Source organism: Myxine glutinosa, chromosome 13 (genome assembly GCF_964187855.1).
Source record: "Myxine glutinosa chromosome 13, kmMyxGlut1.1, whole genome shotgun sequence".
Classification (NCBI taxonomy): domain Eukaryota; kingdom Metazoa; phylum Chordata; class Myxini; order Myxiniformes; family Myxinidae; genus Myxine; species Myxine glutinosa.
This window is the reverse complement of record NC_136273.1, coordinates 35477932-35550020: the sequence shown is the minus strand read 5'-3', so window position 1 is coordinate 35550020 and position 72089 is coordinate 35477932. Positions and strand designations below refer to the sequence as shown.

Sequence of the window (72089 nt, the reverse complement as noted above, 5' to 3'; positions counted from 1 at the left end):
TAACTGTTGCTCATCCATTTCTATGCACCCAGTGAGTACTACTGACACCAGTATGCCAATATAGGTGTGCGAGATTAACAAATATGTTGCAGGTACACGTAACAGCGCGTTCTGAGTATAAATAACGTAACAGCGCGTTCATGTCTGCCCCTTGGTTTAAGATGCACAATGCATTCCGTTTTAAAACTCACAATAGTTCAAATCAGCAAGATTTTCTTTACTATTTTCCCATATCATCTATGCCTAATACACATCCATACATGCAGCACAATTTATATGCTGATAAAATTCAAGTTTATATATATATATATAAATCCATGAGCAGAGTATTCTGGGAAGTCAGTGTAAGACCTCTCCCAAATTTGGATAATTTTGTACTCCCTCATTTCTTTTTATGAAGCTCATATCCATAAATAGCTGTTATTCTCATATAAATTCTATCAAAAATGGAATCCCCAAATTACTCACAATTTTACTATTTAATTAATGGCTGCTCATAACCCAGCACATCAAATCTTTATATTCCATCTCCCTTGACAAAAGAGATAATGTTCATAATCAAATTTTATTTCTATTTTATTTTACGGATTCTCTGCATATTCAATCCCATCCACATAAAACTATCCATTTCCAGACAGGCACACTGTCGGTGTCAACAATCTTGTAAGATTGATACACAAAACAATAAAAAACACTAACATTGACACACAAAAAATACACACACACATGCATTATGTGTATTTGTTTGCGTTGGAACTATTATTTACAGATCAAGATGGGTGTCAATTTTATTTCAATTTCATAAAATTTGTCCTTCAATTTTAGAAATGCTAATACACAAATGGACCAAAAAGTTTATTCTTAGAAAACCCCTATGATGTCACATTGAAATTACCCTTTCAGTTCCCACAATAATTTATCCAAATTTGACTACACACCCATTTACATGTCAGTCGACCACTGACTTATCAATCGTGTGGAACACTAGTCCGAAATTCTCACCTGATCATCATGTGACCCTTGTCACCTGGTTTCAAAAATTTGCAAAGCAATTGTTCCAACTTCGTAAATTTAAAATTGTGTGCCCAACATAAAAGATCCAATTTCGGCATGTGATCAATTAATTACTAATTTGCTTACAAGCAAAAGAAAAAATGAATAATTCTTGCTCCGAAAACTTTTCAGACCCAAGAATCATCGACAGTTATTCATGTTTGTCCAGTAATCTAATTTGTTGAGGCCAATCGTCATTTGGGATTTGTCGCAATGAAGGCCTAATCATTGTCTGAGGTATCGGTCAGCACTGGTACCCTTGATCTTAGTTTACCCTATGAACTTGTCTTCCTTTTGGTATACGGACATCCTCTTTTCCAATGTCCCATCCGTCCACACTTGAAACACCGGTTTCTGTCGTTGCCTGGTCTGTGCACCTGTGCACTTGTATTGCTGGGCTGCATCTCTACATCCCTGAGTTGCCACTGCAATCTCTCGTTATCTCCCGAAACACGAAAAAATTCTCTGTACCGTCCTTTTTGGGGAGACAACTGGAAATCAGATGGGACAACTGTCCCTTTCATTCCTAATTTCGAGGGCAGTTGTGCATTTGTCTCCTCCACTGTATCCTGTATCCTTTTTATTTTAAGTTCTAGATCCGTTATCCGTTCTTGCTGTTCCCGTTGTCTGGATTCACCATCCCAAAGATGGAATGCAAGCCAGTCTACCGTTAGATTCTGTCTCTTCCTGGCTTTCAATCTTTGTTCCAATCTTTCCAATCGACTTCGCTCAAATGTACCATCTCTTGGAAACTCCTCATCATGTCCCTTTGTCCACAAATACCAATTCTCGACCTGCCTTATAGCTTCGGCACCATAACGGTCGAACATATGATGTGTACAAGTACCTTTTTGTGGAATTTCTGGTTGTCCTTGTGTATTCTTGCAGGCTCCATTTCCCATTCTGCCTTTTATCAAAGTAGCGTTGGATGTGTTGTAGCTTGTTCCAGGTTCCTCTAAAGCTTCACTCGTACCTCCAGGAAGGATCTCTCCACCTGTTCACACGGTGATTTCCAGAGAATCTCCCTCAGCTGTGGCTTTTGCACAATCCAATCTCACAGATCAGTATTTGCAGATGAGCCGGAGGGTCAGTATGAAATGGGTGAATCCTCAGGTGTCCACTCTGTTGACGGGGAAATCACACAATGGTAACCGCACATATATATCTGTATATAAACTCACCACCTTGCTCAATTTTCCCAGGTTGTCTCCACATTGATAATATCTCGCAAAGATATCAAAGCTTCTTTCTTGAGACCGCATTTTCATCAATCAAACAATCAATATATTCAATTCAATTTCTTCAGTTCAATTTATTCAGTTAAATTTATTCAATTAAATTCAATCAATTAGATTCAATCAATCAACAATTCAATCAATTATTCAATTTCAATTAATTCATCAATATTCATCAATAAATCAAATTAATCATTTTGGATGTCTCCTTGCATAAGCCCTTTCCCCAATGATGTCAGGACAGGTCCATCCATTGACTGAGATCGAATTTCATCGGTCGTCACCTCGGGTTCGTACCTCATGTCAATTGATGAATCACCGTCCTGTCCTAGGGTCATATCTGACATATTTCCCCATTTTGCCTGGTCTCCACAAATTTTCTTTGCAACCACTAAAGGCAACTCATCCTTCATTCGTGAGACAGCCAAAATGGATGGCAGATATTAAAGTTCATTGGGAAAAATATCTCATCATTTTTTCTTTTAATAGTACCCAAAATCTCTTGGCAATATAAATTTCGTAAAACTCCTGAAATAAGACTGTAAAATTCCTTCAATCATGCTAAATTTTGAAACTCCATCGCTTGTAACACCCAATTTATCCCATAGGGCTTGAAAGTTCTTTCCCAAGTTCATGCAATCATTCTGCATTTGAACCCTATGATATCATTCATAATAATCATCATGATTTTATAGTCATGGTCCTATCATAATCATCTATTTAAAACGAACATTTCCTTTATCACCACAGCTATGTGGTATAATCAACAATAGAATAAAACTGTACATAGCAACAGGCTACCTCATGGCCACTTAGTATACCTATTGACAATAAGTCATAACAATATCGAATAATCATTGAACAATTCAAAAATCGCTTCCACTGCTCCAGCCGCAGCATTCGTCATTTTGTCTGCTCGTCCGCATGACCAAAACGAAATAAAGGGAGCTCAACCATTACACAGCGCTTTTAATGGCGCATGCCATAGGACCTCAACGCAATTTCGACTCGGCCAGAAAACGAGCAAATTTGCAGGATGTTAACTGGAATTAGTCGTGAAAATATATCAAAAATACACAAAAATACACACCCACAAAAATAAACAACAAAACCCAAACAAACCCAAGGTCGACCATCTTACACAGTAAATTACATCATTTCAGCATCGTATTGATTGCTGACATATTCCAGGGTTTATACACACCTTAAAAGAGGTATGCGTGGTGTTGCCCCCTCCCACTTTTAATTCCTCATTAAATTCCTCATTAAATTCCTCATTAAATTACTCATTAAATTACTCATTAAATTACTCATTAAATTACTCATTAAATTACTCATTAAATTACTCATTAAATTACTTATTAAATTACTCATTAAATTACTCATTAAATTACTCATTAAATTACTTATTAAATTACTCATTAAATTACTCATTAAATTACTCATTAAATTACTTATTAAATTACTCATTAAATTACTCATTAAATTACTTATTAAATTACTCATTAAATTACTCATTAAATTACTCATTAAATTACTCATTAAATTACTTATTAAATTACTCATTAAATTACTTATTAAATTGCTCATTAAATTACTTATTAAATTACTCATTAAGTTACTCATTAAATTGCTCATTAAATTACTTATTAAATTACTCATTAAGTTACTCATTAAATTACTCATTAACTTAACTTACATAGTTTCAGCATTGTAATGATTGCTGAAATATTCCAGGGTTTATACACACCTTAAAAGAGGTATGCGTGGTGTTGCCCCCTCCCACGTTTATTCCAGGGTTTATACACACCTTAAAAGAGGTATGCGTGGTGTTGCCCCCTCCCACTTTTAATTACTCATTACATCGTTTCCATTTAAAAAAACATCGCTTCTACTGCTCCAGCCGCAGCATTTGTCACTTTGTTTGCTCATCCGCATGACCTAAACGAAATAAAGGGAGCTCAACCATTACACAGCGCTTTTAATGGCGCATGCCATAGAAGCTCAACGCAATTTCGACTCGGCCAGCAAACGAGCAAATTTTGCAGGATGTTAACTGGAATTAGTCGTGAAAAATATATCCAAAATACACAAAAATACACACCCACACAAATAAACAACATTTATTCCGTTCAACAGAACAAACATTTCCTCTATCATGACATGCATGTCTTCAAAATTATATGACCAAGAGAAAAAGTAAAATTAATTAAAAACTGCGGGCAGTGATGATCCGGGGACCATACCGCTCCATCCTGATTGGACGAGTGCGTGCTAGAGTCGTTAACAACGACAGTCCAGATCCGATTGTTCAAAATTTCAACTCAATCGATCGAAAAATGAACGCAGGGATGCATTTTAAAGGTGCAGTGGCACTAACTGAGTTGCCACGAATATGGCCACGAAATTGCCAATATGGCCATCACAAAATATTTTCCTTAATCAATTGGCTCATAGCATAACCAATCTGTAAGTATTTCATCCGAAGATGTATTTCTGAGGACTTTTAATTAAATAAGTCATTTATAAATCAACGAGTTAATTTATTAAATGATTAATCAATAAATCAATATTTTCCTTGACAGCCACATCACTTGGTCAGTGTCATGTCCAAATATCAGCTTCCTTACTCAAAAGGTGCCTGAGTTAATGTAATGTAATTACTGTAATAAGATTACTGCAATTACTGTAATGATTACTGTAATTACTGTAATTACCGGAACTGTAATTACTGTAATTACCTCAGGTAATTACTGTAATGTAATTACTGTAATTTAATAAGAAATGTAATTAATTAAATGAGTACTTCATTAATCGCTCATAATTAAATAACTCGTGAATTCTTATCCGGTTTATTTAACATTTGAGTGTCCCCAAAACGTTGGAGCAAAACGTTGCAACAACGAAAGTGAAACGTTGTAGCGACGTTGTGGAAACGTTAGCACAACCCAACATTTGAATGTTCCCAAAACGTTGGAGCAAAACGTTGCAACAACGAAAGTAAAACGTTGTAGCGACGTTGTGGAAACGTTAGCAAAACCCAACATTTAAATGTTCACAAAACGTTGGAGCAAAACGTTGCAACAACGAAAGTGAAACGTTGTGGCGACGTTGTGGAAACGTCAGCAAAACCCAACATTTAAATGTTCACAAAACGTTGGAGCAAAACGTTGCAACAACGAAAGTGAAACGTTGTGGCGACGTTGTGGAAACGTCAGCAAAACCCAACATTTAAATGTTCACAAAACGTTGGAGCAAAACGTTGCAACAACGAAAGTGAAACGTTGTGGCGACGTTGTGGAAACGTCAGCAAAACCCAACATTTAAATGTTCACAAAACGTTGGAGCAAAACGTTGCAACAACGAAAGTGAAACGTTGTGGCGACGTTGTGGAAACGTCAGCAAAACCCAACATTTAAATGTTCACAAAACGTTGGAGCAAAACGTTGCAACAACGAAAGTGAAACGTTGTGGCGACGTTGTGGAAACGTCAGCAAAACCCAACATTTAAATGTTCACAAAACGTTGGAGCAAAACGTTGCAACAACGAAAGTGAAACGTTGTGGCGACGTTGTGGAAACGTCAGCAAAACCCAACATTTAAATGTTCACAAAACGTTGGAGCAAAACGTTGCAACAACGAAAGTGAAACGTTGTGGATTATCACATTGCAATGACCTCTAAACATTCCTAAACCAATATCCCATTAAAATCCCATTAAAATCCCATTAAAATCCCATATCTTGTCACCCTTTGCATTGTTGAAAGCAATTAATTCCATAACTCAATATTACCTCTATTTATATATACTAGGGCGTGCCCGCACGTACGTGCTTGCCCGTACGTGCTTGCAAAAAAAAACATGCGTGCAAACAACAACAAAAACTTTGAAACCACGTGGCAGTAACGACCACAGAACCCCCCTTCTATTTACATGCAATGGTTTGGTCCATTCGCAAAGCCAAAGCGAACGACCACAGAACCCCCCCCCCCCCTCTATTTACATGAAATGGTTTGGTCCATTCGCAAAGCCAAAACGAACGGCTTGCGAGTACGGTGACCATACCTTGGGAACCACTTGTCCGATTAATTTCAAACCTTGAAAAGGCACATCCTCGGGTCCCCAGCAATATACCTTACCAGGACTAACCTTACCTTACCTTACCAGACTAAAATTACCAGGACCATTATCAAACATTTATCAAAATATTAGGACCATCATCACACCAATGAATGACTCAATCCTTTAATGACTACATCCAAACCCAGACATTTTGAGTTCCGTAACTTTAATACTTCAAATTTTCCATTCCTTCCCTTCCTGATCTTTCGATGTAGGGATGGGTTCTTTTTAGGATCATGTTGCATCGAGCATTATTTTCCAAAACAGTGTGAACATTAAACCACACCAAAACCTCTGACATCCCACCATTAACACCTATTGTAAGCGTGCCGAATCAGTAAGCATCACCCCTCCTATGAGCCTCGACCAGAGGGTGGTTGTTACTCACAAACACTCGTCGCTAGCTGTTCCATTGTCTGCCGATTCCCACTCTGCTGTTTTTGTCTCATAATCACCAAACAAGAACAGTACACATTTCCTGTAATTATCTCTCACTAGGGCATGCCCGTACTATATATATATCTAAAATTATATCCCCCCCCCCCCTCTATTTACATGAAATGGTTTGGTCCATTCGCAAAGCCAAAGCGAACGGCTTGCGAGTCCGGTGACAATCCCCCCCCCCCCCCTCTATTTACATGAAATGGTTTGGTCCATTCGCAAAGCCAAAGCGAACGGCAGTTACGAATCGCAGTTACGATGAATCGCAAAGTAGTTTTAATTAGTTTTAAAACATAGTTTAACGCCAACATAGTTTGCCAACGTGAAATAAATGAATACGCTCTCAAATGTGCCGTCCGAGGCAGAGTGTGTTCGCCACGTTCGGCACACGCGATAGCTCGCTGCTCTCTGATTGGTTGAATCGTTTTTTGGACATAGCTCGGTAAGTAATTGTCCGATTAATATGAAACCTTGAAAAGGCACATCCTCGGGTCCCCAGGAATATACCTGGCAAGTTTAAAGTATATCGGACCGGTAGTTGTCGAGAAACAGCGGTCGCATACACACACACAGAGATTACTGGAATTATAGATAGATAATCAGGATAAATTTGGAACAGCCCTTAAACTAACACCAAGCAGATCAATTTTTATATTTAGGTTGAGGTTTCACACAAACTGGTTAACCAAATAATACAGAATTATTATTATTATTATTTTTTTTTTTTCAAAAGCACTTGTTCACCAATTTCCCCAAATTTCAGCTTCCTATCTCAAAGGATGGCTAAGATATCGCCCAGACGAACAAACACACAACTAGAACGACGCTCAGTAGAGAGCATATCTCCGCCTTGGTGAACAGTTTATGTTTTGTATCCCACTGATAGGCCGGATCTGGATTCGGACCTGAACCAAAAATGGAATCGGCGTGTTTTTGTCACTTTTTTTTTTAATATATGAATAATATTAAAATAATAACATTAATAAGTATATTATGTTAAATATCATGTATATCGCTTTTCACCCGATCTCTTTATGGTGAAGAATCACTTTAAACAATTCTCGTAGCCGGATTCGCACCTGGGTCTTCACCAAAATCCAATCATTTTGTCCGTGTCACCCATGCTATTTATCTGGCAAATTTTCGTCAAAAAAAAACAACAGCACTGGTTTTATTTCCTGGAAGCATCCTGCAAAACGCTTTGCTTCTCGCAAAACGTCCGCCAATGGGAAGTAAAGGGAGGGAAAAGGAGCGGGAGCAAGAGACAGGGTGCCGGAATGGACATGAGGGACAATGAGGGACAGTGAGGGAGTGTTGGTATGCAATTTTTATCCAATCGCCATCTTTCACAGTAATTCTGGACCGGCATGAGGTGGGATTGTCTGTCATGAATTTATTTGTTGATCGAACGAGTTTTAATTTGTCTAAATCCGACCAGTCGTTCCAAAGATATAAGCCGTTTTGTCGCAATACCATAAATTGGAATGAGGTAAAAATATATATATATAAATATAATTCCCTTTCCCGGTTCCCTGTCGCTCGCCGAGCAAGTCCAGTGCTTTGAACAAGTGCAAAAAAAAAAAAAAAAAAAAAAACTAGTTTACCGGCCTTACACGTCTTGGAAGCAAATGGTCGCAAGGTGCACGCATGCTCCGTTTGCTTCCAGGTCACAGTAAGGCCTTTAATGACCAGCGCCGACCTTGTGCATTTTATTTAGACAGCGCAAAAATACGTATTTACAGAAATCATTTAGGAAAACACGAATAAATAGAATCATTTAACACGTTTCATCCTTGTATTACCTATGGACAATCACAAGTCCCACACAAATCCTCCATGTATATACAACATAACTATTCCCAAGTTCGTAAATCATACTGGACAAAAACAAGACACACTCACCTTTTAAAGACTTGTTTGTGTCCAGTTGATGTCAGCAGTGCCTCCAAATTGTAGGAGAATTTGTAGCTGAGAGACTCAAGACTCCAATGACCGGACACAGGTTTACAAAAGGTCTGGTTTATTAACTGGTTATTCACTTCATTCCATTTACCAAATAATACCGCATAATTCAATGGACCAGGTTAACTCTTTTTGCTTTTCCTTCTCGTTCGGCTGATGTTCCTCCGCCACTCCCGTTGGTCAGAGCTCCTGGTAGCAAGTCCTGTCGACTCCACGTTTGCTCTCGTTTATATGGACAAACTGGACTTAATCCCCTGTCCGCTGACCGTTAATCCTTTCTCCGCTAATGCCCCGAGGTCATGCATGTACCAAGTCCTGGCATCAGCTCGCTCCCCTCCTGTTGTGAGTTCCGTTTACCAAACGATAGGGGGGTGCTTCAGCCAGGGGCTGTGACCAGGTGGACAAGAGATTATCATGTTCGGGCGCATTCCTGACACTCATTTACAAACTCGTCTTTCACAGAGTTTGCATGTAAAATGTATCTGCTTCGTTACCAGTTTAATTAATAAGTTACCAGTGCCAATTAATAAATTACACTGAGTTACACTTCCACAGTAGTTTAAGGCTGTGTTTCCCAATAGTCGACTCTCCATTGCACCGAATTAAATAAGATTAGATCCCATCTTCAAAGTGCCAGGTTTGGATGGTTTTCACCGCAAATGGACTCCATTGAGCACGCGGTCGGTTCGGAGAAGAAAGGCGTGTCTCCGCACCTCGTCATAGGAAGGAGGAGTGAGTCGGCCCCGCTCAACCAATCCAGCACGAAGAGGTTTGGCTTGAGAGGGCGGAGAGAGAACGATCTGGGAGGTTCGCGAAGGTTCAAGGGTGGGGCTTATATAACCCACGGGAGACGCCCCCACCTCAGATGAGGTACGTGCCGCGCTGCAGAGGTGATACGGCAGAAGAGTCCTGGGAAGGCACGCAACGTCCCCACGGCGGCCGAGAGAAAGAAGACCGAGGCAACTCACAGAGCGCGCGACGCAGCTGTGCGGAAAAGGAACTTCGCCCGCGCAGTTTGGAACCACGGGAGTTCGCACGACCGCAGCTCGGCTTTTTGACGGCGGTGCCTTCCGCCCCGACCGTGCCCAGTCCCCGCTGGACTTTCCTTGCCTCTCCAAGCCATCCACCTCCGGCCAGTCATTCCTGCCTGCATTCCCCATGTAAGTGTGATCGTTAGTCTGTCTTTCACGTTGTCCTGGGGTTTTAATTAAGAGTGTAATAGGTAAGCTAGTGTTGCGCTGTGTCTTCTCCTGTAAATTACTTTCATTATTCTTCCTTCTCCTTGGTTTCTTTAGTTGTGTAAATAGTAATTAATAGTAATAAATCCTGTTATTCCCTACTTTTTCTTTTTCTTCTTCCTGCTCTTTCGGTTGCTTTAGAGGTTTCCCCATTGAGGGCCCGTGGCGCGATTCGACCAACGAAGATCAATCGGGTCAGTCTTGGTAACCGGCTCACGGTGCAGTTTGCTTCTCTCGGCGCAACTAGTCCATTATGCTGCGACCGTGGGCGGGGGAGTATTTCCTTGCGTACCGGTAGGTGCTGGTATTTAGGTCATAGGACGGTTGGGCCTAATACCCTACCCAGCGCTGACCGGGCGTGACGTCATACCTCCAGGACCACGTCGGTCAGTCATATAAGCGAGGGGATTAATCCCCCCTTGGTAAGTGGGGAAGGCCGACGTTGGATTCCGTAACAATTGGCGTCAGGAGCGAGGTTCGAACCCGAAGCGCGCTTAACGCGCTCAAAATTACGAGTAGCCCAAAAATTTTATTTTATTTTAAAATCTCAAATTTAAAACTCGCGCCATGGTCAATCAAGGCGACGGGATGCTGGTTGGGGAGTTAGAAGGGGGGGGGGGGGTAGAATCGACCCAGGACCTCGGGGAAATGTATATGGGGGAGAGGGAAGAGAAGAGCAATGGCAATGTGGTTGCGGAGGTATCACGCGCACAAAATGGCGGCGCTTCGGACGCGGTTGGGGCAGCCGCGCCCGCAGCACCGGTGAATTTGGACCTCTTTATGATACAAATAAGGGCGCTCATGGTCCAGACGAGTGGAGACCTGAGGAATGACTTGGGAAACCAAATTGTAGGAATGGGAAACCAACTTGTGGGATTGAGGGCTGATCGTGAGCGATTGGGGGGCCAAATGGGGGCAATGAGGGACGAAGCGAGGGGTACCAGTGAGCAATTGAGAGACGGGTTGGGTAGTCTAGAACAAAGGATGGCGGAGCGATTAGAAAATCAAATCGGGGGGCTAGAAGCTAAATTTGAGGGTTTAGACAATAAATTTGAGGGGTTAGACAACGGGATAAAAGAGGTAAAGAATGGCTTAACGGGGCTAGAAGATAAGATGGAAGGCAAATTGCGGGAAATAGGGGAGCAAACCGCCCGGGAAATCAAACAGATGGGAAACCAGATAGAGGAGGTGAAAATCGGTTTAGACACTAAATTGGATGCTCAGAGGAATGAATTGGAACAGATGAGGGCGGCATATACTAAAGAAATGGAGGATATGGGGGAGGAAATAAGACGAGATGTGAGCGAGGAGGTCTCGGGGGTACGCGAGGAGGTAAAGCGAGGTAAGGAGCGTATGGAGAAAGAGGTGAGGAATAGGACGGCAAAGTTACAAGGTGGCATAGAGGAGTTGACGCAGGGGGTGGAACAGCTGACGGTGGGACAAAAGGAACTAGTGGAACAGGTGGAAAAGAACACTGCGGTACTAGGAGGGTTGAAAGCGACACAAAAAGAACTCAAAAATGAACTAATAGCGACAAAGAGGGAATGTCAGATGGTACGTGAGGGACTGACAACGAGGTTGGACGAGGTGACAGAGGAAATGGAGACGAAGGACCGGGAGGTGAGGACGCACATAGAGACGGTCAAGGTGGCATTAGAGAACGAAATTGAGGGGGCGCACCGGAAAATGAAGGAGGTAAAGGAAAAATTAGAGGAAGTGGAAGAGGGGGTGAGTGAAATTAAGAAGAGACGGAGGGAAACTCAGAGGGAGATAAAGGAGGTGATGGAATATGTACAAGGTCGGTGCTCAAATCGTGATGGTGTGCTCGCTGACCAAATAAAGAGTTTGCAGGTGGCGAAGGAGGTGCGGAGAGTGCCAAGGTAAGTGGCGATATACTCGGAAATGTATATGGTGTGAGGGGAGATTCAGTCCGCTCGGGGGTTGGTTTGGACCCGGGTGTTCGTGAGAGGCCGCTGGTAAAGTGTGCGACAGGTGCAGAGTGTGAAGGAGGAGGTGTGCGAGAATGTCCGACTATGGGGTGTGTGAGGAAAAAGTGCGCGCCGAGGAGTGAGTGTGCTGTCGAGAGTGAGTTGGTCGTAGCGCATGTGCGGGGGGGGCACATGGAAGCCCGGGATGGGGAGTGTTACAGGGGATGTAACGGGAGAATGCACACCTGTGGTGAGTGTTATGGAGGGTGTGACGGGAGAGTGTGTGCAAGAAGATGCGCGAGAAAGGTGTGTAACAGCGGAGTGCATGATAACAGAGTGCGCTGTCAAGAGTAAGGGTGAATGCGCGACTGAGTGTGGTGGTGAAAGTAGTGAGAGTGACACGGAGCGTGAGTTGGTTGTGGCAAGTGAGCGAGGATGTACACCTGGGATGGAAGGATGCACACCTGGAATGGTCGAGCACGTGTGGGAATGCACGCTGGAGTTAGTTGTAAAGCACGTGATTGGGTGTGCAAGTGAGTGCACACCCGTGGTTGTCACAGAGGATGTGACCGAGGAGGGGGCGCGAAGAGGTGTGTTGGTGAGGGTGCGAACGACGAGTGTGTGCTAAGGTGTGCGGTGGTCAGGTGTGTGACGAAGTCTGTGAGCGCAAGAACAAGTGCAATAACGAAGTACGCGGGGTGTACGGGCGGCGTTGGAGCACCGAGCTCGGTGAGGATGAAAGGGGTCGGGTATGCGTGTGAGCCTTCAGGTGAAGCATCGACGGTAACCGGGTTAGCGGTTAGATCGACTTATAGCCAAAGCGAGCCCTTGGTGCGTGCCGGGCTTCGTGTGCAGCGGGAACCCGCGGGGATCGTAACCGCGGCGGTTTGGAAAGAACCGCCGTACGCGATCCACGCCTGGCCGCGCTCTGAACGGTCGCGTCCGTGCTCCGCTCAGTGGAGCGGGCGGCCCGGTAGGAAGGGTCGGCACGGCGACCCCTTTGGGTTGCGGCGTTCCGGCAGGGCGAGATCAGGTCATCAGGCGGGAGACCGAAAGGCTCCGCGCCGAGGTGGACCTTGGGATCTCGGCCCGAGTAACCCCCCTTCCCTGCACCGAATGCCGGATGAATCCAACCGCCGGCAACAAACCACCCGCATTCATTGCTCGGCGTTGCGAAGCCGAGCTTTGGAAATGAATTGGCGCACCGAGAGGCTCAAGTGAGTAGACGTGTGAGGGTGGTAGCAGTAGTGAATTTGAACAGCAAAATTTGTGATTGGAAAAAATTTGATTGGCAGATGATTGGTAGAGTGATTGGCAAATTTTTGATTGGCTGAAATTGGATGGGCCAAATTGATAGTGAGAGATACCCGTTGTGGTGGGATGGCAACTCTGCCATCCCTCACAGCGGGGGCAAAGGCGCAATAGAGTTATGGGGTTTGGCAGTGAAAACTAGCCTGGGAGGGTTAGGATAATGATAGGGATCTAGAGAAGATGACATTAGGTAACGGTAAGTTTAGGTAGCAACAGTGGACAGGTAGTGGGGACATAGAGAGGGTAGTTGGGTTATAATGACAAGGGAGCGCAATAATGTAAGGGGCGACGGGGAAGCGCGAGTTTTAGCAGGGCAACAGGTAGGTCAGATGATGCCATGTGTGTGTAAAAAAAGGTATTCAGAAGTGTATTGTGAGAAGGTGATTGTGAATTGTATTGAGCATGGAAGTGTATGGAGCAGTGAGTGAGGAACAAGTGAGATTGCACAGGTGTGCAACTGAACAGGTGTATGGAGCAGTGTATGAGTGAGTGATGGTGATGTGTGTTGTGTTGACCAAATGGTCCAGGGAGGAAGGAGGGTGCAGGTGGCACCAGGTGAGATTGCACAGGTGTGCAACTGAACAGGTGTATGGAGTATGGAATAGATGGAGTATGGAATGGATGGTATGGAGTGAGTATGGTGGAAACTGTGGAGTGGAGTGGATGGTGCGAAGGTGTGAATGGGGGAAGAGTGGACCCCTATCACGAATACCCGGGGAGGGTAGTTTAAGAGTTAGGTAGAGGGTACAGGTAAATTGTGGTTGGATATTGGCATCTGTGGTGCGTGGTGGAAGAATGATGGTTGGATGTGTGCATTAGTGTCGTGGAAATGGCTGGGCGTGTAGCCTGTTAGTGTGTGTAGTTGGTTGAGCACTCCGCCACTGTTAGGGTGTCGGCCAGGTGAGGCCGCAGGTGGGCTCTGGGAGCCGGTAGAGTTGTCGTGGATGGGGCCCGAGGATCCGGAGGACGGACCCGGGTAGCCCAGTGCCAGAGAGGGCACCGAGTGGGGTAAGCGCCAAGGAGGGCCTTCCCCAGTTAGATAGGTTAGGTCAAGGAGCAGGTAAGCTCGGAGGCAACTGCAGTGGTGGAGGTGTGCAGGTGGGTAGACCTGCTGGGAGAGCTACACGACTCAGCCCGGAAATTGTGCAAAGGCACAGGGAGTTGAATCGGGGGAGTGAGACCCCAAATTGATAAGCACTACAGTTTGGTCAATGGGAATTGGTTTTTAGAACCCATAGAGTAAGTTGGCCAATGGTTTTGCAGGGAAAGACCCCGGGTAGTGTAAAGTGTATTAAAGTCATTTAGAGGATAGTTAGGATTAAGAATCTCCTCGCACCATCGACATCCACTCACCTGAGGAGATGACGCTACTCCGCACCATGCCATGTTTTGTTATTTTTGTGCAAATGTTTTGGATTGTGAGATGCATCATGACGTGGGTGTGACATTGTGCTGTGTTCCATCTCTCCCTCCTTATGAGGATTGATGATGAGTTGGTGATGGCAAATTTTGAATTAGAGGGATTGTGGGGACGAATTTGGTATTAGGGGAAATATGGGGAAGACGTGACAGTAGTGACGAATTTGTAAATGTGTAGATTTTTTTTGTACATATGGGGTAAGGGCACGCGTCATGTAGGTCACATGTGGGGGGGGGGGGGGGGCGTACGGTAGGGACGAGCTTTCTCACTTCGCTCTCCGTACGCACCTCGTCGTGCATTGCCTTGTTGATGTGTACCCTTGTGACCTTACCCCTCGCTCACCTGTCTTTTGTTCCCCTGTCTCCCACCGGAGGACTGTGCTCTCTGGGCACTGCGAGGAGCGTGCGGGGAGGTCGCCTTGTGTGCCAGGACTCTCGCAACCAGCATGCATTGCATTGATGTACCACTTTATGGACCGCTGTTCTGCGGCCAAGTACCACTTGATGGACCCCAGGTTCTGGGGCAGGGCACCTCTGCTGGGGACCGGCCATAGTGGCCAGGTAATCTTGCTGGCGGACCTTGGTAGGTGGCACCTATGCCCAACAGGTGGACCATCCTTAGTTGGCCCCTGTGGCCCTAAATAAAAAATGGACACTCTGTGCTTGTTATAGTTCAAATAGGCCGCATGGAGAGAAAACATCGGGAAGAACATCGGCCCAGCAGAAAAGAGGAAGACCACCACCAGTTGTTTTTTGTGTTTATTACAAACTGTAATGACTGTGCACTGGTTGGTGCTTTTGGTGCGTTTGGTGCTTATGGTACTGGTGCGTCGATACAATGCGTGCTGTCTCCTCCCTCCCAACAGGAATTTCTTTTTTTTTGGTTTCCCTGAAAAGAAAAAAAATCACAGGTCCTGTGTTGCGTTGTAAATAAGGAATAACGTCACTGTAAATAATGCTCCCCACCGTAAATGTATAGTTTGAAAACCATTCCGCAATTCGGTTAGCTGTGGGTGCGAAACTGTTAGATAGGGTGCAATGGAGTAGCGGGACATATTTATTTGTGTTTTAAAATTGTCGCACTCAGGGTCAGGTTAATTGTAGAGGGAACTACACCTACGTGTCACACTAAAATTAAAGTTTTATAGGCCCGAGGACGGGCCTGAAGGAAGGAGGGTGCAGTGTAACGAATTTGAGAATTATGGTTGGTTGTGTGTAAATGTCACCCTCCGTAATGTAAAGAAAGGTCGAAGGTCGTCCTCTTAGTTAATTCCATAAACATACACGCAGGGCACCATATATCCTTTTAAATAGTTATTCCCTTATTCTATGTAGTTTAAGGCTGTGTTTCCCAATAGTCGACTCTCCATTGCACCAAATTAAATAAGATTAGGTCCCATCTTCAAAGTGCCAGGTTTGGATGGTTTTCGCCGCAAATGGACTCCATTGAGCACGCGGTCGGTTCGGAGAAGAAAGGCGTGTCTCCGCACCTCGTCATAGGAAGGAGGAGTGAGTCGGCCCCACTCAACCAATCCAGCACGAAGAGGTTTGGCTTGAGAGGGCGGAGAGAGAACGATCTGGGAGGTTCGCGAAGGTTCAAGGGTGGGGCTTATATAACCCGTGGGAGACGCCCCCACCTCAGATGAGGTACGTGCCGCGCTGCAGAGGAGATACGGCAGAAGAGTCCTGGGAAGGCACGCAACGTCCCCACGGCGGCCGAGAGAAAGAAGACCGAGGCAACTCACGGAGCGCGCGACGCAGCGGTGCGGAAAAGGAACTTCGCCCGCGCAGTTTGGAACCGCGGGAGTTCGCACGACCGCGGCTCGGCTTTTTGACGGCGGTGCCTTCCGGCCCGACCGTGCCCAGTGCCCGCTGGACCTTCCTTGCCTCTCCAAGCCATCCACCTCCGGCCATTCAATCCTGCCTGCATTCCTCGTGTAAGTGTGATCGTTCGTCTGTCTTTCACGTTGTCCTGGGGTTTTAATTAAGAGTGTAATAGGTAAGCTAGTGTTGCGCTGTGTCTTCTCCTGTAAATTACTTTCGTTATTCTTCCTTCTCCTTGGTTTCTTTCGTTGTGTAAATAGTAATTAATAGTAATAAATCCTGTTATTCCCTTCTTTGTCTTTTTCTTCTTCCTGCTCTTTCGGCCGCTTTAGAGGTTTCCCCATTGAGGGCCCGTGGCGTGATTCGACCAACGAAGATCAATCGGGTCAGTCTTGGTAACCAGCTCACGGTGCAGTTCGCTTCGCTCGGCGCAACTAGTCCATTACGCTGCGACCGTGGGCGGGGGAGTATTTCCTTGCGTACCGGTAGGTGCTGGTATTTAGGTCATAGGACGGTTGGGCCTAATACCCTACCCAGCGCTGACTGGGCGTGACGTCATACCCCCAGGACCACGTCGGTCAGTCATATAAGCAAGGGGATTAATCCCCCCTTGGTAAGTGGGGAAGGCCGACGTTGGATTCCGTAACAATATATATAAAACACAGTTTGTGTGTGTGTGTGTGTGTGTGTGTGTGTGTGTGTGTGTGTGTGTGTAATGTTACCGATAGACTCCTAAACGGAGAGGCTCACGTACTTGATATTTGGCACAGACATGGCCATTGAGCCTGGGAAGAACATGGCCGACCTAAAAATTTATTTCATAATATTTTTTTACCATATTTTTACCTCAGCGCATTTCAGCGAGGAATATTATGCACGGATTCTGACCGGTGGCAGAGCAGCGCGCTGATTCGCTCAGAGCGATCACGTGATGTTCCTTGCCGCCATTAACTCAGTTACGAGTTCGCACGTATTTCAGAGCGAAAAGCGATTGCGTTTTTTCACATTTCAGCGAGGAACATTGCCATTCACACCACATAGGTTTTTTTTCTTTCATCTTTAGATCCATATTTTTTTTCAGCAAGGGATATTATACACGGAATCTGAATCGGTGGCAAAGGTCGATGGTAAATCACGTGCTCTTTTTGAGAGGGTGTGCATCACCGATCTTTTGTGTTCCATTGGATGGCAAGAATTGAAATCAAGGTAGCGATCAGTGTGTGTTGGTTTTCTGTACACCGTTACCTTTAAGGCTCCTTTGGGATCCCTTGCTACGAGTGTATCCAGGAAGGGAAGGGCTCCATTTTCTCCTCTTCAATGGTGAAATTAATGGAGGAAAAAGTTTTTTTTATGGTCTCGTGTATGATGCCCACCTCATCACTGACAGATGACAAATGTGTCATCCACGTACCGGAACCAAACACGTGGTTGCACCAACAGGGCTGGAATAGTGCGTTCCTCCAAATCCTCCATCACCATGTTGGCAATCACAGCCGATACCGGGGAACCCATAGCGGTGCCATAAACCTGCTTGTAATATACCTCTAAATACAAAGTAGGTGGAAGAGAGGCAGGTCGATGCTTTCTGTGACATGCTTTCTAAGCACGTGATTTACCATCTACTTTTGAAGACAAGATGAGTGAGGTGGACCACCTTCAAAATGTGTTAAGGGCAAATGGTTATCCTGACAGCTTGCTACCCAACAGGAAAACGATAAGGGCTTCCCCACACAACAGGCTGAGACCGAGAAAACAACCAAAGGGTTTGTGTGTTCTCCCTTTTGTACCGGGGGTTTCACAGAGGGTCGGCAGAATTTTGAAATTGGCAGGAGTGAGGGTGAGTTTCACACCGGTTTTCACCCTTCGCCAAGCCCTTATGAGGGTCAAGGACAAGCTTCCGAGGAAGGATAGGTCAGGGGTGGTATACGCAGTGACCTGTGGTTGTGGAGCTGAGTATGTGGGTGAAACCGGGAGGACCTGAGGTCAACGTATTGCTGAACACCAAAAACCATTTGAATGTAATTATCCCAGCAGATCTGCTATTGCCAAACAGCCTGAAGGAAGGCCACACACCTTTATGGGATAGGGTTAATATTTTGGGTTCCACACCCAACAGAAACAGAAGACCTGTTTTGGAGGCTTGCCACACAGAAGAAACTGTTACTTCGATCACACAAGAGGTAGTTGACTTACCGGTAGCGTTTGACCCACTCTTGTGTAAACGAAGCAGGCATTCCGTACGTTGAACGAGTCCACATAATGTCACACAAGGTTTTTATTCGGACAATTTGCCCCCTCCCCCTACCCCCCCTCTCCCAACCCCCCCCCCCCCACTTCCACCCCCCTCTGGTTCCCCCCCATTTTATCCCCCCCTATACCCTCCCTCCTTCCCGCATTCCCCTTTACCGCATAGGGCCACATGTGATGATCTTGATATTATGGCCATTTTCTTTTATCTTAAAAATTTTTGCTTTAATATTGTTACAGACGTGGCTTAGATGTTATTTACCGAGCGGTTTTGGTATGACCACGTCTGCACAAGTTACCCGATTATACCCGAACGTTGACTAATCGCGCTACGCTAGGTCAATGAAGGAAAAGGCACACAGCTGGGATTCAAATGACACGACACCAGGGTTCAGTTCTCAAGACCTCCGGAGGAGGTTATATTGTTACGGAAGGTTAGATTACAACTACCAGAGGGACAGCATAGTAAGATAAGCACTTAGACACACTCTTATATTATTCCCAACAGACGACAGATAAACGGGACAAAAGGCTGACTCACACGGGGTTTGATGGCTAGGAAAGGCAGGATCGATGGCTCCAGGTGCACCTGGGCTCAAAGGTCAGAATCGACTCGGTCCGGTCCAGAGATGCGGGGAGGTATTCAGCGCTCGTACGTGGCAACTTCTCTCTCCAGGCTGGGGGCGCATCTGACCTCACATCCGGCGAGTCGCTTCGTATCTCCGGCGGGGAGTGACACGCCCTCGGCTCGTTAGCTCCGCCCCAGATGGAATCGGCACGTCGCCTCTCATTGGGTGCGTGCGGGGGGGGTTACCGGCTCCGCCCTTGACGGGGGACTGACAAGGAGCCCCTTCGTGGTAACCCCGTGGAGCGCATGGTCCGGCGCGCATTGTCAATGGCGGCTAACCGAGCCGGTGTGATGACGCACACTCCCCCCGCGCAGCGTCGTTGTTGTTGTAATTGTTGTTGTAGTTGTAGTTGTAGTTGTTGTTTGGGGAAGAAGATGGAAGGAGGTATGGGAAAGGTCCTAAACTCACTACTGGTGCCATATAATCACATTCTGGTGCAACGAAGAGTCAGAATTAATGGAAAGGGGTCCTTAACTGACATAGACTAAGAATAACTAGCAAGATGTCCGAAAGTTGTCTACGTGAGATGCGGTGGACCTGGGCACGACATTTAATGGGGGAAAAAGGGGAAGGTCGGCTCTACTGATTGTTGTTTACAGACAATGGGACTAGGGAATGGGGGATTGGGGATAGTTGGGGAGTATTGGGGAAATAGGGGAATATTTACAAGCGGATATGGAGGCCAAATTCCATATTCGCAACAATATATTTACAGTTTTAATTTAATTTACAATTTAATTGTTTACAAGTTTAACTTTTAATTAAATGTAATGATTGTTCCTGATTTTCTAAACACTTGAGTTATAATCCATCATTGCTTACAGGATTATTTTGAGCCGTTAATATGCGATTGATTTTTGAATTTGGTCAGTAACGTCTCCGTTCACGAGAGCGGTGTGATACGGTTTCATTGGCTGTCCAACTTTGCCCACCCCACTTTGCATATACCCCACCCACTTTTCATATAAGGGGATGTTGAGATGATTTTATCACTCTTGAGGTAGATTAACGGAGGCATGTGGCTTCACATGTGAATCGAAACGTTGTCATTGTTTGTTCAATTAAAGGTTGGAGATCTTACCATGAATATGTATATATATATATATACATATACATATATATATATATCAGTCACTATGCGACCTTCATATCATCAGTGGAGAACCGCCAGCAAGGCGGACGTGCATGGCGATGACGTCATGTTGTCCGCTCATTAGGTTGGAGAACCAGATTACAGATACCATTATATATATATATATATATATATATATATATATATTGTTGTGGATATGAGAATGTTTTTTTAATTTTGTTGTTGTGGTAAAATGTTGTTGTAAAAGGTTGTTGTAAAATATCACCCCTCCTCCCTCCGTTGTGGTTGTATAAAGGTCAAAGGGCGTTCCCGTAGTTAGTCCATAAAACATACATGCAGGACACGATATATCTTTTTTTGACAGTTATATCCTTATTATGTGTATTAGCGTAAGGCTGTGTCTTCCATTAATTGAAATACTCCATTGCACCAGTGAAAGAGAATAGACCCCCTTTCCTTCCCATCCCCAAAATCTCCATTCAATATTACATCCCCTCTCGTCACTGCTGAGCCCTCGATTGCCCATATTACCTCCCCTCCAATAACCGCCATTGACCACGAGGCTCGAGTCGGGGAAGAAAGGCGTGTCTCCACCTCGTCATAGAGGGGAGGAGTGAGCCAGCCCCACTCGACCAACCATGAGCCAGGGGTTTGGCTAGAGAGGGCGGAGGAAGAGCAATCAGGGAGGTTCGAAAAGGTTGAGGGGCGGGGGCCTATATAACCCAAGGCAGGGGCGTGTCAAAAAGAGATGCGTTTTTACAGAGGAGAGGAGAAGACAGAAAGCCCTGGAGTTGGTCGGAGGTGGTTGCACAGTTGGTCTGAGTTGGTCAGAGGTGGTTGCACAGTTGGTCTGAGTTGGTCGTCAAGAGAGAGTGGTAAAGAGTGAGGGACCAAGAAAGAGTTGAGGGTTGGACCAGACGAGTGGGACAAGGCCTGGCAAGGCAAGCGGAGGCGGCAGCAGCAGCGACACCCGGCAGCCGCTTGGGGCCTGGGCGGCGGTTTGGAGCAGGGCCGAAAAGGAACGGCGGCTGCTAAACGCGCCGATCGTGCTGCATGACCCCCTTGGACCTCCCTCTCCCTCCAGCCATCCACATCCTGCGATTCCTGCAATTCCCCGCGTGAGTCAGTGTCTTTTGTTTGTTCTGTCCTGGGATAAGTTAAGCCTGTAGATAAGCTAGTATTTGCACTGTGTCACCTGCGTCTTATGTGTTGTAAATAAACTTGATTGCTCCTTTTTGCTTGTGTGTGTAAATAATAAACCCCATTACTCGTCTGTACGTCTTCTCGTTTTAATTCCTTTTCCTCTTGCATTGCGTCGTTTTTGTCTTTTCCCTCATTGAGCAGCTACGGTGCGATACGGCCAAAGTTCTGGGTGAATCGGGTGAGTTTTGTTAGGTCGCGGTCTTACACCACCGCTCGGTCTATAACATCTGTCCGCGACCTGTAACAATATATATATATATATATATATATATATATATATTGCGGAAACGGAGTATGGCTCTTCCCCTCAGCAAGAGGGGGGTTAATCCCCCTTTTATTTTCACTGGCCGTCTCCGCTCCTGAAGCTGCCCAGCTCCCTCCACGAGGCAGGTGAGAAACCTCGTTCGAGACCGCGGACAAGATGTTATTTTGCCGAGCGGATTAGCAGCCCGCGGCTCGAACCATTAGCAATACTAAACCCGATCCTAAACGTTGGCCAAATCGTGCCACAGGTATTCAATGGGGAAATCACAAAGACGATCGGATGTGAAGGAAAGAAGGCAGAGTAAGGAAGAACAGGAATTTATTACTAATTATGTACAAGTCAAAAGAAACCAAGGGAGAAGGAAAGAAACGAAAATAATGACAGAAGGAGGAGACAGTGCAATACTAGCTTATCTATTCAGGCTTACTTATACCCCAGAGACAAGACAAACAAAACAAACTCACGTACACAAAAGGATGGATGAGGGCAGGAACGGGTGGAGGGATGAGAAGGTTCAGGTCCGTGCAAACGGCAGGGCTGGAGGTGACAGCTCCGACTCCTCGCACTCTGGTTCACAGAACGGGCGACAGGGAGATCTGAAGACCGCGGCACGTCGAGGTTCGCGTGCCCGCACTGGTTGTTCTTCAGAGTGCTGGTTGGTATCGTGAGCAGGGCGTGCCGATTCTCATTCGCTTTCCTCTCCAGAACTCACTCTCTCCTCCTCAACTGAACTCTCTCAACTGGGCTCCGGTGGACTGCGGTGGGAGGCTCCGGGCGACGGGTTATATAACCACGCCCATGGAACTTTCGCGAACCTCCTTGAACGCTCTCTCTCCGCCCTCTCAGGCCAAACCCCTCATCCTTGGTTGGTTGATCGGGGGCTGGCTCACTCCTCCTTCTCATGACGAGGTGGAGACACGCCTTTCTTCTCTGAGCTGACCGCGTGCGTAATGGAGTTTGGGGTGAAGAAAACCGCCCAATGCACTGGCACTTCGAAGAGATGATTGGGGGAAACTTGAAAAGGGAACTATCTTATGTCATTTGGTGCAATGCAGAGTCAATTAATGGGAAACAGAGCCTTAAGCTAATACACATAATAAGGAAATAACTATTTAGAAGGGTATATGATTTTCTACGTGCATGCGATGGATTCACTAAGGGGACGACCTTTGACCTTTACACTTAACGGAGGTATTTACAAGGAATCATTACATTTACACAGGGTGATATTTACAAACAGGATTCTCAAATCCGCAACAATATATCTATAATTATATATACTAGGGCATGCCCGTACTATATATATATCTAAAATTATATCCCCCCCCTCTATTTACATGAAATGGTTTGGTCCAAAGCGAACGGCTTGCGAGTACGGTGACAATCCCCCCCTCTATTTACATGAAATGGTTTGGTCCAAAGCGAACGGCTTGCGAGTACGGTGACAATCCCCCCCCTCTATTTACATGAAATGGTTTGGTCCAAAGCGAACGGCTTGCGAGTACGGTGACAATCCCCCCCCTCTATTTACATGGAATGGTTTGGTCCAAAGCGAACGGCTTGCGGAGTTTGGTAAAGAAATCGCCATAGCTCGGTAACTACTTGTCCGATTAATATGAAACCTTGAAAAGGCACATCCTCGGGTCCCCAGCAATATACCTGGCAAGTTTAAAGTATATCGGACCCGTGGTTGTCGAGAAACAGCGGTCACAGACAAACATACAAACATACAAACATACAAACATACAAACATACACACAGAGATTAGTGGAATTATAGATAGATATAATTTCAAAACATACCTGGTCACAAGTGTGCCTCATTGACCAGGTCCTCAGCATCAGCCATCATCCCGTTTCGGCCCTTCAACCCACTGATCTCTATACTAAGTGGATTTGGTGCTGTGTACAATTTGTACAATCCAGAGTGAAGCCGCCGATGCGAAGCGGCGGCCATCTTGGGACCATCAAGATGGCCACTGCTCCTCCTCAAAGCTGCCTCCTCCTTACTTCATCTCCCTTCTATCTCGTACCTCCACCAACCTTCTACTTTCCTCTGCCCCCCCCTCAAAGAACTCCTCACTGTGCCTCATCCCATCACCATCAAACCTTTCATCCTCCTCATCCTTCCCTTTCTTGTAACTCTTCTGTAATCTCTGACACACGATCAACTGCTCTCCCTACCTCCCCCTCTCATCCTTCATCTTCATCTGACCATACCCTCCCCTCCCCTCCCTCTCCTGCACCCAATGCTCCCCCTCTCTCCTCATTAACGACATGGACCTCAAACATCCGGGGCCTTCGCTCAAACCTAATTGATCTCTCCATTCAGGTTGGTTCTGACAATCCAGACTTGATCTGCTTAACAGAAACTTTCCTCCTTCAAGATGTCCGATTCCTTAATATCTTTTCCTGGTTACTCCCTCCTCCAGAATGATATACCTGAGCCTCGTCCTGGTGGTGGGGTGGCTATCTTTATCAAAAACTCTTCCTCACTCTCCCTGCACTGCCCTCTCCACTCCATCCCCAGGAGTACCTCTGGTTACGACTTCCTCTCCGCTCCCACCTTTTGTTCATGTGTGTTCTGTACCGTCCTCCAAACAGTGATGACTCCATTTACATTTCGCTGTCTGACAACATGGACCAACTTCTATCAACTCATCCCAACTCTCTCTTCCTCATATGTGGCGACTTCCACTGTCATCATGCCAGCTGGCTGGATGTGGGTTCCTCTCTCACCAGCCATGGCACCTCAGCAATGGACTTCTGTGACTCATTGGGACTGACACAATCTGTCAATTTCCCGAACCAGATCTCAGTCAATGGAGTATCTTCTCTTCGAGACTGGGTTATGACAAACTTCCCTGCAAATGTCTGCCGCTCTTCTTCTGCTCCAATCGGTTCTTCTGATCATGTGCTTGTTAAAGTCTGGCCATTCTCAGAGAGCCTCCTCAGCGTCGACGAGTCTGGCGTTTCACTCAGGCCGACTGGCACGGGCTGCAAGCAGCCATAAATCATCTGGACTGGTCTCCCATCTCTACTGCCTCTGACATCAATTCTTCCTGGGAATTCTTCCAAAGCAAACTGCTCTCTCTCATGCACAGATTTATCCCATCTCGTCTTCAGTTGTCTTACCCTTCCTCCCGTCCATGGTACACTGAAGCTCGACGAGGCAGTTGCCATGAAACAACTTGCCTTTGCCTCTTGGAAGGCAAATCCAACTGAAGGCAATCTCGGTTCCTTCCACCAAGCTCGGAACAAGTGTGTGTCTACCCTCAGGAGTGCCAGGAAGCACCATCTCTCCACACTCAAGTATGAACTCTCAAACCCGTCTCCTTCCTCCAAATCCTGGTGGCATCTGGTCAAATCCATTCTGGTGTTTGTTCCCCCGACATCCCCTCCCTCACCTCAAATGGCTACACAGTTGACACCGCACATGACAAAGCCAAATGCCTCAACTCTGTGTTTGCCTCAAAATCTTGTGTCCCAAACCCATCTCCCTCTGTTCCCACCTTACCCAGTCGAACCCAACTGCTCCTGGACTCCGTGTCCTTCTCTCCTGACAAGGTGGAGAAGTTTTTGTCAAACCTCGACTCTGATTCTGCAACTGGACCAGACGGCATCAGCCCACGGGTCCTAAAATCCTGCTCCCCCGCTCTATCTCACCCTCTCTCTGTTCTTTTCACTCTCTCTTTTGCTCAAGGTCATCTCCCAGCATCTTGGAAATCAGCAAACATTACCGCTTTACACAAAAAAGGTGCAAAAACAGACCCTTGCAACTACAGACCAATCAGCCTGCTCCCAATTATCAGCAAAGTGATGGAATCCATCATTGCTTCGGATATCAAATCCTTCCTCTTCTCTAATGGCTTGATCTCCAATCATCAATTTGGATTCAGACCAGGTCATTCTACTCTGGACATGTTGCTTCTGCTGTCTCAACAATGGATGGAGGTCCTCAATGCCAAACAGGAAATCAGAGCTGTCTCCCTTGACATATCACGTGCCTTCGATACGGTCTGGCACCCAGCTTTGCACACCAAACTCCTCCTATGGTATCCATGGAAATCATCACGCTTGGCTTGCAGACTTCCTCTCTGGTCGTAGTCAATGTGTGGCCCTGAATGGATTTCTCTCATCGCACCTTCCTGTTCTGGCTGGAGTACCCCAAGGTAGTGTTCTGGTCCCTGTGCTTTTTCTGGTCTTCATCAATGATCTCTCCGACTCTCTGGAAAATCCTCTCTATCTCCTGTTCTGGCTGGAGTACCCCAAGGTAGTGTTCTGGGCCCTGTGCTTTTTCTGGTCTTCATCAATGATCTCTCCGACTCTCTGGAAAATCCTCTCTATCTCTTTGCTGATGACTCCACTCTGCCGCTCCATTCCTCATCCCTCAGATTGGCAGTCTGCAGCCTCCTCACTCTCTGCAGACCTGGACAAAATCACAGACTGGTCAAACAAGTGGAAGATGTCTTTCAATGCTGACAAATCTCACACTCTTACTATGTCTCTCCGAAAAGACCGACTGGAAAAACCTCCCATCTACTTTCTCAACAATCCTCTCCAAGAAGTTCTGTCGCTCAAGCTTTTGGGTCTCACTATCTGCCATGATCTTTCTTGGGAAAACCACATTTCCAAGCTGGCCTCCAAAGCCAGTCGGCGACTGGGCATCCTCCGTCGTGCGAAGTCCTTCCTTGGCACACCTGAGCTCCTCACCACATACAAGGCTTTCATCTGCAGCTCAATGGAATACTGTTCCCCCCTCTGGGCTGGTGCTCCTACATCACACCTAGCTCGGCTTCACGCTGTTGAAACCAAAGCTTTCAGAATCATTGGAATCTCCTGCGATGAAGCCAACTCCAAGGGCCTTTCACTCACTCACCGCAGGCAGGTTGGTGGTCTTTCCGTCTTCCACCGACTCCTCTCCGGCCTTGCTCCCCCAGCTCTCTCTGTGCTCTGTCCCCCAAATTTTCCTACAGGTCGCACAAGATCTGCCAGCAACCCTCTTATGGTTAAACTGCCAAAATCTAGGCTCTCTGCTCACCTTCACTCTTTCATTCCCCTTTTCTCCCGCCTCTATGGTATGGTCTCTGGAGTATGCTCCCCTTCCATTCCTTCCCTCTCTTCAAATGGCACCACAGACAACTTCGCTCGTAAGAAGGCCGAATGCCTCAATTCCGTGTTTGCTTCCAAATCCTGTGTCGCTAACCCCTTATCTCAGTACCCAGCCTTCCTTCTCGTACTCCTGGCTTTCTCGTACTCCTGGAATGTGCTTTCTAACTAAGCGTTTACCCCACCTCCCCCCTTCCCACGCCTCCTCCCCACAAGCCCTCTCCCTCCCACAGATCTCCCGATGTCCCTGCTCTCCAATGTTGCGTTTGTGCTTCCCCTTCTCTCCGCATCTTGTCTACCGCTCCCCTTATTTTGTGTTTTATGTGTCGGTTTGACTTTTTGTGAGATTAATGTTAGCTCTTTCACGAGCCTCGATCTTGTCTACCCAAAAAAAAAAAAAAAAATTGATTGGCCATCGTGGTTGGCCATCATTCATCCGGTTGAATGGCCGCCGCGGTCTTGCAATTTAAAAACACCATGATTTCTTCCTTTGGGGTTTCCTCAGTCACAAAAAGTGTATGCGAAGAATCCTACGACCCTTAGAGACTTGAAACAATTCATCCATAATGAGACTGCTGCCTTAACGACTGAAACATGCAGAACTGTGTGTCAGAGTGTTTCATCATGGCTGCAGGTGTGCATAGACAATGAAGGAAAGCAGTTTGAACTGATGTTTCATGTATATTAGACTGTTTAACGAGTAATCATGTTTTGTTTTGCACCAAAGAACAACAATAACTTAGTTTGTTGCAAGTATCGTTCTTCAAAATATGCCCAGGGTTTCTGGACCACCCTATATACATATGTTCTGAAAGCAAGTGCACATTCTGGTTTAAGAATCATTTCTATAAAGCGCTACGCTGATCACTTTATCTCAATTTTCAAATTATTGTCGGCTCCCTCCTTACAAAACAGTGAACTGACAAATGGGATCAGTATGCAGAAAATATAGGTAATAATGATGCCAGCACCCAGGCAAAGTCCACAGGGTGGAGTTTAAATGAAACGTGCACATCAATGTGCCAATTCAAGTCAGGTAAGGTTGAAGAAGCCACACGAGCCAGGGTAAGGTTGAAGGTGTACGCAGACAAAGGTGAAAGCAAAGCGTTTCAATCAAGTTTCCATCAGAATTCATAACCAGGTAAAAAAAAAAAAATCCTTTTAGAGAATTGGTGATCACCTCGTGACAGAGTAATGCGAGGCATCAACAAAGTGTTCCTCGAAGCAAAAATTCCACCAGGACGAGCGTCTTCCACCTGCAGGTCAAATCAATTACAGGTGCACCCAAAATACAAGGTGCACACCTCGTTAGATCAAAACAAAGGTCCGGTATAATAAAACTGACAGCGAGTCACCACTCGGATAAACGCAAAACTAAGATTTTATTAGTTTGATACAATACAGTAGAATACAAGCCACAAGTCCGCAGTTACAAGAAACGGCATTCATGTTCAAACAGAATCCACAGTTTAAATCGGTCAACTGGTGTACGGAACAATGGTGCAGGTTAGCTTGTACATATCTAACTCTCAAGCACGATTCCTCCAAATTGAAAACAATATGTTGTCATACCTTCATCGAAGTTCGCTCCAGCCTTGAAAAGCACTACTTTTTCAGGCAAAAACTGACGCACAAGGTGAAAAGTGATTGTTTACCAATCCCCCCCCCCCCTCCCCATCCCCACCAAGTTGTATAAACACAACGCATCAGATCTCAAAGTGATTTCCAAGGGGCCTCGATCAAGCCAATGGGAATTTCATACATAAACGGGGGTCGTTCCGCTTGGATAACCGCCCCACACCATATCTCACGGGTCACGTATAGTGAACGCCACACTGGCCAACCGCAAAACCGTGACGCTTCTGCAACAGCCCGTGCACTGCAACCTCCACGGGCATGGAATTTGAGTTATATAATATTGGTTAAATACATATCGGTGCATCCAAGGTAATTTCAGGAGATATTTAAACAATAAAAATCTGCGTAACACTCATGAAAGCATGCGAAACAGTAACTGCATTCGGTCCAAAGGGACCGTCAAAAGCGCAAAGCCAAAAGCCAATTTTGAGCCACAATGTTTACGCGACCGTGGTCGTTAATTTTGTACCGCTCCGATGGACTCGAGAAGTGGCGAGTGCAAAGCCAACTCCAACCGATTTCAGAGATAAAAAGGCCTTTGGGGGGAAAAAAAGAAGCAAAAAGAAAAAGAAAAAAACCACTTGACTTTACAAAGCTGTGCACAACAAGGGAAGTGCTCCGAGTTCAAATCCATTATCTCTGTCCTGTCAGCATCGCAACAGCTCAAACAGACAAACACCACACACAAACACCACAAACACCAAACACCTTGATACAACAGGAGTATCAAGTATGGTTCAAAGCATCTGGTAATTTAGATCAGGGAGAGAGGAAATTTTTTTCCATGGCACAAGGTCTTGCATTTGTGGGCCATTAAACCCGGTAAAGGTTCACCACCCGAATTCCCGGTTTCTGAAAAAAAATGGAAAAACGTTAACGAACACGGAAGGAAATGGAGCAAAATTATAAGCACAACGCCATCGTTACTGATGAGCGTGAGTGTAGTGGCGCAGCGTGCAAACGAAGTCCTTCGAGGGCTGGGGCGGGAGTGGGGGGGGGCGGGGAAGGGGTTGAAAAAAGCCACAAATTTGTGTCTCCATTCGGGTGCAGGTGGCAATCGGAGGGAAGAGAAGCTCCATCAAGAGCAACATTTGGTCTTCAAACCCATCACTCCTCCACTGCTGCTCGTATCCACAACGTCCTTTCTCTCCGGCTCTTTTGCTGGCGTCTAGTGGAAGAGGAGGACAATGATGAGAGTGAGGAAGAGGATGGCTCTGCCACTCCGACACCCCTTTGTACCCAATTGAGGTGGCTTTTTGGAAGACTTCAATAAACACAACTTGCAGTGTGGTAATCTTCATCCTGATGGAGCGGCACTTACACGGAAGGAAGGAAGCTCGAGGTGAAGTCTGATGTGGTTTCAAAAATGTTTTTCGAACAATCGAATGAACTTGTCAAACTCAGGGAAATTTCATCATTCTCCACAGATTTTAATAACCATCCCACCACCCTCCCCCCACCCCCCACCATCCAGTAAAATAGTTAACCATTTATAATCTAGCCTATTATTAATGGCCAAGTAATAAGTTAACTTGTAAGATTTTCACCTTTTAATTGCAAGGATGGCATGACAACCAACCTCTACGCGGTCCCATCCTGGTAACATCTAACGGAGGGCGATCGAGTGGTTACCTCGGTAACTGATTTAGGCAATTTAGTGATCCGATTATGTATTCACTTGAATGACCCTCCTTCGTGTGACACGGTGAATGACTCCTTCCCTTCGCATGACACGAGTTTGCAGCTCTTCAATGTAACCCCTTCATGGATCCTAGTCTACAAGCGAACTGTTGCTCTTTGTAACTGGCGATTCAACAATGTGTGTGCCATCTCTCAGATGGACGTTAAACGGGTGCCCCGTATGACAACATTTGTTGGTGGGATGTTAAAGATCCCATGGTGTCCTTCGCTAAGAGTAGGCAAGCTATCACAGGCACAATGAACAAATTCCTGCCCTGACCAGCAGAGGGCATTGCATCAGCTGCACCTTCAGCCAATGATGCTACTCCCCTGGCGTTGTGTTGCATATGAATGATGAATAAGAAGATGCTTCCTCTAAATTCTGTATCACACAAGGGCACAATCCTCTTGAGGAAGTTCCGTCATTGAAAGTTATGGGTCTCACTATCAGCTATGATCTTTCTTGGGCAAACCACATTTCTAAGTTGGCCTCCAAAGCCAGTTGCCGACTGGGCATCTTCCAACATTCAAAGTCTTTCCTTGGCACACGTCAACTCCTGTCCATCCACAAGGCATTCATCTGCAACTTGATTGAGTACTGCTCTCCCCTCTAGGGAGAAGTCCTGCATCACATCTGGCTCACATTGATTCCAAGGATACCTAAGCCTTCAAGATCATTGGAATATTTTGCGATGAAGCCGAGTCTATGGGCCTATCACTTTGCCATCACAGACAGGTCGGTGTCTGTCTTCTTCCACCTCTTTCTGGTCTTGCACCCTCTATTCTTTCCATGCTTTCCATCATTCCCCATCCAAAACCATATTTTCCCATTAACAGGCAGGTCAGACAACAGTGGCTACTCAGCGAGTGGAGAAGAAAACAACAACCTGTTGGTAGATTGCAACAAATGCTGACAATTTCTATCACGCCTACTGGCTACTGCCGACCGTGCAAGGAGCAGTGCCCATCTGAACCGTATCCAGACGGGTGTTGGATGCTTCAACGCATGCATGCACTCCTGGATCCTGGCCGACACTGCAGCTTGTACCTGTGGTGAGATAGACAGCACACCACTTGGTGGAGTAACCCATACAACACCCTGATGGAGGATGGAATTCGCTGCAGAAGATCACTGCGCAGGCCCAGGAGTGGCTGAGGACTGCCAATTTCACCAGATAGTTCGCTCAACTCAAACCAATCCATACGAAGAAGCAGCTTGGAAGATACTCGTTCCACTCAAACACAGCCATCTTGACTTCTCTCACCAGATATGAAGATTGCTGCAACCACAATGTGCACTGTTTTGTGGGGATTTTTATTTCTATTTGTCATATGTGCACCTGGGGTGGATGGGGTGGAGGTTGGGGCAAGACGAATTTGGAAAATAAAAATCAAATAGAAAAGAGGAGAAAGGGGAACTTTGTGAGCCACATTTATTTACATCTCTCAAGTCTGCGTCTACTTCGTTATCTTGGAAGGCTGAGGAAACCGCAGTAAAGCAAGCTCCCTTTGGAGTGAATATGGCTCCTTTTGCATTCTTCAAGAAAGTATTTAAATGGTCCATAATGCAAGCTCGCTTTTTAAGTTTTCCTAAACACAAGTCGATTTAGAAACTCTCGCACACAGTTTAGAAACTCTCACAACAGTACCTTTCTCAAAATGTCTTCCGCCAATGTGAAGAACGCTTCTTCAATGTTGATATTCGACTTTGCGCTCGTCTCGAAGAACCTGATACCGTGCTCCTTGGCAATCTGAGCACAAAACAGAGATAAAGACAAAAATAGAACACTCTGTGCTGCCAAATCGTCCCGGTGGAACACAGCGGCAACATCTTTCAAAGGTAGACATCACCGAACACCGATCAAGATGAACTCGGATCTGTGGCACCGATGATGTACAACAGCGTGCATTATGCACAAATCATAACCCCAGGATAACCATTCCCAAAAGGATTTACAACATGGATGATGAAAGAGCAGAGCTAAACACCAACAATAAACAAGTTTTGAAACAAGCATAGGCCATACACGGTCAGCGTTTAAAATAGAATCCTCTATTTTAGCCCAGCAACGGCACATAAAAAGGGTGCAGAACGTACCTGTTCACCCTTCTCCTTGGGCACAAGACGCTTCTCCTCCATGTCGCACTTGTTTCCAAGCAACATGCGCTCTACGTCCTCGCTGGCATGCTGGCATACGGTAAACACAGCAGCTCAAAAGTCAAGAACAATGGCAACAAAGCCGATTCAATTCTGCATGATGGGTCAATAGTGATAGGAGTTGAAAATGCCAAAGAGAATGCAATTTGGAGAAAAAGAGCGTACACGTACATACACACACGTACACACACACACACACATGTTAAATACTATGTTAAATCGACTGCAGACAAAATAAATTATTGCTCCGAGAAGAGCTGTACACTTCTGGAAACGAAAGTGTACATGTATCACCAGTACACACAGGGCGACACTAAAATATAGGTACAGGAGACATACCTGCCCTGTTTCCACAGTCCGACACTCCCACCTCATACATAATCCAATACCTCATTCCATCCAAACCATTTGACTAGGTTACCGTTGAACAGCATCTCGACGAGCATTTTCCAAAGATACTGTGGGAATTCAGCATTAGACTTCCGGTTCCTTGAAGGACGCATGGTTCGGTACTCCAACACATCTACCTCCAAAGATAATACTGTCCGGAAATCGTTTCATTGTCACTTGCACCTGTCGGATATTGTATTCTTGGTGCTTTGTTACCTCCGCCACTGAAGGTGGATGGAGGTTATGCTTTCACCCCCGTCTGTCTGTCTGTTCGTCTGTGAACAAGATATCTCAAAAAGTTGTGAACGGATTCGGACGAAATTTGGCAGAGATGGAGCGCATGTGACAAGGACGAAATGATTCGATTTTAGTGAAGATCTGGATTCGGATTCTTCACCATTGAGAGATAGGGCCAAAAGCGATATATAGCAGGATATCTCAAAAAGTTGTGGACGGATTGTGACTAAACTTGGTGAATGAGTTAGTAAGGTCACAAGAACAAGCTGATTAGATTTTGGTTCAGGTCCGAATCCATATCCGGCCTATCAGTGGGATACAAAACAAAGTGTTCAGCCTGGTGGAGGTATGAGCACTACCAAGTGCCGGTCTTGTTCATCTTTGTTCTCATCTGTAAAAACCATGTCATCTGCTCAACCTCCATTTACTTACCTCAATTCTACTTCTACTTTTTCCACTGGTTACTAATCTCTTCCAACACCCATTGCTAACACTGTAGCTCGACGAGTCTCTTAAGTGGAGGGGGCAAGGGGCAGAAAAATTCCTCATCCTTTTACATGGGTTCTGCATCACCCTACTCCAAACCCTCTGCCCCAGCTCCGATCACTGTATTGTCATGTCCTTTCACTTTCACCACCTCAAACTAATCGCAGAGCCATGACACAGCTTCCAACTTGCGCATAATCTTCGCCATTTCCACACAATCAACACTCGTTCACACTCTCACATGCTCGACTCAGCGTTGCTAAATTCAGTTAACACAAATGTGACCAGACCAGGTGTGAGATATAACTCAGGTCCAAAAGCTCATTGTTCGTGCTCACTCAGACTATGCTCACCTCCCACCAGTATTCTTCTGTGTGCACTGCGCTCTCCCACCCCACCCCATAACACTCCGGTCCACCAATATTCCAACTTCACAGAGATGTATATATTTGAGGCTGCTGCAACAAACCCAGATATGATTGTAAGTGGTGATGGTGGCCATTCCAATGGTCTTTCCATTCAGGCGAGGATCTAACAAGGGTTTTTACATCCCACAAGGACCTAAGTTATTCTTGATCTCGATAAATCTGTCTTATTCTCTTGAAAACCAACTCCACCTGATGCAGCACCATCACTCTTGCGAAAGGCTGACCATTGCAGAATCCCTTCAACAGGCCTGGACAAGATGAGGCACTGGTCAGCTACTTGGAACCTGACATTCTACGATGACAACACACACTCGCACAAGGAAGAGAATAATCAAACTATTCAGTCCACTTCTCTGGACAGCCACTGAAAGAGCAGCAGCCCGTGGAACTAGGTGGCCTCACTGAACGCCACAATCTTTCATGGGAGGATCATATCACCAAGCTTGCATCAAAGGCCAGTTACCATCTCCATTGAGCGAAGGCATTCCTGAACCGCACCAAGCTCTCATAAGGTTTTCCATATGTTTTATGGCTCTCCACTCTGGATTGGTGCTCCTGCTTCGCACCTTGCCCCTCTTGTCAAAGCAGTTAAAGAAGGCCTTTAACCAATGGAATTTGAAGGCAAGATGCAGATTCCCAAGGACCCTCACACTCCCACAGGCAGCAGGTACAAACAACAACAACAACAACAACAACAACAACAACAGGCAGCAGGTACATGGGCTATCTAAATTATAATGATTGAATACAAACTTACATCTGACTCCTTATGCCCTCTCTTAACTCTGCCATCCTCAAACCAACTCATAACAGCGTATGGTTCGGAGGTTGGACGTTTATAAAGCTTAGCCCAATGTGACTTAAAGACCTGAGATTGTTACAGTATTTTAATATCAAAATATCTAGCGATTTTCTCTTTTTATTATTATTGTTCATCCTTCGTCGTAGATGACCATGACTTCAACAAGGATTCATTAAAATTCAGGTGCAACGTATTCGACGATGACAAATCATTCCAATTTTTATCTCCATCACCGTAGGTGGATGGAGGTTACATTTTCAGCCCTTGTCCGTTTATCTTTGAGCACTATATCTCAGGATATCTGTCTATGAGGAGAACCTGTGCAAGTTTCTCCCATTGTCCACAGCCCCAATTATTCAGTGTACCCTTGAAGCACTTTTTCTGACCTCTAAACATTTCCCTTCAACTGGCTTACCATAGAAGAGATTGTTGGCAAACGCTCATCACACATTCTGGCCATCTTATCCAAGCTCTCTTCAACGGGGTGGATGCTGGGCATGTCATTCATGGAGACAATCATTCAAAACAGTGTTTCGGAGATTGCAGAAGGCAACGCTGGTCTTAGCTATTCTGATGTTGACTTCATGGTCAACATGAACTGCTCTGGAGAAGATGCTGCCAAGGTAGGTAAATCTGTTGACTGCTACAAGCCTTTACTGAAAGTTGAATTCACCTACCTCTTAAATGATGCAGGTCGGTGCATCTCAGACATCTTGTGATATTATTGTCTCAGACAACGTCTCAGACATCTTGTGACATTATTTCATCAATATGGCAAACTCTCGACAGGGCATCCTGTGACCCTCCATCGTACAAAGTCCTTCCTTGGCAAGCCAGAACTCCGATCACCCTACAAGACGTTCATCCGCAGCTTGATGGAGTACTGCTCTCCCCTCTGGGTTGGCTCCCCAGCCTCACATCTTGCTCAGCTTGAAGCTGTGTAAACCAAGGCCTTTGGATTGGGGATGAATATTTGGTTTGATGAAGGCCTTCAATATTATTGGAATTTCACATGAGGAAGCCGAGTCTATGGGCCTACCACTTGGCCATTGCAGACAGGTCAGTGGTCTGTCTTATGTTGCCTCCTTTCTGGTCTTGCATCCCCTGTTCCTCCCATATCCCCCCCCCCCAACCCCCCAACCACCTTCCCTGCCCCTCCTCCAAGGTTTCTGCAGTATCTTGTTGCGCCTTCCCCAGGTCTTCGAGACAACTGTTCACCACCATCTCAGATCATCCCCAATCCAAAAACATGGTAGTCTCTACCCTCGTTTACCCCGCCCCACCAAAATCCCTCCTTCTTCCAATTTTCCACTTTTCCCTCCGAGTTTCCTTCTGTATCCATGTTGTCCACCCTGTGCATCCTCTGTATCCATCTTGTCCACCCCATGCATGCGTGTTTTGCGCCCTCTTTTTGTCTGTTACGCCCCAATCCATTCAGTGTACTATATCCTTCCACAAACCTCGACTAAGGACGAAAAAAAAAAAAAAAATTGGCCTTCATACATAATATCAGCTTGCAGATAAGAACAAACATGCATGCGTTCACACAATCCCAACAGGCCCCTTGCACTTTATCAAAACAAAACAACAAAAAAGCCCCAAAGTTTTACATTCTCCCAACAATAACCAACCTCATCAATGTTTCGTAGCCACTTGCTGATGTTCTCAAAACTCTTGCTGTTGGTAATGTCGTAGACGAGCATAATTCCCATGGCTCCGCGGTAGTACGATGTGGTGATGGTGTGGAAACGCTCTTGTCCGGCAGTGTCCCTGCAACAAAGTTTTCAAACAGGTCTGTTAGAGGGTCTCGTCAAATCAAATGGTGAATGTGCCATTTGTTCATTCCTCACTCAACCTCTTGCCAAACCACATATACAAACACAAAATGTACCTGATGTCCCATGTCTTAACGATTCTTCTCCTCACAATCACCCTCCTTCCCTCAATGTCCCCCAACCAACCCGAAGGGGAGTCTATGAACTGATAACGTGGATTTATGTGGTGTTTATGCAGTGCAGGCACGAAGATCCAAATGGACTTCTGAGCTGTGTTAAACTTCTTTGTAGAAAGACAAATAGACACGCATGCACACGTTGATGTTCTTGATGTTCAAGCATCAAACGAGCTATCAAAGGCAGGACGAGTCACATGTGTAAGTATAGTGTGCTTCCAATTTCAAAACATAAGCATCTCCTTCAACCTCCATCCCAAAGCTTGCACCAACAAATCCGTGTAGACTGCAGAGGGAAACGCCTTCTCATGACCAACGTACCAAACCTAACCTTTACAAGCGTTACGCCTCGGTCCCCCGTCGTTGAAATGATGTGAGTTGACAAAGTGAAAGACACAAGGCGGCCATCTTGGATTTTGACGTGGCGACCCGATTTTCAATAGCGTTCTCCCTTATGCGTAGATACACCCACACACCAGATTAGAAGTTAGTAGTTCGTTTATTTTTCAAGATATTTCGCTCAAGGTTCAGACATATATATGGTGGTGGCCATCTTGGATTTTGACGTGGCGACCCAATTTTCAATAGCGTTCTTCCTTATGTGTAGATACACCCACACACCAGATTAGAAGTTAATAGTTCGTTTATTTTTCAAGATATTTCGCTCACAAGGTTGACATGTATATGGTGGCTGCCATCTTGGATTTTGACGTGGCGACCCAATTTTCAATAGCGTTCTTCCTTATGCCTAGATACACCCACACACCAGATGAGAAGTTGGTACTTCGCTTATTTTTCAAGATATTCAGCTCAAGGTTCAGACATACATGGCGGCGGCCATCTTGGATTTTAACGTGGCGACCCAATTTTCAATAGGGTTCTTCCTTATGTGTAGATAAACCCACACACCAGATTAGAAGTTAGTAGTTTGTTTATTTTTCAAGATATTTCGCTCACAAGGTTCAGACATGTATATGGTGGCGGCCATCTTTGATTTTGACGTGGCGACCCAATTTTCAATAGCGTTCTTCCTTATGCAGAGATACACCCACACACCAGATTAGAAGTTGGTACTTTGCTTATTTTTCAAGATATTCTGCTCACAAGGTTCAGACATACATGGCGTCAGACATACATGGTGGCGGCCATCTTGGATTTTGACGTGGGTTGCACCCACGCACCAAATTTGAATGCGGTCCTTCACTTACGCACGCACTTACGCACGCACGCACGCATGCACATACGCACGCACGCCTGCCCGCACGGACGGACACACAGACGGAGGGGAAAACCATAGTCCCCCTTTCGCTCCGCGGTGCGACGGGGGACAAAAATGGACATCGGACATGAAACGTGGAATTCGAAAATCTGGAGATGTGCTCTTTGTAGATGTTCAATTTTGTTGGCAACAATCAAAGCCAGGTTATGAAATAACAGAGAGCCGCCTACTACTACTACTACTACTACACAAATTAATCCCACCTTCTTGTGGCTTCAGCCAGGTTATGAGTGACCCAAGTCTTTCACAAATCTGGCTTGTCTGTGGTAAAGTTCGCATGGAGCTTAATGAGGCATGACTTGGTAATTTCTTCAGGTTGTCAACAAAAACTCACCTCTTTAATGAAGACCCCATGGGGCCTTTAATGTCCACTAACTAATGAGAGCAGACCAGACATCCAGATTATCATCCATCGGAGGGACGGCACACTGACGCAACATCACATCACGTCTGTGAAACATCAAATTGACTGTTTATCGATGGGGCCGAGAATCAAACTCGGACTCGAGTGGAGAGAATGGCAAAACATGTTGGCAAAAATGCAAAACAATTGCGGCATGGACTGGTAACAAGTACAGGCAGAATGTGATCCCTCAGGCCGCTCTCAAACACATGGCTCATCAGTGCACATCGGATTTTTATGTGAAAAAATAAAAAATATTTTTTCACATAAAACGGCTTTTTTGCACGCAAAAAAATTATTTTGCTATTTTCGGAGAAAAAAAATATTTCGCCCTTTTTCGGGAAAAATAAAATAAAATGCCCTTTTTGGTCGAAAATGTCTGTCAACGCTAAAAGAAATTAGGGAATTTTTCGAAATTTTAAACTGCGATCGAAATTTTTAACTGCGATCTAAATTTTTAGCTGCGATCGATCTCAAAAACAAAACGTTGCGTCCACTTGCGTGCGTTGCGTCCCCAGCGTGTACAGCAGTGAGGCGGTGTACTACAGTGAGAGAGTGTACACAAAGTGTGAACAAGTCTCCTATCAAGATGAGTGCTGCTCTTCGTGACAAGTGGCTGAAGGAATTCAACGCTGGCGGCGATGGGGCCACCTTCAAGTACGTGTCGAGTGACACGGCTTTCTGTCGAGCTTGTGAAAAGACTTTCCGGGCGAAGCAGAAGTCTGAGCTGGCCCAACATGTCCGAGGAGACCGCCACAAGAGCAACTTGGCCTTGAAGAAGAAGAGGACGGTCACGCAAGCCACCATGGAGGACTTTGGTGGCGGAAAGAGGCACAAGTGCGACGTCGTGGCTCAGGAGCTGTGCCAGGCCATGCTGGCCGCTGGCATCCCATGGTCGAAATTGGAAAACCCTGCCCTCCGGTCGTTCCTGGAGAAGCACATCACTCTCCAGATCCCCGATGAAAGCTGGATTAGAAAGCACTACCTCGACAAGTGCTACGACGAGGCCTTGGCGGGGATCCGTGCCGACCTCGGACAGCAGCCCATCTGGCTGTCCGTCGATGAGACGACCGATTCGGCAGGTCGATATGTGGCCAACATCATCGCGGGACGCTTGTCCAAGGAGGGGTACTTTCGTCCCCACCTCGTCCAGTGCATGTTTCTGGAGAAGACCAACTCCGGGGAGATCATGCGCGCAGTCAATGACACGCTGCGCTATCTTTGGCCTGATTTCAAGCCGGAGTGCCTCAAGGTCCTCGTCAGCGACTCCGCGGCCTATATGATCAAGGTCGGCCATGCCCTGAAGAAACTCTTCCCGGACATGCTGCATGTGACTTGCGTTGCCCACGCGCTCCACCGTGTCTGCGAGACAGTCCGAGAAATGTTCAAGGACGTCAACGACCTGATTGCCACGACGAAGAAGGTGTTCGTCAAAGCCCCGTCACGTGTTGTCCTTTGGAAGGAGCAGCAGCCCAATCTTTCTCTCCCCCCGGAGCCCATTCTGACTCGGTGGGGGACGTGGATCGATGCCGCGGTGTTTTACGCCGAGCACTTCGAGGCCGTCAAGGACATTGTGGACCAGCTGAACGATGACGACGCGATGGCAATCCGGAGTGCCAAGGACCTGTTCGGAAAGGCGGACATCAAGCTCAGTTTGGTCTTCTTAAATGCCCACGTGTCGTTCATCCCGAAGATCCTTAAGCAGCTGGAGGAGGCCGGCATGGAGCTGGCCAAGGCCTTCCAGCTCCTTGATCAGGCCAAGGAGGAGCTCGAAAAGATCCGAGGCTGCCGTAAGGAGATCCTGCTCACCAAGTTCAAGGCGGTGCTGCAGCGCAATCCCGACATTGGTGTGCTGAGGACAGTGGCTTTGATCCTGAATGGAGATCAACACGGATCTGAGGTTGGTGTGCCGGCTGGAGTCAAGCTTGCCGACATCCCCCTCTTGAGGTACTGTCCCATCGTCAGCGTCGACGTGGAAAGGTCCTTCTCCGTCTACAGAAACGTCCTCACCGACCGCCGACACCGCCTCACCAAGGAGAACATTACCAAGATAATGATTTCAAACACCGACTTTAACCGTTCCTAAAAGGGTCTTGTCAATTTCTTCTAGTCCTCTACTTATCAAACAATGCGGTTGCAATAAAGGTACCTGAACGTCATTTTTTACCTGTTTACTAGCCCAGAGTGCTTAATGTTGTGCAGGAAAAAGCTTACCATTTTTTGTTCTTTTTTTGACTGATTTCTGAAAAATTTGGTAATAATAAAAAATGAATAAAACGGGGGAAAAAAATATTTGGGGATTTTTTCACATAAAAAATAAAAAATTCCGCTTTTCAAAACATAAAAGGCCTATTTTCTTAACATAAAAATCCGTAGTCTACGTCATCAGGTTTGACGATCCCAAACATACAGCAAATGTGATCAAAAGGAATCTCAACATGAAAGAGGCCAATGGAACACTCACGATTACAACTTGGCCTGTACAAAATCAATATGAGCATTACAGAGGTTGCATGAGGTTGGAGAAACCAAAGAGCAAAACTATGCCAAATTATGAAGCATCTTTAAAATTATACATTTCCCGCTGCCAGGTAGAATTGGGGGCGTAATCCAGGGAATTTAGGACATTACACATTTGGATTAGTGTATACTAGCTGGGTTACCCGGCACTGCCCGGGAAAAACAGTACCCAACTTCTTGAGATTATTTATAAGAAGGTGATGGTTTTGGGATGTGTTGGACATTGAAAAGCTATGGAGGTTACCTTTTTGCCCACTGGCCAGTGACAGCACTGTCTGACCACACGTCCGAATATATACTTTATAGCAACAAGGCCTCCAAGAAGGGTGTGGTAGCTTAACCATGCCCAGATTCAAGGTAAGTACCTACACCCAAATTTTCAGGCCTCTAGGTGCTATGGTTCGGCCAAGAACGCTCCATAATTACCCTTTTTAAAAACCTTCAGAATTAAACACGTCGGTTAGAAAGGTTCTGCTTCATTTTTAAAGGGATGGATGGACAGATGGACAGAAGGAAGGCCATAGGCAATTAATGAAGCGGCAATAATTGTGATTCAGCTGCAAACGTAGCCTTGACAAAAGAGGAACTAAAATGGAAAGGACAAAATAGAAACACGGGAAACAAGATAAGGATGAAAAATAATAGGAATTCTAAAAGTACAGTGAAGGTGCCTACAATCACGTCATTGGCACAAACACGTGAATGACAACCCTTAGCAATTACCAAGTATTATACGTAAAAAAAACATTACCTGTATTATACCCCTGTACGGTATTACCTGTGCAGTATAACACACACTTCTCAACACCAAGGAAATGCAAAGTGAGAAAAACACATCTCAAGCCAGTTTGAGTCCTTCTGGTTGAATAGAGCTGCAGTCAAGAGGGTTCAACGGAGCAACTCGATGAATGAATGAATGATCGTTTTAAGGCCATTTTCCCCGCCAGAGCGGGGGTTAGATTGCGGGCTCCATGACAATCATGGTTCCCTGTTTGAGGCAATGTTTATATGGCCGGATGCCCTTCCTGACGCCAACCCTTGGTCGCCTCTTCGATGCGCAGGGATACGATGTACCTATTCTAACTCGGGGTACACACCGTGATCATCCATCCCAGCAAGCTGGTACTCAATTTGCCGACCTCGGAAGGATGACAGGCTGAGTCAACCCCCTGGCGTTAATTCAGCGATCGACCGGGATTCGAGCCCAGGATCCTAGGATCCCAAGCCGGCACCCTAACCTCTAAGCCAACACCAGGCTAATGGAGCAACTCGATCTACAACACAATTGAGGGGTCTTCGTTACAAGGGAAAATTAGAAAGAAGGGGTCTTAGTCCAGAATGAAAGTACGATCTACGTATTGAAGATGTTCAAAGGAATTCAAAGGAATTGACAGGGTAAGTACAGGTAGTCTTATGACATATAGTTGGAGGTGCAGGAGGGGACCAGGGAACATGGAGTAGAGGTGGAATAAGATTGGGCAGAGATTTGTTGTTTATTCAGAAAGTACTTAGTTTGTGGAATATGTTAACAGGAAGAGTAGTGGGTGCAAGGACAGGTGACTAGTGCAGGGAGATGATCGCAATGGGACGATAATCGTGCTTTAGATTTGCTATGACAACAATAATTAATTTCCACCAACATAACTACTGCTCTGTGCAGTAGGTATATCGCACCTTGAACCTGCATATTGATGGTGTATTGACTGCTTTGAGCGGTTATTGTGTTTAGTTTCTCACAAAAGATATACCCATATTAAATGCAGCTCGATAAAATAAAGGATGTGATATTATATATAGAATATAGAATGATCGTTTTAAGGCCATTTTCCCCGCCAGAGCAGGGGTTAGCCTTGCGGGCCCCATGACAATCACGGTTCCCTGTTTGAGGCAATGTTTTTATGGCCGGATGCCCTTCCTGGCGCCAACCATTAGTCGCCTCTTACGATGCGCAGGGATACGGTGTACCTATTCTAAACCGGGGTACACACCGGGATCATTCATCCCAGCAAGCTGGTACTCAATTTGCCGACCTCGGAAGGATGACAGGCTGAGTCAACCCCCCTGGGGTTAATTCAGCGATCGACCGGGATTCGAACCCAGGATCCTAGGATCCCAAGCCGGCACCCTAATCGCTAAGCCAACACCAGGCTTATGATATTATATGGAATGTATATTCTTCAAGATGTAATGTTAATTGTAAACAACTAACTACTCAAGGCGCCAAAATCGCCGATCTGTTTGAGTCCGCTTTGTCTGTGCACAAAGTTGAGCACTCAAGGCAAACATCTTGATAAAGGTCGAGAAGGTGAGCGCACTCGATGTGCAGAGTTTTGGTACCGAGGACAAGGACAAGCAGGTCATCTCGTTCTTCTCTCCTCTTACCATTCTCATTCTCGTTAGACCAAAAGGAGCGGGAAAGATGACGTCATGCGTTTCCTTTATTTATTTGTTTTTTACATTTTTGGCAAAACATGGGATTGATTGGCATTAATTTATTTGCGAAGTTCAACATCAAAGGCGGAATTTTAAATGCCCGAAGAATGAAGATAGTCATATGTGACACTTTCCAAAAAAATGTCCCATTTAGCAAGCCGCTAGCTCTGAGTGTTCCGTTAGCAAGCCGCTTGCTCGGTGAGTGTTCCGTTAGCAAACAGCTTCCTCGGTGTGCTCAACCGCTTTGCAAACTGCTCGTCCAGTCACTTGGCAAAGGAGCAAAGAGATTTCGTCCAGGTAAAATAAGGTTCGACTTTAAACAAATTGCAACAGAATTATGAAATAATGGGTACAAACACACGTAACTCTGACTATTCCAATTTGTTTTTATGTGGATTGTTATTGTATGCTACATGGTTCTCAAAGCACCAATGAAATTATTTATATTATCATGACAACGAGGTTCATCATCGTGATATAGGTTTTTTTTTTATTATCGCCCATGCCTACAGGTAACCCATTCAAACAAGGAATTAGACCGATACAAGTGGCGAAGGTGATTACGGAATAGGCCGGTACAAGTATATTTGGTGAGTGAGAGAGGTGGATGAGAAGCGAGTGAGTGTGTGTAATAATCGATTAAGAGTGTGCGTATGTGTATGTGCCCCGTGCGCACACATTTATCGTGAGTACTTGTTCATAATTGAGCCCATTAAATATATTATTCAGTATATAACAGAAGTTTCGGGAACTGAGTGGCGTGCTGACGAGGAGGGGGGTGTCGTTGAAGCTGAAGGGAAAGGTGTATGCTGCATGTGTGAGAAGTGTTATGATTTATGGGAGCGAGACATGGGCAATGAACGTGGAGCAGCAACGAAGGCTGGCAAGGGTGGAAATGCGAATGGTTCGGTGGATGTGTGGAGTATCGTTGAGAGAGAGGAAGACAAATGATGAATTGCGAAAGATGATGGGAATAGAGCCTGTGATGGATGCTGTGAAGAGGAACAGGTTGAGATGGTTTGGTCATGTGTTGAGGAAGGATGAAAGTGACTGGTTGAGAAGAGTGATGGAAATGAATGTAGAAGGAAGTAGAGGACGGGGAAGGCCGAGAAAGACTTGGCTAAAGATGGTGGAAGAAGAAATGCAGGCAAGGGGGTTAACAAGGGGAGATGCAGAAAATAGGGCAAAATGGAGAAGATCGTCATGGGGACCGCAAGGCTAACCCCCGCTCTAGCAGGGAAAATGGCCTTAAAATGCGTGTTGTGTGTGTGTGTTGTATACAACAGGTCTGGCCTTTGTGGAGCAGAGGGGTAAGATATATTTATTGAAGACTTCATTGGGTAGTTGCCTTTCCCTCCATCTTTGCTGTGCTCCACTCCTGGCATAAAGTAAAAGTTGAGGCAAATCAGCACGTCCTTCAAACAGTCACTTACCAGATCTGCAACTTTATCTTCTTTCCACCAAGCTCGATTGTCTTGATCTTGAAATCAATACCTATGCAATGGCAAAGGGAAACTACGTCACCAATCATTTTCGAACAACACATCATCCAATAACTAACGCTCTGAATTGCAGATGGCAAACCAAAGATGTTAGAAACAAAACTCATTTGAGTTTTCGTAATACACAACCACAATTGCTATGCAATGCTGGGTCAGGCTTACCCTGCATTATGAAAAGGGTTTGCATGCATGTCGGGGCTGTTTCAAGGTTCAAGTCCAGCTCCATTTTAACCTCCAATGGAAGGTACCTGGTGATTAGCCAGCAGGAAAACCAGGCCAAGAACATGTTTGCACAGCTTTTACGGCCCACATTTTAACACCAGCGAGGGAAGCACAAGCACCCAACGGTGAGCAGCAGCAGCACAACGGCTCAATGAGGAGTGGCGGCAGAAACAACCACTCAACAAGGAGCGGCGGCAGCACAACCACCCAACAAGGAGTTTCGGCAACCACCCAACAAGGAGCGACGGCAGCACAACCACCCAACAAGCAGTGACGGCAGAAACAACCACCCAACAAGGAGCGGCGGCAGCACAACCACCCAACAAGAAGTGACGGCAGAAACAACCACCCAAAAAGGAGCGGCGGCAGCACAACCACCCAACAAGGAGTGGCGGCAGAAACAACCACCCAACAAGGAGCGGCGGCAGCACAACCACCCAACAAGGAGTGGCGGCAGAAACAACCACCCAACAAGGAGTGGCGGCAGAAACAACCACCCAACAAGGAGTGGCGGCAGCACAACCACCCAACAAGAAGTGACGGCAGAAACAACCACTGAACAAGGAGCGGCGGCAGCACAAGCACCCAACAAGGAGTGGCGGCAGAAACAACCACTCAACAAGGAGCGGCGACAGCACAACAACCATCCAGGGTGGGGGGGGGGGCGGCAGCACAACCATCCAAAAGGGGCGGCAGCACAACCATCCGGGGGGGGCGGCAGCACAACCATCCAAAGGGGGCGGCAGCACAACCTTCCAGGGTGGGGGGGGGGGGGCAGCACAACCTTCCAGGGTGGGGGGGGGGGCGGCAGCACAGCCATCCAAAAGGGACACGGTGGCAGCTAAACCATTCAAAGGGGGCGGCAGCAACAGCGAAACCACCCAAGGGTGCAGCACCAACAACCCAAGGGTGCAGCACCAACAGCACCAACCACCCAAGGGTGCAGCACCAACAACCCAAGGGTGCAGCACCAACAGCACCAACCACCCAAGGGGGCAGCACCAACAACCCAAGGGTGCAGCACCAACTACCCAAAGGGGCAGCACCAACAGCACCAACCACCCAAGGGTGCAGCACCAACCACCCAAGGGTGCAGCACCAACCACCCAAGGGTGCAGCACCAACCACCCAAGGGTGCAGCACCAACAACCCAAGGGTGCAGCACCAACAACCCAAGGGTGCAGCACCAACAACCCAAGGGTGCAGCACCAACCACCCAAGGGGGCAGCACCAACCACCCAAGGGGGCAGCACCAACCACCCAAGGGGGCAGCACCAACCACCCAAGGGGGCAGCACCAACCACCCAAGGGGGCAGCACCAACCACCCAAGGGGGCAGCACCAACCACCCAAGGGGGCAGCACCAACCACCCAAGGGGGCAGCACCAACAGCACAACCAAAATCCCAAATAAAACGCTGCTGCTGCTCGGTTTTATTTGACACACATTGTGCCCCAAGAACAAAACCACCAAATCATAACCGCAACAGTCTCGCTCACGTTCCGTCACGGGGCTCGTGCGTGTCCACGTGGGCGGTGAAACCGTTCCGAGCACTGCAGGCCCGTCGGACATGCCATCCGGTGATTAAAAACAGAGACGCATAGCGGACAATCCCGATTGCCTATGCCGTCCGTCCGTCCGTCCTGGCGATCCGAGATCCACCTCCTCAGTCAACATCCAAATCCAAACCCAGACAAAGATCTCCGGACCAAACGCGATCGCAACAACTCAATCCACGGGCGTCGATCCAAATCCACCAAGTCGGGACAAACCACGTGGATAAACAGGACAGCATCAAAAACGAAAAAGGGACGGGCGAGCGGATATAGAGCAGCACAGACACATCGAACCAGAACGGACGAGAGTCCCCGCGGGTGCAGCGCCGTACCGATGGTGGAGATGAACGTGGTGTTGAAGGCATCGTCGGAGAACCTGAACAGGATGCACGTTTTCCCCACGCCCGAGTCCCCGATGAGTAACAGCTTGAACAGCAGGTCGTACGTCTTCTTGGCCATGGCCTGGCCACTGTAATCCAAATTCCTTCCTTACCGGCGCTCCGGCGCCTCCAGCGTGGAACTACCTCGGCTCTATGGACGACGAGGGGTAGAAACGATGCTGTGCCGGAATAATAACCCGAAAGAGATCGTAAAGGACTTCGACTAGGCCTCGTACAAGAGCCGAGGCACACCCAGCAGAAGTGGTCACGGTGCGCATGCGCGGCAGGCGGTGAGTAATGCGCGGAAGAGAACGATATGAAGAAGAAGAATCAAAAAATCATCCTCCTGACAGGAATACAACCATTCAGTGATGACGTACCCCGAATATGTTATCATAAATGGGATCTTCTGCAGCAGTTTTTCAGGGTTTTTTTTTTTCAGAAACCTTTTTATTCATTACGTCATTCTGTTTTCATTTTCTCACCAAAATGACAAAATGACAATTAACACTTGATATGCGTCTTTCCTCACGGTGACGTCATAGCCATATCTATCTATAATTCCAGTAATCTCTGTGTGTGTGTGTGTGTGTGTGTGTGTGTCTGTGTGTGTGTTTGTTTGTTTGTCTGTGACCGCTGTTTCTCGACAACCACGGGTCCGATATACTTGCAACTTGCCAGGTATATTGCTGGGGACCCGAGGATGTGCCTTTTCAAGGTTTGAAATTAATCGGACAAGTACTTACCGAGCTATGGCGATTTCTTTACCAAACACCGCAAGCCGTTCGCTTTGGACCAAACCATTGCATGTAAATAGAGGGGGGGGTTCTGTGGTCGTTGCGAATGGACCAAACCATTCATGTAAATAGAGGGGGGGGGGTTCTGTGGTCGTTACTGCCACGTGGTTTCAAAGTTTTTTGTTGTTGTTGTTGTTTGCACGCATGTTTTTTTGCACCCACGTACGGGCACGCCCTAGGATGTTTACACACACACACCCCTACACAAATTTTTTTTTTTTTTTTTTTTGGCAAGGAACGGGCACCCACGTACGGGCACGTCCTAGCTTATATATAGTACGGGCATGCCCTAGTAATTAGTATTACGAATGCAAGTATGGCGGACATTTTGATCTACAGCTACACTAAAAACGCAGCCCTAGGGGGTTGGGATGGATAGGCAAGCCTTGCCTGGTATTAGTAACCCCTACCTGTCTGCATTAAGGGTCAGTAAACGACTTGCATGTGTACGGGCAAGGTAAGCCTTCTTCTCCCTCTCTCCCCCCTATAAGGAGGTGGACAATGCAGTCTAAACTCGAGAACAGCGTTTGTCTGTCCAGATGTCCCCACAAGCGTACACCAATCAGCGTTCAGGATCTGGTCACATGACAACTTTGGAATGTGCTTTGCCCAAGAAAGATCATGGCTAATAGTGAAACCCATGAGTTTGAAAGACTTAACTTCCTCAAGAGGATTGTTGAGAAAGTAGATATGGGAGAGTAGTTGCAATTAAGACGGTCCTTTAGGAGAGGGCCTCATTGTGGGATTTGTCAGGATTGAAAGACATATTCCAAGTGTTTGACCATCTTGTCATTTTTTTCAAGGTCTCAAGAGAGGGAAGATCCTGCGGCCTTCTGATCTGAAGGATGAGGGATGTCACGGCACAGGGTGGAGTCATCAGCAAATAGATAAATGGGATTTTCCAGAGAGTCAGAGATATCATTGGTGAAGATCAGGAATTAGACTGGGCCGAGAACACTGCTTTGAGGTACTCCAGCCATGACAGGGAGAGGAGATTAAAAGATTCCGTTGAGAGTCACATGTTGGATACGAGATTAGAGGAAGTCAGTTAGCCATGTGTGGAATTGGCATTGGATATTCCATAGGCAGAGAGTTTGGAGAGAAAGGCGGGATGCCAGACTGTTTCAAAAGCTCCAGATTATGTCTAGAGAGGCCGCCCTGATCTCATGTCTGACATTGAGGCCTCCATCCACTGTTGGGAGATTAGAAGCATCATGTCCAAGGTGGAGTGACCTGGTCTGAATCCAAATTGGTGATCTAAGATGAGGTTGTTGGAGAAGAGGAAGGATTTCATATCAACTGGGATATACTTACTTACCTTACCTTACCTTATATGGGACTAAGATGTGAAAACTTACCTTACCTCCCTTACCAGGATGAGTTCACCTGTGAAAACCCCACCCTACCTTACCAGGATGGGTTCACCTGTGAAAACCCCAACCTCCCTTATCAGGAGTTCACCTGTGAAAACTTACCTTACCTCCCTTACCAGGATGAGTTCACCTGTGAAAACCCCACCCTAACTTACCAGGATGGGTTCACCTGTGAAAACCCTACCCTCCCTTATCAGGAGGAGTTCACCTGTGAAAACCCCACCCTCCCTTACCAGGATGAAAACCAGGACCTGTGAAAACCCCACAACAATCCCCTACCAGGATGAGTTCACCTGTGAAAACCCCACAACAATCCCCTACCAGGATGAGTTCACCTGTGAAACCCCACCCTCCCTTACCAGGATGGGTTCACCTGTGAAAACCCGAACCTCCCTTATCAGGATGAGTTCACCTGTGAAAACCCCAACCTCCCTTACCAGGATGAGTTCACCTGTGAAAACCCCACCCTCCCTTACCAGGATGAGTTCACCTGTGAAAACCCCACCCTCCTTTACCAGGATGAGTTCATCTGTGAAATTCCCACCCTCCCTTACCAGGATGAGTTCACCTGTGAAAACCCCACCCTTCCTGATCAGGATGAGTTCACCTGTGAAAACCCCACAACAATCCCTTATCAGGAGGAGTTCACCTGTGAAACCCCACCCTCCCTTACCAGGATGGGTTCACCTGTGAAAACCCCACCCTCCCTTACCAGGATGAGTTCACTTGTGAAAACCCCAACCTCCCTTATCAGGATGAGTTCACCTGTGAAAACCCCACCCTCCCTTACCAGGATGAGTTCACCTGTGAAAACCCGAACCTCCCTTATCAGGATGAGTTCACCTGTGAAATCTCCCTTACCAGGATGAGTTCACCTGTGAAAACTCCACCCTCCCTTACCAGGATGAGTTCACCTGTGAAAACCCCATCCTCCCTTACCAGGATGAGTTCACCTGTGAAAACCCCACCCTCCCTTACCAGGATGAGTTCACTTGTGAAAACCCCAACCTCCCTTATCAGGATGAGTTCACCTGTGAAAACCCCAACCTCCCTTATCAGGATGAGTTCACTTGTGAAAACCCCAACCTCCCTTATCAGGATGAGTTCACCTGTGAAAACCCCACCCTCCCTTACCAGGATGAGTTCACCTGTGAAAACCCCAACCTCCCTTATCAGGATGAGTTCACTTGTGAAAACCCCAACCTCCCTTATCAGGATGAGTTCACCTGTGAAAACCCCACCCTCCCTTACCAGGATGAGTTCACCTGTGAAAACTCCACCCTCCCTTACCAAGATGAGTTCACCTGTGAAAACCCCACCCTTCCTGATCAGGATGAGTTCACCTGTGAAAACCCCACAACAATCCCTTACCATGAGTTCAACTGTGAAATTCCCACCCTCCCTTATCAGGATGGGTTGATCTGTGAAAACCCCACCCTCCCTTACCAGGATGAGTTCACCTGTGAAAACTCCACCCTCCCTTACCAGGATGAGTTCACCTGTGAAAACCCCACCCTTCCTGACCAGGATGAGTTCACCTGTGAAAACCCCACAACAATCCCTTATCAGGAGGAGTTCACCTGTGAAACCCCACCCTCCCTTACCAGGATGGGTTCACCTGTGAAAACCCCACCCTCCCTTACCAGGATGAGTTCACCTGTGAAAACTCCACCCTCCCTTACCAGGATGAGTTCACCTGTGAAAACCCCACTCTCCCTTACCAGGATGATTTCACCTGTGAAAACCCTAACCTCCCTTATCAGGATGAGTTCACCTGTGAAAACCCCACCCTCCCTTACCAGGATGATTTCACCTGTGAAAACCCGAACCTCCCTTACCAGGATGAGTTCACATGTGAAAACTCCACCCTCCCTTACCAGGATGAGTTCACCTGTGAAAACCCCACCCTCCCTTACCAGGATGAGTTCACCTGTGTAAACCCCACCCTTCCTGACCAGGATGAGTTCACCTGTGAAAACCCCACAACAATCCCTTACCAGGATGAGTTCACCTGTGAAATTCCCACCCATCGTCTTTTATACCGCGTCATTCCCATCCAAATTCCCTCCATACCCAAATAATAATTAAGTTGTTCGTTATATATTCTTGATTGTCGCCATCGAGGGCATAAATGTATTTAGATTTATTGTTTTGTTTAAATTATTTATTTAATTGCTGGATCTGATTCCAAGTTCAAATCATCCTGAAGCAGGTTTGGTGACGTCACTGGTACATTCAAGGTGAAAGGACAACAATGAAGGGAGATTCTAATTGAAAATGAGAAAGTTAAACGTTTCTTTTTCTCTTCTGTTCATTTATGCTAAATTGTAACATTTGAAACGTTTGCACTTTGGACAATTGTGGATAAGACGTGGCTGCATCCACAGAAATTCCTGGGAAACTCAGTGAAGCTGCATTTCCTGCTTAATGGTCCATTTCTAATGTGAGGGTGTGACGTGAAGAGGAAGATAATGAGCACAGCTCAGGAATTCTCAGGATAAGTTTCATTATGTGATGAAACTGATGCTAGTGCGAAGCGAGGTAAAGCTGACGTGGCGGTTGTTAATCCTTCGTCGGAAAACGACAGATGAAGAGCTGGAGGCCAAAACGTCAACCTCACAATTGGCTTCCAATGGCGGTTTTAGCGTATACATTATACTAGAACAAGACTCCGCAGAGCACATACATCCGCAAGGCTGAACAGTTTACGTTTTGTATCCCACTGATAGGCCGGATCTGGATTCAGACCTGAACCAAAATCGATTCGGCTTGTTCTTGTGCCTCACCAACTCATCCGCCAAGATTTATCCAAATCCGAAAACAACGTTTTGAGATATCTTGTTCACAAACATACAAACAAACAGACAGATGAAAAATCACTCATAAAGCGACACTTGGAAAAAGAGAACAAAGCAGAATGGCACTCCGTAGAGCATCCTTTTGACCTCACAAATATGGAGTGGTTGAATTCAATGACGTGATGTGAAAATCGCCTTCAAATTTTTAATTAATCTGATGAAAATTGACAATTTTAGAAATTTGGCCTATGTGGACCTTTTGGCCAATGTTGACCTCAAAAATAGTTGGTGGTTGGTTTCAGTAAGCCAACATGCAAATCCTATTCAAATTTCAAGTCAATCGGATAAAAATTGAGGATTTTAGAAATTTGAAATGGTTATTGACTATTGGCCTATGTTGACCTTTTGGCCTATTTTGATCTCAAAAATAGTTGGTGGTTGAATTCAGTTAGCTGATATGAAAATCCTATTCAAATTGCAAGTCAATCGGATGAAAATTGAGGATTTTAGAAATTTGAAATGGTTATTCACCATTGGTCTATGTTGACCTTTTGGCCTATGTTGATCTCAAAAATAGTTGGTGGTTGGTTTCAGTAAGCCAACATGCAAATCCTATTCAAATTTCAAGTCAATCGGATAAAAATTGAGGATTTTAGAAATTTGAAATGGTTATTGACCATTGGTCTATGTTGACCTTTTGGCCTATGTTGATCTCAAAAATAGTTGGTGGTTGGTTTCAGTAAGCTGATATGCAAATCCTATTCAAATTTCAAGTCAATCGGATGAAAATTGAGGACTTTAGAAATTTGAAATGGTCATTGACCATTGGCCTATGTTGACCTTTTGGCCTATGTTGATCTCAAAAATAGTTGGTGGTTGGTTTCAGTAAGCTGATATGCAAATCCTATTCAAATTGCAGGTCAATCGGATGGAAATTGAGCATTTTAGAAATTTGAAATGGTTATTGACCATTGGTCTATGTTGACCTTTTGGCCTATGTTGATCTCAAAAATAGTTGGTGGTTGGTTTCAGTAAGCTGATATGCAAATCCTATTCAAATTTCAAGTCAATCTGATGAAAATTGAGGACTTTAGAAATTTGAAATGGTTATTGACTATTGGCCTATGTTGACCTTTTGGCCCATGTTGATCTCAAAAATAGTTGGTGGTTGAATTCAGTTAGCTAATATGAAAATCCTATTCAAATGTCAAGTCAATCTGATGAAAATTGAGGACTTTAGAAATTTGAAATGGTTATTGACCATTGGCCTATATTGACCTTTTGGCCTATGTTGATCTCAAAAATAGTTGGTGGTTGAATTCAGTTAGCTAATATGAAAATCCTATTCAAATTTCAAGTCAATCTGATGAAAATTGAGGACTTTAGAAATTTGAAATGGTTATTGACCATTGGCCTATATTGACCTTTTGGCCTATGTTGATCTCAAAAATAGTTGGTGGTTGAATTCGGTTAGCTAATATGAAAATCCTATTCAAATTTCAAGTCAATCTGATGAAAATTGAGGACTTTAGAAATTTGAAATGGTCATTGACCATTGGCCTATGTTGACCTTTTGGCCTATGTTGATCTCAAAAATAGTTGGTGGTTGAATTCAGTTAGCTAATATGAAAATCCTATTCAAATTGCAAGTCAATCGGATGAAAATTGAGGATTTTAGAAATTTGAAAAAAAAGTGGTTAACCTTTGGCCTATATTGACCTTTTGACCTCAAAAATATATAGGATTTTGTCGGACCACGACCTCTACCATTTGGTGAAGTTTCATGAAGATCGGTTTAAAATTGTGACCCGTAGGCAAGTATAAATGAGTGGACAGACAAACAAACACACACAAACCGGAGTGAGTGATCAACATACTTGTCAAATTATATATTTTTTGGCCAAGTAACAAACAGGGGTGAAAACACCTACGTTGTGGTGTTGTGAAAACACCTACGTTGTGGTGTTGTGAAAACACCTACGCCAGTGGTGGCCACCTTCGGTGGCGGAGGTATAACAATCAGGGCCATCGACGGACTAAAGGTCCAAAACCGAAATACCTGTACTGTAGAGCACCACAAACACCACTATCATTCACTGAATCACCGGACGTTTGAATCCATTTCATGATTCAAGGCTTTCCAAGACCTAAAAAAAAAAAAAAAAACACATTTAAATATATCAATCACAACTCAAAACCACTCTGAGTGTAGTCGGGCGCATTTGAGGTTTGTGATTACCCCAGTTATGGACACAGTGTGATACAATCCATGCAGCCTTGAAGTCGTAGTGTTCATATCACACCCACTGAAATGGTCATTTTACCCCTGAAATGGGCTTCACATTTCCTGAAATCCTTCAATTTTGCTTTACATTTCCTGAAATTTACATTCAATGGTCCTGAAATGGAAATGGCCTTGTGCAGTGCACGTTAACCAATCGTGCTCTCATGAGTTGGGAAGACACGGAGGGCGTTCAGATATGTGTCCAATTGGTAGGATTTCTTGTATTAATAGTCGAGGCTCATGGAAGAGCTAGAACACTGAACGGGCCAGGACGTAACAGAATAAAAGGAACAGTAGAGGGGTGAGGGGACACCAACAACAGGATTGATGATAAAATAGAGGAAGACCTGACTAGACAAACAGAATGAGGGGTGTGGAGAGCAATGAGGGGTAGTGAAAGACACGGGATGGACAAGATGAATACAGAAACAAACTCACAGAGAGGAAAAAACTGGAATTTTGGAAGGAGGTGGGTTTGAGAGGGCGGGGGGTTAACGAGGGTAGAAAATATCATGATTTTGGATAGGGAATGATCTGAGGTTGTCTTGAAACTGTCTTGAAGACCTGGAGGTGAAAACCTGTCTTGAAGGCCTGGAGGGAAGGATGAGATTAAAGAGAGTGCGGAAGGTGGTTCCACAGGAAGAATAAAAAAAGAGGAACAAATGAGTGGTGGTGAGCAGTGGTCCTGGATTTAGGAAGTTTCACCAGAAGAGGGTTGATGGTGTACCACGTGCAACCTGAAGAAACCTGGGGGAGGGGAGTGAGGAGGGGGTGATAAAACACGAAAAGAGCAGAAGGTACAGGACCAGAAAGGAGGTCCGAGAAGACAGAAATACCACCGACCAGTTTGAGATGGTGAAGTGATAGGCCTACGGTTACGTGCTCCTCCCCGACCCCTGGTCATGGTGTACCTCTGAGCCCCGAGAGGAGTCACGGCAGAAAAATGTATTATTCTGTATGTCAAAGATCAATGGAGAAGCCACCCCAATTGTTACTCACAAACAAATATTGTATTAAGATCACACAAGAATAACAGTACAACAATAATAGTAATCAAAAGTACAATCAATATGGCCTATGATGGTACCATCAATTTCGTAATATATAACTCACTGTGCTCCAAGTGAGTGAACCAAGAACATTCCCCAATGTCTCTTATTCCCGGCTTCAAGCCAAAGTTGTTCGCTCCAGCGATCGCCAGAACGATGTCCAATCGAGACCAGAATCCCGTGCGGATGGCACGTACAGTCACACAGCCAAAGCTGCACAAAGGCGCCCTCAAGGCGACTGGGAAATCCAAAGACGCCCTCCAGGTGACTGGAAAATCACACCCTCGGGTATGGACTTTCACGGCTCACAGTCGGCGAACCACAAATTAATCTTCAAAAGCCACGGTGCACACACACCCACCAGATACGTCTGAAAGTGGTGAAAACGGCTGACGAAGCAAAGAAACCTTGCTCGACGTGCGAAGCGCGCAAGTCAAAATGGCCGACGACCCGTTCTTGAGACGTAACGGCCACGATAATTCTCCTCGGAATCCACCGCCAAAAACCTGACACGCAGGTTGATCGGTCACAGCGATGACAACTCTGTCACAGGAATCCCTTTCCCGGGAAACCCGAAAGTTCGGGAGTGACTCCCATTCGACAACATTCGCTTCAGAACTCGGAGCAGCTCGGCTTTCTTGTCCGACTCACTCGCTCCTCCTTCTTTCTCCCCTCTTCCTCTTCATCGCCGTCCGGTTCCTGTTTCATTTAAAACATTAACCTTTTACCTTTTGACAATAATAATTGCTATTTCCCTCAAACAACAATAATAATAATACATGGAACCAGAAATGTTTCAAGTGGATGAAAACCACAACAACGGAAGTGACGAATCCGTAACACTACAGACTCAGCTTCATCATGGGAGATTCCAATGATCTGGAAGGTCTTGGTTTCCACATTGTCAAACTGAGCAAGATTTGATGCAGGAGCGCCAGCCCAGAGAGGAGAGCAGTAATCCATCAAGCTGCAGATGAAGGCCTTGTAGGTGGATATGAGTACAGGCGTGCCCAGGAAGGACCTTGCATGACGGAGGATGCCCAGTGGCCGGCTGGCTCTAGAAACCAACTTTGGAATGTGGTTTTCCTGACAAAAATCATGGCTGATAGTGAGACCCAGGAGTTTGAATGACTGAACTTCTTCAAGACGGTTGTTAAGAATGTAGTTAGGAGGGTTTGCCAGACGGTCCTTTAGGATAGAGAGAGTGAGTATGAGATTTGTCAGGATTGAAAGACATATTCCAAGTGTTTGACCAGCTTGTGATTTTTTTTTCAAGGTGTGAATAGAGGGAAGGAGCTGAAGCCTGCAGAGGTGTGGTGCGGGAAGAGGATGAAGGATGAAGGACATCATGGCAGAGGGTGTAGTCATCAACGAATAGATAAAGGGGATTTTCCAAAGATTCAGAGAGATCATTCATGAAGATCAGGAAAAGGACTGGGCCCAGAACACTGTCTTGTTGGGGAACTCCATCCTTGACAGGAGAGGAGTTCAATGGATTCCACTGAGATCCACACGTTGGCTACGAAAGTAGAGGAAGCCAGTTAGCCATGTGTGGAGTTGGATTGGATTGGAGTTGGACGTTGGATGCCATAAGCAGAGAGTTTGGAGAGTAAGGTGGGATGACAGATTGTATCGAAAGCATGAGATATGTCCAGAGAGACTGCCTTGATCTCATGTCTAACGTTGAGGGCCTCCATGCATTGTTGGGTGAGTAGAAGCAGCATGTTCAAGGTGAAGTGACCTGGTCTGAATCCAAATTGATGATCTGAGATGAGGTTGTTGGATAAAAGGAAGGATTTCATATCAACTGCGATGATGGATTCCATGACCTTGCCTGATGATTGGAAGTAAGCTCATAGGTCTATCGTTAAAGGGGATCCGTTTTTGCACCATTTTTACCTCCGCCAAAAAAGGTGGATGGAGGTTATGTTTTCACCCCTGTCTGTCTGTCCGTTTGTGTACAATATATCTCAAAAAGTTGTGGATGGATTCGGACGAAATTTGGCAGAGATGTAGCATATGGGGCAAGGACGAAATTATTAGATTTTGATAAAGATCCGGATTTGGATCCGGCTACTAAAATTTCTTAAGTGATTCGTCACTATTGGGAGATCGGGATAAAAACGATACATAGCAGGATATCTCAAAAGGTTATGGACGGATTCGGACGAAACTTTGTGGAGAGGTTGTGTGTCTGACAAGGACTATTCAATTAGATTTTGGTGAAGATCGGAATATGGATTAGGATATGAGAACTATTAAATTGTTTAAGTGAATCTTGACCATTGGGCGATCGGGCCAAAAACGAAACATAGCAGGATATCTCAAAAGGTTGTGGACGGATTTGGACGAAACTTGGTGGAGAGGTTGCGTGTGTGACAAGGAAGAATTGATTCAATTTTGGTGTAGGTCCGGATCTGGATCCAACTAGTAGAATTTTAAAGTGATCCTCACCTTTGGGTGATATGGCCAAAAACCGAGGAGTACATCAGGGTATGAAAGACTGAACCTATGGTGATTCCTGTGATTGATTTTGATTTAATGTGATTCCGTATTGTCATTTTCTGGTCGACTCTGAGATACAAAACGTAAACTGTTCACCAGGCAGAGGTATGTTCTCCACTGAGTGCCGTTCTAGTTTATGTACTGGAGTGAGGTTCTCTGATGTACAAGCAGATGGAAATTGACCTCAGGTTAATGACAGGGTGAAATGGACACAGAGAGGATCTGAAAGACCAGCAAGCTGATGCCGCCCGTCCAGCAGTGGTGTCAGATTGGAGGGTTGAAAGAACCTTCTCTACCTTCTCAGGTGCAAACGATACAGAGTCCAGGAGCATTTACGTATGAGAAGGGCCAAATCCATTCAGGGCCACACGTTGACTACGACCAGAGAGGAAGACCGCAAGCCATGCGTGGAGATTTCCATGGATACCATAGGAGGAGAGTTTGGTGAGCAGGGTGGGTGCCAGACAATATCGAAGGCACGTGATAAGTCTAGGAAACATCTCTGATTTCCTGTTTGGCATTGAGGACCTCCATCCATTGGGGAGACAGCAGAAGCAGCATGTCCAGAGTAGAATGACCTGGTCTGAATCCGAATTGATGATCGGAGATCAAGCCATTGGAGAAGAGGAAGGATTTGATATCCGAAGCAATGATGGATTCCATGACTTTGCTGATAATGGATGTCTCATAACACCGTATTAACCTCATGTATGAAGTGACTTATATTTGACCTAATCATCCTTCACATCAACATCCCTTTATAATCAACTTAAATAACCCATTTAGTCTATAGATAGAGATTTTGCACAGGAGTGCTCAACTCAGACATCTCTGATTTCAGTGCTGCCAGGTGAGCCATTCTGCTATGGCAAGAGTTTTCCAACAGGAAAAGGTGATGCACACAACAGCAGGTGCGGTGCGTGTAAATTTGAATGAAGGATTAAAATAGTAAAATGTATTCTGAGTGGTAATTGTAAGTCGTTCGGATATAATGTTTTTCTGCTTAAAACCATTGTTATATATTCCTCGTGGGCCACATTGTTTGCATGATAAGAGACAGATGCTTTACATGTGATTAGTGGTGAAGAGAGGGGGATGGGAAGTGGAGATGTGCTGTACCTTAATTCCAGGTATACAGGTTTATTTATTTATTTATTTATTTTTTATTATTATGGTATACAGGATCGAGGCTCGTGAAAGAGCTAACATTTATCACACAAAAAATCAAACGGACACACAAAACATATTATAAGGGTAGCAGTAGACAAGATGGGGAGAGAAGGGGAAGCACAAACACAACATTTGAGAGCAGGGACATCGGGAGATCTGTGGGAGGGAGAGGGCTTGTGGGGAGGAGGCGTGGGAAGGGGGGAGGTGGGGTAAACGTTGAGTTAGAAAGCACATTCCAGGAGTACGAGAAAGCCAGGAGTACGATAAGGAAGGCTGGGTACTGAGATAAGGGGTTAGCGACACAGGATTTGGAAGGAAACACGGATTTGAGGCATTCGGCCTTCTTACGAGCGAAGTCGTCTGTGGTGCCATTTGAAGAGAGGGAAGGAATGGAAGGGGAGCATACTCCAGAGACCATACTCCAGAAACTGTCTCCAGAGAGACATGCTTAACAAGGCACCACGTGGTTTTAGATGAGGGAGACAAGTTTGAAAGTTCAATCTTGAGATTGGCAGGTGTTGTTTTCTGGCACTCCAGCGAGTGGACACACACACTTGTGGACTTTTTGGAATGCAATGAGATTGCCTTCCATCGGATTTTCCTTCCATGAAGAGAAGGCAAGTTATTTCAGAGCAACAGCCTCACCACAGGATTCAGTGTACCATGGTCAGGATGAAGGGAGGATAACTGAATGGAGATGGGATGAATTTGTGCATGAGAGAGAGCAAGTGTCTGCGGACGAATTCCCAGGCCGAGTTAACATCAGGGGCAGTAGATATGGGAGAATGGTCCTGAAGAGAGATGGCTGCTTGTAGTCTCTGCCAATCTGCTTGAGTGAAATGTCAGACTCGCCGACATTGAGGCAGCTCTCTGAGAATAGCCAGAGAGATGTTGACTTACATAAGCACATGATCATATGAACCAATTGGAGCAGAGGAAGAGTGTGAGACATTTGCAGTGAGATTTGTCATCACCAAGTCCAGAGGGGAGAAATCCAGGATGGAATGTTTACCGATTGAGTCAGTCCCATGGAGTCACAGAAGTCCTTTGCTGAAATGCCAAGGCTGGTGAGAGAGGTATCAACACCCAGCCAAGTTTTATGGTAATAATACGTGTCTTTCAAAATGATGTATTTCCGCCCCAGAATACCAGTTTGTGCATATTATCTAAAGTTTGCCGAAAGTAGCGGGAAAAATCGACATTTCTTTTGGTGAATGAATATACCCCATCTTTTTTTTTCTTTTTTTTTGTATACAGAATCGAGGCTCATGAAAGCTAACATTTATCAAACAAACAAATCAAACAAACAAGCAGACGTAGTATATAAAAAGGGGAGCTGTAGACAAGATGGGGAGAGAAGGGGAGGAAGCACACAAACACAACATTTGAGAGCAGGGACATCGGGAGATGTGTGGGAGGGAGAGGGCTTGGGGGGAGGCAGGATAGGTATAAAACGAAAGGACACCAAGGACTTCCAGGAAAGAAGTTGGTATTTCAAAAAAGTGGATTTGGGGTGAAATTAGCAGGGGTAGAAAAGATCAAGGTTTTGGATTGGGGAAGATAAGAGATGGTGGTGAACAGCTGCTTTAAAGACCTGGAGGGAGGAGTGGGATTGGAGGGAAGAGTGGGATTGAAGAGAGTGAGGGAGTTTGTTCCAGAGGCGGGAGAAAAGAGGAATGAAGGAGTGAAGGTGAGCAGAGAGTCTTGATTTTGGCAGTTTAACCATAAGAGAGTTGCAGGCAGATCTTGTGCGACCTGTAGGAATATTTGGGGGACAGAGCCCAGAGAGAGCTGGGGGAGCAAGGCCGGAGAGGAGTCGGTAGAAGACGGAAAGACCACCAACCTGCCTGCGGTGAGTAAGTGAAAGGCCCTCGGAGATAGCGTCATCACGGGAGATTCCAATGATTCTGAACGCTTTGGTTTCAACAGCGTGAGGACGAGCTAGGTGTGAGGCAGGAGCACCAGCCCATAGGGGAGAGCAGTACTCCATTGAGCTGCGGATGAAAGCCTTGTATGTGGTGAGGAGCTCAGGTGTGCCAAGGAAGGACTTCGCACGACGGAGGATGCCCAGTCGGCGACTGGCTTTGGAGGCCAGCTTGGAAATGTGGTTTTCCCAGGAAAGATCATGGCAGATAGTGAGACCCAAAAGCTTGAGTGACAGAACTTCTTGGAGAGGATTATTCAGAAAGTAGATGGGAGGGTTGTCCAGTCGGTCTTTTCAGAGAGACATCGTAAGAGTGTGAGATTTGTCAGGATTGAAAGACATGTTCCACTCGTTTGTCCAGTCTGTGATTTTGTCCAGGTCTGCAGAGAGTGAGGAGGCTGCAGACTGCCGATCTGAAGGATGAGGAATGGAGCGGCAGAGAGTGGAGTCATCAGCAAAGAGATAGAGAGGATTTTCAAGAGAGTCAGAGAGATCAGTGATGAAGACCAGAAAAAGCACAGGGCCCAGAACACTGCCTTGGGGAACTCCAGCCTGAACAGGAAGAGGAGATGAGAGAAACCCATTCAGGGCCACACGTTGACTACGACTAGAGAGGAAGTCCGCCAGCCATGCGTGGAGATTTCCATGGATACCAAAGGAGGAGAGTTTGGTGAGCAGAGCGGGGTGCCAGACCGTATCGAAGGCACGTGATATGTCGAGGGAGACAGCTCTAATTTCCTGTTTGGCATTGAGGACCTCCATCCATTGTTGAGACAGCAGAAGCAGCATGTCCAGAGTAGAGTGACCTGGTCTGAAACCAAATTGATGATCAGAGATCAAGCCATTGGAGAAGAGGAAAGATTTCATATCCAAAGCAATGATGGATTCCATGACTTTGCTGATAATTTGGAGAAGGCTGATTGGTCTGTCGTTGCTAGGATCTGTTTTTGCACCTTTTTTGTGTAAAGCGGTGATGTTGGCTGATTTCCAAGCAGATGCCAGTTGACCTTGAGCAAAAGAGAGGGTGAAGAGAGCAGAGAGAGGGAGTGAAAGAGTGGAAGAACAGGATTTTAGGACCTGTGGGCTGATGCCGTCAGGTCCAGTTGCAGAATCAGAGTCGAGGGTTGACAGAAACTTTTCCACCTTGTCAGGAGGAAAGCACACGGAGTCCAGGAGCAGCTGGGTACGACTGGGTACGGTGGGTACAGAGAGGGATGGGTTTGGGACACAAGATTTAGAGGCAAACACAGAGTTGAGGCATTCAGCTTTTTCACGTGCGGAGTCAGCTGTGTAGCCGTTTGAGGTAAGGGAGGGGATGGAGGGGGAACAAACACCAGAAACAGATTTGACCAGACGCCACCAGGATTTGGAAAAGGGAGACAGATAAGAGAGTTCGGTCTTGAGGACGGAGAGATATTGTTTCCTGGCTCTCCTGAGGGTGGACACACACTTGTTTTGGGATTTGTGAAAGGAAATGAGATTTCCTTCCGTTGGATTTGCTTTCCAGGAGACGAAGGCAAGTTGTTTCTGGGCAACAGCCTCACCACAAGATTCCGTGTACCATGGACGGGAGGAAGGGTATGACAACTGAAGACGAGATGGGATAAAACTGTGCACGAGAGAGAGCAATTTACTTTGGAAGAATTCCCAGGATGAGTTGATGTCAGAGGTGGTAGAGATGGGAGACCAGTCCAGATGATTGATGGCTGCTTGAAGACCGTGCCAGTTGGCCTGAGTGAAATGCCAGACTCGTCGACGCTGAGCAGGCTCCCTGAGAATGGTCAGAGAGATGTCCACTTTTTCGGTTCTCACTTTGGCTACTTTTTCATTACATCATCAAGCTTCCCTTCCTTTGTCTCCACCAACTCAAGAATCTACTTACACGTCGGCCTGCTCCTTTCTTTTTATTACAAAAAAAACAGCAGCAATCAACTTTTATAGATTTGACCTCGATGAGGACGTCAGGCCTAGGCCTTGTCTTTGTGCGAGACGTCTCTGCACAGGCCTACGTACATTTGTTATCCAATACCCATTTTCAGCCCCCTTTGATGCAAGCTATCCCATCATGAGGTTTCATCTCCTCTCAGACTTCCCGCCAACTTTCTATATCTCCACTTTCTTCCAGCCCTCCCCCCCAACCAAATTACCTAAAAACATCCTTCCTTCCAAGCCTGGTGTTGGCTTAACGGTTACGGTGGCTGGTTTGGCGTCTTCGGGTCCTGAGTTTGAGCCCTTTATAACTCAATTCAATTGAATTAACACCAGGAGGGTTGATTCAGCCTGTCATCCTTCTGGGGTCGGGAAAATGATTTCCCGCTTACTGATAATGGGGGGGGGGGGGCACTGCATCAGCGGCACGGCCGCGCCCCCAGGAAATGATGCAGCCAGGTGGCCAGAGGCTGTATACCAACCACCACCACTCCACCGGAAAGTTCCACGACACGAAAGAGGAATGGAGTTTTCCTCCCCCCAAGTACCACTTTCTCATTCCAACTTCAAACTTGGACTTAAAACTTGGACTTGGACTTACAGTCCAACTTCAAACTTGTACTTCAAACTTCGGACTTGGACTTACATTCCAACTTCAAACTTGGACTTCAAACTTCAAACTTGAACTTACATTCCAATTCGAACTTGGACTTCAAACTTGGACTTGGACTTTCATTCCAACTTCAAACTTGGACTTGGACTTACATTCCAACTTAAAACTTGGAATTCAAACTTCAAAGTTGGACTTACATTCCAACCTCAAACTTGGACTTCAAACTTGGACTCCAGATTAGGTTTCGGGTTAGGGTTAGGAGGAGACCCAAAAGACCCATAAACTTCATTTGGAATGTGCTTTCTAACTCAACATTTACCTCCCCCCCCCCTTCCCACGCCTCCTCACCGCAAGCCCTCTCCCTCCCACAGATCTCCCGATGTCCCTGCTCTCAAGTGTTGTTTGTGCTTTCCCTTCTCTCCCCATCTTGTATACCACTCCCCTTATTATATAGCTCCCCTTATTATATGTTTTGTGTGTCTGTTTGATTTTTTTTTGTGTGATAAATGTTAGCTCTTTCACGAGCCTCGATCCTGTATCCAAAAAAAAAATAAAAAAATAAAAAAATTAATAAACCTGTATACCTGGAATTAAGGTACAGCACATCTCCACTTCCCATCCCCCTCTCTTCACCACTAATCACATGTAAAGCATCTGTCTCTTATCATGCAAACAATGTGGCCCACGAGGAATATATAACAATGGTTTTAAGCAGAAAAACATTATATCCGAACGACTTACAATTACCACTCAGAATACATTTTACTATTTTAATCCTTCATTCAAATTTACACGCACCTGCTGTGTGTGCATCACCTTTTCCTGTTGGAAAACTCTTGCCATGGCAGAATGGCTCACCTGGCAGCACTGCTCTCATCTGAGTTGAGCACTCCTGGGCAAAATCTCTATCTATAGACTAAATGGGTTATTTAAGTTGATTATAAAGGGATGTTGATGTGAAGGATGATTAGGTCAAATAGAACTCACTTCATACATTAGGTTAATACGGTGTTATGAGACATCCATTATCAGCAAAGTCATGGACTCCATCATTGCTTCGGATGTTAAATCCTTCCTCTTCTCCAATAGCTTGATCTCCGATCATCAATTCGGATTCAGACCAGGTCATTCTACTCTGGACATGCTGCTTCTGCTGTCTCAACAATGGATGGAGGTCCTCAATGCCAAACAGGAAATTAGAGCTGTCTTCCTCGACATATCACGTGCCTTCGATACGGTCTGGCACCCCGCTCTGCTCACCAAACTCTCCTCCTTTGGTATCCATGGAAATCTCCACGCATGGCTTGCAGACTTCGTCTCTGGTCGTAGTCAACGTGTGGCCCTGAATGGATTTCTCTCATCTCCCCTTCCTGTTCAGGTTGGAGTTCCCCAAGACAGTGTTCTGGGCCCTGTGCTTTTTCTGGTCTTCATCAATGATCTCTCCGACTCTCTGGAAAATCCTCTCTGTCTCTTTGCTGATGACTCCACTATCTGCCGCTCCATTTCTCATCCCTCAGATCGGCAGTCTGCAGCCTCCTCAATCTCTGCAGACTTGGACAAAATGACAGACTGGTCAAACAAGTGGAACATGTCTTTCAATCCTGACAAATCTCACACTCTGACTATGTCTCTCCGAAAAGACCGACTGGACTGTGATGAAATTATGCAATTACATCTGATGCAGTTCTCTCTCTAGTGGTCACACCTTTATAAGTAAGTTGGATTGCAGGTGAGGGGACTGTCTGCATGAGACTGAGTTCGAGTTGGTAAGTTTTGTATGCTTCTTTGCTCGTGGCTCATTTGCATAATAATACTTTATATTACTGCCTGCTTACTGTACGCCATTCTTTTGTAGATGAGTGGATACTTTATTGAATAAAAGCTCATGCTTTGAGTTCGAGGGATGATTATTTCACCACATGGACAACCTTCCCATCTACTTTCTCAACAATCCTCTCCAAGAAGTTCTGTCACTCAAGCTTTTGGGTCTCACTATCTGCCATGATCTTTCCTGGGAAAACCACATTTCCAAGCTGGCATCCGAAGCCAGTCGCCGACTGGGCATCCCCCATCGTGCGAAGTCCTTCCTTGGCACACCTGAGCTCCTCACCACATACAAGGCTTTCATCCACAGCTCAATGGAATACTGCTCTCCCCTCTGGGCTGGTGCTCCTTCCTCACACCTAGCTCGGCTTTACGCTGTTGAAACCAAAGCTTTCAGAATCATTGGAATCTCCCGCGATGAAGCTGATTCTGAGGGCCTTTCACTCACTCACCGCAGGCAGGTAGGTGGTCTTTCTGTCTTCTACCGACTCCTCTCCGGCTTAGATCCCCTTGCTGTCTGTGCTCTGTCCCCCAAATATTGTTACAGGTCGCACAAGATCTGCCAGCACCCCTCTTCTGGTGAAACTGCGAAAATCAAGACTCTCTGCTCACCTTCACTCTTTCATTCCTCTTTACTCCCGCCTCTGGAACAAACTCCCTCACTCTCTTCAATCCCACCCCTCCCTTCAGGTCTTTAAAACAGCTGTTCATCACCATCTCTTATCTTCCCCCATCCAAAACCTTGATCTTTTATATCCCCGTTAATTCACCCCAGATACACTTTTATGAAATACCGACTTCTTTCCTGGAAGTCCTAGCAGTGTCCATGTGTTTTATACCTACCCCCCCCCCCCCCCGCCTTCCCATGCCTCCTCCTCCCAAGCCTCTCCCTCCAATAGATCTCCCGATGTCCCTGTTCTCTGCTGCTGTACTTGTGTGCTTCCCTTTCTCTCCCCATCTTGTCTCCCGCTCCCTTTATTGTATGTTTTGTGTGTCTGTTTGTTTGTTTTTGTGATTAATGTTATCTCTTACACGAGCCTCGATCTTGTATGCAAAAAAATCCGTGATGGGACAAATGGCCAAACATCCATGATGGGCCAAATCGCTAAACATCCAGGATGGGCCAAATGGCTAAACATCCAGGATGGGCCAAATGGCTAAATCCATGATGGGTCAAATGGCCAAACATCCAGGATGGGCCAAATTACCTTCTGCTGCGTCCGAGTTTCCTTTTATCTCCTTGAAATCGAGAGCAAACTTCTGTCACAATCTCTTTCTTCTTTTCTCATGTGATCCTGGGATTTTCTTGTAGAAATGATGCAAATTGCTGATTTCAAATTATTATATGAGATGTAAAATCAAAAACTATTCAATTAATTTCGAATAAATTATTTAACCAGATATTGCCATCCAAGGTAGAAGTGGTGCGCTTTGATTTATACGTTGCACGCCTTTCAATGCCCATCGTCTCTCTTTTCATGAACTAGCATTCAGATGGCCAGCCAAGTACTAAGTGTCCAAAAAAAGGAGACGAGGCCATTACGTGCTGGTACTTGGACATAATTCCTTGGTTTTAAATATTATGTGTGCACCAAACTGCCAGGTAGAGCCATACATCCTTTCCCACAATCCACCAGGGGGAGACATGCATCTCTTCCCACAATCCACCAGGGGGAGCCATGCATCTCTGCCCACAATCCACCAGGGGGAGCCATGCATCGCTTCCCACAATCCACCAGGGGGAGCCATGCATCTCTTCCCACAATCCACCAGGGTGAGCCATGCATCTCTTCCCACAATCCACCAAGGGCAAGGACAGCGATCAATGTTGAAAAGAGTGGAGAGGGGGACATGCAAGTGCATACCACAAAGCCAATGTGACGTGGGGTCCGAGTCCCGTCTAAGGCTCCCAGAAAATTGAGCACTTTTTCGCAGCTTTTGTTGCCTTTTTATGGATTTTTTGGCGGGTTGGGAGGGAGGGCGGTTGAGGGTTGGGAGGGGGTGGTCAACTTAATTTCGTGTGCAGTCCAAAAAATAAAAGAATAGGAGCAGAAGCTAGATATCTTATCTTTGATCACGAACAATCACCAAAGCCGGAGGAGGGTGGGCTTACCCTTGGCAATCACCTGAATGTTTACCCTTGGCCCATGATGGCCATATTTTTTTTGGACCACCATATGACCTTGACCTTTAACCCAGATGGGTATGATGTAGATCAAAGGTAAATGTGCAATGCCATGCTATCTAGAGGGCAATTTTGTTCTGATGAGACAAAAACCTTTGTGGAAAATGTAAAATTACTATAATTGGGTCATGACCTTAAAACAAGGCCAAGGTCAAATAACTATGTCAAACCCATATACTTTATATTCCCACTATTGATGCAAAATTTCATTCCGAAAGTCCTAGGCGGATCCGAGATACAGCTCGTACATTGGCAGAAAAAAGGAAAAAAAGCTTTAATGATGGTTTAGTAGTTGTAGGGGTGTAAGACCTTGAACTTTAACCTGCAGGGGTATGAAGTAAATTAAGCCTAAATGCACCTTCACCTAAGCTATCTAGAAAGGGAAATTTCATTAAATCCAAGAAACTTTAGTCGAGTTATGGCGAAAATTATTAAAATGTCTATAATTAGGTCATGACCTTAAATTAGGTCAAGGCCCAAAAATTATGCCAACCCTGCATACTTTGTCCTTGCATTATTGATGAAAATTTTCATTCCGAAAGTCCCAGCCAGCTCCGAGATACAGCTCACAAATTGATACAGTTTGTAAATATGGAGTTTTGAGAGTGCAAGAAGAAATAATAATAATCATTTTCTAAATTGTGGTTTAGTACTCCTGGGGTCGAAGAAACTCTGTGGTACCATAAAAAATGGGGGCGCTAATTATAGAAACAAATCCGACAACAGCAATAAACCTTCCCCTATGGCCATGCGGGGGTAGGCAACCTGCGGCCAGAGGTCCGTCCGGCCTGCATAGACGCCTTTAGGGCCTAAGAATGCTCAGCTTTCACTTCCTTTGGATTACTCTCGCTGCGCCACACACAAAAATGCAGGCACAGAGCTCGGATTGATATGCCAACATGAAAATTCCATGTTTAAACTGTATACAGACCTCACTTTTGGTAATTAAGCGGAAATTAAAAATAAACTCTTCTAACCTCCATGGACTAATTGGTTATCATTCTGGCCCAAGCCCGCAGAAAGCCCTATGATGACCTGGCCGGCCCATGCGACATGGGCAGCCCTGTGATGATCCTTCCAGCCCGCACCCATGGGAAACCCAATGATGTTCTGGTCGGCCCGCGCCACAGGCAACCCAATGATGATCTGGCCGGCCCGCGCCACAGGCAGCCCAATGATGTTCTGGCCGGCCTGCGCCACAGGCAGCCCAATGATGATCTGGCCGGCCCACGCCACAGGCAGCCCAATGATGATCTGGCCGGCCCGCGCCACAGGCAGCCCAATGATGTTCTGGCCGGCCCGCGCCACAGGCAGCCCAATGATGATCTGGCCGGCCCGCGCCACAGGCAGCCCAATGATGACCTGGCCGGCCCGTGCCACAGGCAGCCCAATGATGATCTGGCCGGCCCACGCCACAGGCAGCCCAATGATGATCTGGCCGGCCCATGCCACAGGCAGCCCAATGATGATCTGGCTGGCCCATACGACATGGGCAGCCCTGTGATGATCCTTCCAGCCCGCACCCATGGGCAGCGCAATGATGATCTGGCCGGCCCGTGCCACAGGCAGCCCTATGATGATCTGGCCGGCCCGCGCCACAGGCAGCCCAATGATGGTCTGGCCGGCCCGCGCCACAGGCAGCCCAATGATGATCTGGCCGGCCCGCGCCACAGGCAGCCCAATTATGATCTGGCCTACCACTAGAAAAGGTTTCCGACCACTGGCCTATGCTATAGGTATAGAAGGAGGAATATCTATCTATAATTCCACTAATCTCTGTGTGTGTGTGTGTGTGTCTGTGTGTGTGTTTGTTTGTCTGTGACCGCTGTTTCTCGACAACCACGGGTCCGATATACTTGCAACTTGCCAGGTATATTGCTGGGGACCCGAGGATGTGCCTTTTCAAGGTTTGAAATTAATCGGACAAGTAGTTACCGAGCTATGTCCAAAAAACGATTCAACCAATCAGAGAGCAGCGAGCTATCACGTGTGCCGAACGTGGCGAACAGACTCTGCCTCGGACGGCACATTTGAGAGCGTATTCATTTATTTCACAACTATGTTGGCGCTATACTATGTTTTAAAACTAATAAAAACTAATTTGCGATTCTTTCGCTTTCCTGCGCGTTTGAGCACGCTATGGCGATTTCTTTACCAAACTCCGCAAGCCGTTCGCTTTGGACCAAACCATTTCATGTAAATAGAGGGAGGGGATTGTCACCGTACTCGCAAGCCGTTCGCTTTGGACCAAACCATTTCATGTAAATAGAGGGGGGGGATTGTCACCGTACTCGCAAGCCGTTCGCTTTGGACCAAACCATTTCATGTAAATAGAGGGGGGGGATTGTCACCGTACTCGCAAGCCGTTCGCTTTGGACCAAACCATTTCATGTAAATAGAGGGGGGGGATTGTCACCGTACTCGCAAGCCGTTCGCTTTGGACCAAACCATTTCATGTAAATAGAGGGGGGGGATATAATTTTAGATATATATATATAGTACGGGCATGCCCTAGTATCTATAATTCCAGTGTAATCTCTGTATGTCTGTGACCGCTGTTTCTCGACAACCACGGGTCCGATATACTTTAAACTTGCCAGGTATATTGCTGGGGACCCGAGGATGTGCCTTTTCAAGGTTTCATATTAATCGGAGAAGTAGTTACCGAGCTATGTCCAAAAAACGATTCAACCAATCAGAGAGCAGCGAGCTATCACGTGTGCCGAACGTGGCGAACAGACTCTGCCTCGGACGGCACATTTGAGAGCGTATTCATTTATTTCACGTTGGCAAACTATGTTGCCGTTAAACTATGTTTTAAAACTAATTAAAACTAATTTGCGATCTTTCGCTTTCCTGCGCGTTTGTGCACGCTATGGCGATTTCTTTACCAAACTCCGCAAGCCGTTCGCTTTGGACCAAACCATTTCATGTAAATAGAGGGGGGGGATTGTCACCGTACTCGCAAGCCGTTCGCTTTGGACCAAACCATTTCATGTAAATAGAGGGGGGGGGGGGGGGGGATTGTCACCGTACTCGCAAGCCGTTCGCTTTGGACCAAACCATTTCATGTAAATAGAGGGGGGGGATATAATTTTAGATATATATATAGTACGGGCATGCCCTAGTAAAAATCAAAGTTAGCAAGAAAGGAATAGGAAAAACATTCAAAATCATTCATTCGGATTCAGACCTGGTCACTCTACCTTGAACATGCTGCTTCTATTTTCCCAACAATGTATGGAGGTCTTCAATATCAGACATGGCATCAACATGATCTGATCAACTATCAGACATGATCTACCAACTCAGGCGAAACACTTGGAATATGCCTTTCAATCTTGAGAAATCCCACACATCCACTCTCTCTATCCGAAAGGACCATTCCGCAAACCCTCCCATCTACATCTACAACAACCATCTCAAAGAGGTTCAGTCACTCAAACTCTTGGGTCTCACTCTCAGCCACGATCTCTCTTGGCCAAGCCGTATTTCAAAGTTGGCCTCCAAAGTCCTTCAACCACAATAAAGTGCAAAGTCCTTGCTTGGCACACCTGAGCTCCTATCCACCAACAAAGTGTTCATCCACAGCTTGATGGAGTACTGCTCTCCCCTCTGGGTTGGTTCACCTGCCTACCGTCTTGGTCATCTTGGTGCCGTGGAAACCAAGACTTTAAAGATCATTGGAATCTCTCACAATTAAGCTGAGTCCTGTGGGATTATCACTTCACCATCACCGATAGGTCTGTGGTCTCTCTCTGTGTCTTCTTCTGCCTCATTTTTAGTCGTGCACCCTCTGCCCTCTCCATGCCCTGTCCCTCCCACCCCCCAGGTATCTGCAGGACACATACGGTCCACCAGCAACCTCCTCCTAGTGAAACGACCTAAATCCAGAACCACTGCTCACCTCCACTCATTTATTCCCTTCTTATTCCACATGTGGAACCAAAGTCCACACACCGTTTAATCTCATTCTTCGCTCCAGGTATTTAAAGGTGGGTTTTCACGGGACACGCGAACGGTTCGCGAAGGATGCGAATGTCGAAAAAATGGCAAAGTCCAACATTCGTATTTTAGGTTCCAAAAGTTCGCCAAACATGCGCGGGGGTTCGGAAGCGTCGTCAATTGTTCGCAGGAGTCGTTTTTTGTTCGGCGGGAATTTCAAAAAAGTTTGAAATTCCCGGCGAACAATTGACGACGCTTCCGAACCCCCGCGCATGTTTGGACGAACTTTTGGAGCCTAAAATACGAATGTTGGACTTTGCTAATTTTTTCGACATTCGCATCCTTCTCGAACCGTTCGCGTGTCCCGTGAAAACTCACCTTTAGACAGGTGGTCACTGTAGTGCCGTGTTCAGCCGAGTGAGGCTGCTGTGGGCGGGGCTGAGTGAGGTTGCTGTGGGCGGGGCCGAGTGAGGTTGCTGTGGGCGGGGCCGGGTGAGGTTGCTGTGGGCGGGGCCGAGTGAGGCCTGTGTTGTCTGGAATAAAGATGGTGC

At 46.1% G+C, this 72089-nt stretch overlaps 1 protein-coding gene across 1 annotated transcript; it reads right to left on the bottom strand.

Annotated features, from left to right (window-relative positions):
• Positions 1-28436: 28436 nt before the first annotated feature.
• LOC137438844 (ras-related protein Rab-10) lies at positions 28437-47488 on the bottom strand. The gene is made up of 6 exons (XM_068134261.2): positions 47095-47488; positions 44917-44977; positions 36529-36667; positions 32495-32584; positions 32046-32147; positions 28437-29884 (listed from the first exon to the last, which is right to left on the bottom strand). Exons 1-6 carry the CDS (start codon positions 47219-47221, stop codon positions 29795-29797), a joined length of 609 nt encoding a protein of 202 aa, XP_067990362.1. The 5' UTR covers positions 47222-47488; the 3' UTR covers positions 28437-29794.
• Positions 47489-72089: the final 24601 nt, after the last annotated feature.

What these genes read in the sequence shown, in the direction of transcription:
- LOC137438844 (XM_068134261.2), bottom strand. Translation starts at nt 47,221, where the DNA reads ATGGCCAAGAAGACGTACGACCTGCTGTTCAAGCTGTTACTCATCGGG. An exon ending in GGCTACGAAACATTGATGAG is followed by an intron (nt 32,585 to 36,528) that starts GTTGGTTATTGT and finishes ACCGTATGCCAG; the next exon opens with CATGCCAGCGAGGACGTAGA. An exon ending in CGGAAGACATTTTGAGAAAG is followed by an intron (nt 29,885 to 32,045) that starts GTACTGTTGTGA and finishes CTCTTCCACTAG; the next exon opens with ACGCCAGCAAAAGAGCCGGA.